Source organism: Amia ocellicauda, chromosome 15 (genome assembly GCF_036373705.1).
Source record: "Amia ocellicauda isolate fAmiCal2 chromosome 15, fAmiCal2.hap1, whole genome shotgun sequence".
Lineage (NCBI taxonomy): Eukaryota > Metazoa > Chordata > Actinopteri > Amiiformes > Amiidae > Amia > Amia ocellicauda.
This window is the reverse complement of record NC_089864.1, coordinates 22315966-22388054: the sequence shown is the minus strand read 5'-3', so window position 1 is coordinate 22388054 and position 72089 is coordinate 22315966. Positions and strand designations below refer to the sequence as shown.

The 72089-nt window shown below is 40.1% G+C and overlaps 3 protein-coding genes across 3 annotated transcripts in view; 1 reads left to right on the top strand and 2 right to left on the bottom strand.

The window, feature by feature from the left end:
* cracr2aa (calcium release activated channel regulator 2Aa) overlaps nt 1-15711 on the bottom strand; it is a 45248-nt gene extending 29537 nt beyond the window's left edge. Inside the window, exon 1 of the mRNA XM_066724170.1 lies at nt 15473-15711. The gene's annotated coding sequence lies outside the window, so the exon portion shown is untranslated. The remainder of the gene's footprint in view (nt 1-15472) is intronic.
* Nucleotides 15712-19918: 4207 nt separating this feature from the next.
* Nucleotides 19919-26235, bottom strand: parp11 (poly(ADP-ribose) polymerase family member 11). The gene is made up of 8 exons (XM_066724329.1): nt 26069-26235; nt 24907-25026; nt 24563-24683; nt 24296-24371; nt 23916-23988; nt 23052-23179; nt 22256-22407; nt 19919-21621 (listed from the first exon to the last, which is right to left on the bottom strand). The coding sequence occupies exons 2-8, from the start codon at nt 25021-25023 to the stop codon at nt 21305-21307; spliced, it is 984 nt and encodes a 327-aa protein (XP_066580426.1). The 5' UTR covers nt 25024-25026; nt 26069-26235; the 3' UTR covers nt 19919-21304.
* Nucleotides 26236-46937: 20702 nt separating this feature from the next.
* LOC136771603 (sodium- and chloride-dependent GABA transporter 2) lies at nt 46938-68227 on the top strand. The gene is made up of 16 exons (XM_066724010.1): nt 46938-47234; nt 48699-48907; nt 49330-49464; nt 50343-50483; nt 50644-50734; nt 52101-52148; nt 53243-53375; nt 54425-54559; nt 57324-57427; nt 60108-60232; nt 63385-63497; nt 63823-63960; nt 64292-64394; nt 65047-65147; nt 65689-65829; nt 66933-68227. Exons 2-16 carry the CDS (start codon nt 48715-48717, stop codon nt 67104-67106), a joined length of 1875 nt encoding a protein of 624 aa, XP_066580107.1. The 5' UTR covers nt 46938-47234; nt 48699-48714; the 3' UTR covers nt 67107-68227.
* The last annotated feature ends 3862 nt before the right edge of the window (nt 68228-72089 follow it).

Genomic DNA, 72089 nt, shown 5'->3' with positions numbered 1-72089 from the left:
AAAAGAAAAGGCTTTCATCAGTCCAGTGAGGTTTTATTCCGGACAGTTAGATGTTTTGCATAAATATTCTTTCAAATATATTTCTCTCATCCTTTCAGCTACACTGCAAAACCATCAGATAAAAAGAAAAGGAAAAAAAATTGTAATTCGATGTTTCCTGTTACTATATGTTTTTTAAAGTATGCCTGTTTACAAAACTGATTATTAATTAAATTGGCTTAATGCCGGATCTCTTGGCAAACATCCATCTTCTTTTACTTTAATTTATTTTATTTGTTGTTGCACATCTCACCCTGATATGCTATGAAATGGACTTCCTTGCTGCTCTGTATTAATACACAAATGATGCTCTCTTTTTTGAGATGTTGTGCTGTCTTTATCTGAGCTGTAAATCACAGAATTGTCATATATTTAACCATGGAAATTAATTAATTCAATTTCACTGTATATTGACCTGAAGCCCCAGTTAAAAAGTAATCTGGTTGTGCAGCCAAACTAGACTGGTGCCAGAAACATGGGTCAGGCTATGATCAATGGCATGTTTACCAGCTCAACATTATGTTAGTGTTACACTTTGATCTGAAACTGAACTCGAGGGAGGACTGAATAATACTGTTGTAGACACAGTGCTGCAGATGAAACAACAGTCATCAGGAAAACAGTGCATCAACTTATTTTGAAGAAGAAAAATACATTCAAAATACTTTCTATGAGTACTGATGTCTCTGGTTTAATCATCAGATGTTGTCAATACAATGAAAGGGAACAGTGACCTTGGATGCAAGCATGGGCGAAACAAGCAAAAATTTATAAAAATAAGGATAAGTCACTTAAAAATATATATTTTTCCTCTTCTTCTGTGGCACATGAAAAAAAGGGAAACGGCCAAATCGGAAGCAAAATGTACATATTCAGAGAAAATGCTTTGTTCCTTCTAGACTAATTTAAAAACATATGATAGGGATACCATGCAATCAGTTTTTTGTTTTGTAGGCTGTACTAGTATATTGTGATCATATTGTTACAAGGACACTCAGAAGGATTGGAGTGAGAGACAAACGAAATAGCCAGAGTTTTCAGTTAAACAAGAGGAACCTTATTCACTTATTAAATAAATAAAAACTGGCTAGGTAACCCAAAATGAAAATAACTCCCAAAATACTCATATTGACTGTAATTATATTCAACTTCTCCTGTAGCCCAGGTATTACTGCTGGTTCCTCCATACAGTCTAGTTTTACTAGCCTTCAGTTTCATTCACTTAAAATATTTCCTACACAGGGCTGAATCACTACTAGTTTTTGAGCTAGCTTGAGGAAACTCCACTCAACTAAGTCATGCACATACAGTGAGGGAAAAAAGTATTTGATCCCCTGCTGATTTTGTACGTTTGCCCACTGACAAATAAATTATCAGTCTATAATTTTAATGGTAGGTGTATTTTAACAGTGAGAGACAGAATAACAACAAAAAAATCCAGAAAAAACGCATTTCAAAAAAGTTATACATTTACATATACAAGATTTGCATGTTAATGAGGGAAATAAGTATTTGATCCCCTATCAATCAGCAAGATTTCTGGCTCCCAGGTGTCTTTTATACAGGTAACGAGCTGAGATTAGGAGCACTCTCTTAAAGGGAGAGCTCCTAATCTCAGCTCGTTACCTGTATAAAAGACACCTGTCCACAGAAGCAATCAATCAATCAGATTCCAAACTCTCCACCATGGCCAAGACCAAAGAGCTGTCCAAGGATGTCAGGGACAAGATTGTAGACCTACACAAGGCTGGAATGGGCTACAAGACCATCGCCAAGCAGCTTGGTGAGAAGGTGACAACAGTTGGTGCGATTATTCGCAAATGGAAGAAACACAAAATAACTGTCAGTCTCCCTCGGTCTGGGGCTCCATGCAAGATCTCACCTCGTGGAGTTTCAATGATCATGAGAACGGTGAGGAATCAGCCCAGAACTACACGGGAGGATCTTGTTAATGATCTCAAGGCAGCTGGGACCATAGTCACCAAGAAAACAATTGGTAACACACTACGCCGTGAAGGACTGAAATCCTGCAGCGCCCGCAAGGTCCCCCTGCTCAAGAAAGCACATGTACAGGCCCGTCTGAAGTTTGCCAATGAACATCTGAATGATTCAGAGGAGAACTGGGTGAAAGTGTTGTGCTCAGATGAGACCAAAATCGAGCTCTTTGGAATCAACTCAACTCGCCATGTTTGGAGGAGGAGGAATGACCCCAAGAACACCATCCCCACCGTCAAACATGGAGGTGGAAACATTATGCTTTGGGGGTGTTTTTCTGCTAAGGGGACAGGACAACTGCACCGCATCAAAGGGACGATGGACGGGGCCATGTACCGTCAAATCTTGGGTGAGAACCTCCTTCCCTCAGCCAGGGCATTAAAAATGGGTCATGGATGGGTATTCCAGCATGACAATGACCCAAAACACACAGCCAAGGCAACAAAGGAGTGGCTCAAGAAGAAGCACATTAAGGTCCTGGAGTGGCCTAGCCAGTCTCCAGACCTTAATCCCATAGAAAATCTGTGGAGGGACCTGAAGGTTCGAGTTGCCTTAATGACTTGGAGAGGATCTGCAAAGAGGAGTGGGACAAAATCCCTCCTGAGATGTGTGCAAACCTGGTGGCCAACTACAAGAAACGTCTGACCTCTGTGATTGCCAACAAGGGTTTTGCCACCAAGTACTAAGTCGAAGGGGTCAAATACTTATTTCCCTCATTAACATGCAAATCAATGTATAACTTTTTTGAAATTCGTTTTTCTGGATTTTTTTGTTATTCTGTCTCTCACTGTTAAAATACACCTACCATTAAAATTATAGACTGATCATTTCTTTGTCAGTGGGCAAACGTACAAAATCAGCAGGGGATCAAATACTTTTTTCCCCTCACTGTATGTAGGCTACATATAATTCTGTCATTTTCTATATAAAAATGGAGCTAAAGCCAAACCCAGGTGCTGAACATGTTCCCGGAAGCTTCTATTATGAAAAAGTTATAGAATACAATGAGAAAAGGAAAAGGAGTAGAGAAACTTTATATGTTATATGTTGGGGTGGTTTTATGACGGGTGTGACTGTACTTTAGATTTTTTTAAATGATAATCTTTGTCAACAATGTGTAAATGATGTACTACCATCAGGACAAAAAATGCAACCCTGCAAAGTACTTCACTTCCCAATGAACTGTCAAGGAATTGCATTCAAATGAGCCACGTTCAGTGAAATGATGTCACTCATTCTGTCGGACACCTGCAACGTCACTGAGATTAAAGTGTAAGTTAAATAGACATACTGGCTCAAATAACAAGGAAGGGAATAAATAATTAAAGGAGAATACAACATGGAACACAAGATATAAGTATTTGCTCAACTCCTGAGCAAATGTACCTCGCGTGATTATTGCAGGGTGCGGACAATACTTTGTCTGGTTACGGCAAGTTTCCAACAAACCAATGTCAGTAATACGTACATCCTTCTCATCTTAGTTAAAAGTTAATCTTTGCTTTAATTTGGGCACTGCAGACCGAAAAACTTGTGAGCCCAGGTGAAGAAACGAGTCAACTATTAAGAATAATACTTTTAAAAGCCTTGCACAGTGTAGTAGTCCAATTCTGATTCTTACATTTGATCAGTTCTTTGCACAATATGAAACATTTGCCACGTGAAGTGGGATGAAAAAAACAAAAATAACAAGAAAAAACAAATCATCATTTAAAATATATCATTGTATAATTGGCACTACAATTAAATGTCACTTTTTTGGGGTGAATTTCTTTCAAAGGCTCTCATAATTAGTTACCAACAAAAGTATAAGAAGGAAACTCACTACTGGTATCAAAGACTTCCCTCTTATTCTCCTTGTTCTCTCTGTCATGTGGGGTGAACAAGAAAACTGCAGTGGAAATGGTCACCTGACTGTGATTAATAGTAACCTGTTAACCCTCACAACTCTTACCAGATATCGTTGAGCTACTCAACTGAAAGCAGGCCTGGTTTGATCAAGGATCGAAGAACATGCTGTAGTCTGATGGGGTCACATGAAATAGAAAAGTGATATTATGGTGTTTTTATAAGGGAGGCTCACCAGTAAATGCCTCCACTAATTAAGCACAGGAACCATTGCAGTGCGCAGGGTTGATTAATAATGCCATTTCCAAATTCCCATACAGCCATGGTGCTCAAAGTGAGGTCCCCAGACCGCCAATGCTCCGATTCTCCTGGTGGTCCGCAAACTGATGCAAATGCAGGTTGATCCAAAAATAACGACAATGTTCATACCTTTTGTTTTGTACATTAATTAATATTTTAATTTTTACATATTTTATGCAGTGATTTAGATTGTTTTAACAGTCTCTGTATACCTAAGTACAAAATTCAAAACTAGACTGGATAGGATCCTTGGATCACTCAGTTATTAATGGACACCAAATGAGCGCGAATGGGTCAAATGGCCTCCTCTCATTTGTAAACTTTCTTTTGTTCTTTCTTATGTATTTATTGAAGATTTCAAAGTGTCAGTCTGGCATGTGTTACTTTCTGAGATGGGCTGAAATGGCTGTTCTCCTGAACTCTTAAACTAGTAAAATAAAATAAACGTGATCCATAAATAATACTAAATCCCGACTTAAAATGGAACATTTGAAATACACTTATTAGATGCAAATAAATATTTAAAAGAATGATATGTAAATGACTCAGTTGCAATGTTTTTTCTTTTCATGTGTTACATACATGCACTTCCAGTTATGCTGGGTGTGGAGGGTCCTTACCAAAAATCTTTAATACATTATTTACTAATTTACTTCATTTATATGTTGAATAATAAAAAGTAGCCCCTCAACTGTCCACAACTCTTTGTTTTATAGAATAGCAACATGAGATAATCATGTAGTTTATGCGCCAGATTTGACACCAGTGTCTTCAAAGAGGTTCGTTCAAACTAAGACAGTTGCTATGGAAATGTGATGGTGCTACAGCTGTGAACAGCCTGACTGTCACCTATTCCAAGGTCTCACACCAAATTGTTGTCGTTTCTATCGCAGCTGCAGGTTGTTAAGCACAGCAATATTAACAATAAATATTTTTGCAGCACGGTGAGGGCGTGACATCGTGGTGAGGTGGTTTCCCTTCACAGCCTGACTCAATCATATCCCATCCTAAGCAAATTGTCAACTGAAAACTAATGTGACTGCATTTGTGTACTGACACCCTTGCACCACCCATCACACATGCAAGTGTTTCGGTCAACAGTTTAGAGCCCTGTTAAGAGATGAACAAATGTGTTTTGTCAGCAGGGGAAGGGGGCTGGTTGCTCTGTGGAAATGTTTGCACCAGCTGAGAGGTCAGTAGGCCAAAAAAGTTTGAGAAACACTGCCATACAATATATAGACGGGTGACAAATTAAGGGAAGAACCAACATAAAAGTGTCTCAGTAAGGTGTTGGGCACCATAAGCCGCCAGAACAGCTTCAATGCTCTTGGCACAGATTCTGCGAGTCTCTGGACTCTACTGGAGGGATGAACACCATTTTGACAAAAGATATTCCCTTATTTGGTGTTTTGATGATGGTGGTGGAGAGCGCTGTCTAAAACGTCGGTCCAAAATCTCCCATAGGTGTTAAATCGGGTTGAGATCTGGTGACTGTGAAGGCCATAGCATATGATTCACATCATTTTCACACTCATCAGACCATTCAGTGAGCCGTCATGCCCTGTGGATGGGGCATTGTCATCCTGGAAGAGACCACTGCCATCAGGAAATGTGAAACCATAGGATAAAGGTGATCACAGAATAACTTTGTCATGATTTGCAGTGACCCTTCCCTCTAAGGGGACAAGTGGACCCAAACCATGCCAGGAAAATGCCCCCCACAGCATAGCAGAGCCTCCGGACCCCCTCACTGTAGGGGTCAAGCAGTCAGGCCTGTACCGTTCTCTTGGTGTCGCCACACATGCACTCGCCCACTTGTCCAGAACACGAGCCAGTTGAGTGTCTGTGTGACTGAAGCTCCTGCCATTTGTGCCCCAATAATGACCCCTCTTTCAAAGAAACTTAGATCCTTTCCTCTTGCCATCTTTATACAAAATCGAGGTCAACTGTTCCTGCTCAGCATTTTTATACATGCCACAGAGCATGATAGGATGTTAATTGCTTAATTGTATCATGCAGTACACCTGTTTGGAGGCATCTGCATTCCTTATGTTCCTCCACTCATTTACTCATTTTTTCCTTGGATTTGTCACCCATCTAACAGCACAAAAAAATGGCCCTAATGCACCCTAAAGAGTATCAGTTTAGATACCAAGCCGAGTAACTGCTGCCCTCTTAATGAACCTGTAATGAATAATGTTTTGCGGAACAGGAGAACCACACAAACTATACAAGCAAACGTATACTCACCTAAAGGATTATTAGGAACACCATACTAATACTGTGTTTGACTCCCTTTCGCCTTCAGAACTGCCTTAATTCTACGTGGCATTGATTCAACAAGGTGCTGAAAGCATTCTTTAGAAATATTGGCCCATATTGATAGGATAGCATCTTGCAGTTGATGGAGATTTGTGGGATGCACATCCAGGGCACGAAGCTCCCGTTCCACCACATCCCAAAGATGCTCTATTGGGTTGAGATCTGGTGACTGTGGGGGCCAGTTTAGTACAGTGAACTCATTGTCATGTTCAAGAAACCAATTTGAAATGATTCGACCTTTGTGACATGGTGCATTATCCTGCTGGAAGTAGCCATCAGAGGATGGGTACATGGTGGTCATAAAGGGATGGACATGGTCAGAAACAATGCTCAGGTAGGCCGTGGCATTTAAACAATGCCCAATTGGCACTAAGGGGCCTAAAGTGTGCCAAGAACACATCCCCCACACCATTACACCACCACCACCAGCCTGCACAGTGGTAACAAGGCATGATGGATCCATGTTCTCATTCTGTTTACGCCAAATTCTGACTCTACCATCTGAATGTCTCAACAGAAATCGAGACTCATCAGACCAGGCAACATTTTTCCAGTCTTCAACTGTCCAATTTTGGTGAGCTTGTGCAAATTGTAGCCTCTTTTTCCTATTTGTAGTGGAGATGAGTGGTACCCGGTGGGGTCTTCTGCTGTTGTAGCCCATCTGCCTCAAGGTTGTACGTGTTGTGGCTTCACAAATGCTTTGCTGCATACCTCGGTTGTAACGAGTGGCTATTTCAGTCAAAGTTGCTCTTCTATCAGCTTGAATCAGTCGGCCCATTCTCCTCTGACCTCTAGCATCAACAAGGCATTTTCACCCACAGGACTGCCGCATACTGGATGTTTTTCCCTTTTCACACCATTCTTTGTAAACCCTAGAAATGGTTGTGTGTGAAAATCCCAGTAACTGAGCAGATTGTGAAATACTCAGACCGGCCCGTCTGGCACCAACAACCATGCCACGCTCAAAATTGCTTAAATCACCTTTCTTTCCCATTCAGACATTCAGTTTGGAGTTCAGGAGATTGTCTTGACCAGGACCACACCCCTAAATGCATTGAAGCAACTGCCATGTGATTGGTTGGTTAGATAATTGCATTAATGAGAAATTGAACAGGTGTTCCTAATAATCCTTTAGGTGAGTGTATATCTAACACACTTGGATGACTTTCAGAAACATAACTCCAATGAAAGCACTGCAGTGACCAACACTATATCAATTAAACCAACTCTGCAATCAAACTTATGCCTTCTTTTGAGTTTCTTCACAAGGTTCACCTGATTAACAGTTTAGTTAGGACTCCAATAACTTCATCGTGATTAACCACTGTTGACAGCCTGAACCCAAGCTTTTGCAGTGTGCCGTGCATGACTGTCTGCTGATAGTGAAAATATTGACTGCCCAACAAATCGACTCTGTTCTGTGTAGTGGCATGGAAGGCTGGCTTTAATCGACTGTCCTCCCCTCCCTCCCAGTCACCGTAAAGAGGCCTGGCCAGTTTTTAAAGGTTGTCTATGGCAGTCATGTGGGAAAGGGCGGTTTTGCGGTGGACTTCAGGGAGTTGTTTCTATTTCAGGGTAGATAAAGACAGGACCACATTGTGCAGTCCAGTGTACGACTGTAACTGAATCAACCTTATAGGAAGTATTTTTATTGTGAAGTCCATCCATCATACTGAAATTTAGAAGGGGTTAGTTTTACCTGAGAACACATTTCAACATCATTACCCTTACACTCATTTCTGCACACTGACCACTTCAAAGGAAACTACTTTGATAGTTGTGGTGCTTTATTTCCAAGCTCAGCTGATGGGTAACACTGTCAGCTGTTCATAATTAGCAAAGCTACTGATTTGATCACGAGAGACTTCATCTTTATGTATTTAGTCTGTGCCTTTACCCAGGGCAACTTAGAGTTGTCAGAAATTACACTTCTCAAAAGATGCACACAAAAGAGTAAATTACAATAAATGCAAAATACAATGTACAGCAATATAGAATTTAGTGAATGTGAATTAAAAAACAAGTACAAATACAGTTACATCCATTATGCGTGCAGTTCAGACATCAGGTATAATTATCAATAATACATGTAGCATACAGTGAGGGAAAAAAGTATTTGATCCCCTGCTGATTTTGTACGTTTGCCCACTGACAAAGAAATGATCAGTCTATAATTTTAATGGTGGGTGTATTTTAACAGTGAGAGACAGAATAACAACAACAAAATCCAGAAAAATGCATTTAAAAAAAGTTATACATTGATTTGCATGTTAATGAGGGAAATAAGTATTTGCTCCCCTATCAATCAGCAAGATTTCTGGCTCCCAGGTGTCTTTTATACAGATAACGAGCTGAGATTAGGAGCACTCTCTTAAAGGGAGAGCTCCTAATCTCAGGTCGTTACCTGTATAAAAGACACCTGTCCACAGAAGCAATCAATCAATCAGATTCCAAACTCTCCACCATGGCCAAGACCAAAGAGCTGTCCAAGGATGTCAGGGACAAGATTGTAGACCTACACAAGGCTGGAATGGGCTACAAGACCATCGCCAAGCAGCTTGGTGAGAAGGTGACAACAGTTGGTGCGATTATTCGCAAATGGAAGAAACACAAAATAACTGTCAGTCTCCCTCGGTCTGGGGCTCCATGCAAGATCTCACCTCGTGGAGTTTCAATGATCATGAGAACGGTGAGGAATCAGCCCAGAACTACACGGGAGGATCTTGTTAATGATCTCAAGGCAGCTGGGACCATAGTCACCAAGAAAACAATTGGTAACACTACGCCGTGAAGGACTGAAATCCTGCAGCGCCAGCAAGGTCCCCCTGCTCAAGAAAGCACATGTACAGGCCCGTCTGAAGTTTGCCAATGAACATCTGAATGATTCAGAGGAGAACTGGGTGAAAGTGTTGTGCTCAGATGAGACCAAACTCGAGCTCTTTGGCATCAACTCAACTCGCCGTGTTTGGAGGAGGAGGAATGACCCCAAGAACACCATCCCCACCGTCAAACATGGAGGTGGAAACATTATGCTTTGGGGGTGTTTTTCTGCTAAGGGGACAGGACAACTGCACCGCTTCAAAGGGACGATGGACGGGGCCATGTACCATCAAATCTTGGGTGAGAACCTCCTTCCCTCAGCCAGGGCATTGAAAATGGGTCGTGGATGGGTATTCCAGCATGACAATGACCCAAAACACACAGCCAAGGCAACAAAGGAGTGGCTCAAGAAGAAGCACATTAAGGTCCTGGAGTGGCCTAGCCAGTCTCCAGACCTTAATCCCATAGAAAATCTGTGGAGGGAGCTGAAGGTTCGAGTTGCCAAACGTCAGCCTCGAAACCTTAATGACTTGGAGAGGATCTGCAAAGAGGAGTGGGCCAAAATCCCTCCTGAGATGTGTGCAAACCTGGTGGCCAACTACAAAGAAACGTCTGACCTCTGTGATTGCCAACAAGGGTTTTGCCACCAAGTACTAAGTCGAAGGGGTCAAATACTTATTTCCCTCATTAACATGCAAATCAATGTATAACTTTTTTGAAATGCGTTTTTCTGGATTTTTTTGTCGTTATTCTGTCTCTCACTGTTAAAATACACCTACCATTAAAATTATAGACTGATCATTTCTTTGCCAGTGGGCAAACGTACAAAATCAGCAGGGGATCAAATACTTTTTTCCCCTCACTGTATATAATTATAATATATTAATAATGAACAGGTGATGAACAACCACTTTAGCCATAGCCATGATTGAAATGAAGGTTAGGCCTATACTTTACAATTTTTAAACTTACTACAATTATAGTGGAACAGAAAAATCACAGTTACTTTACTTACAGATACCTACTAAGATACGAGTACATAAACCAATCATGCTAGTTCCCCTTGAAGATGAATAAAAGTTTTACTCTGGTCTGTTTCAGAACTGCTATTTCTACTTGGCAAAATGTTGTAACAAAAGTACGGAATATGTTTAGTTCTGTGTGTAATTTAAAAAATGTGGGATATTTGGTTTTGTAATGTTTGGTAATCTGTGATACAAGCTGCTTATGTTAATTATACAGTTATCCAGGGCTTGAACTTAACCTGTATCTTTTTCTTTTTCTTTTATTATTGGTGGTTATGCCCTTGGAATGTCAGAATTAACCTAAATCCAGCTCCTGTGATAAGCCAGAGCTGGGAACTAGACTTAAATCTCTGAACAATGTGTCAGTGAAAATACATGAAATTAAGTTAAGTTGATTTATATAACACAGAAAAGACCATTTCACTTCACCTGCATTTCTTCACAAAGAACATTAACACCAGCTATTTGTTTGAATGCATTCTTACACATGGGCTTAATTTAGCTGAAATGTTACAAATACTGCAATGTAAAGGGGAAATTGGAAAATGTAGAATTTAAAACAAGGGCAGTAATGTTCAGACTGTACAATGCAGTAGTTAGAGCTCATCTGGATACTGTGGACAGTTCTGGGCTCCACACTTCAAGAAAGATATCGCCTGTCTAGAGGCAGTTCAGAGGAGAGCATAAGAAAGTTTACAAACGAGAGGAGGCCATTCGACCCATTGTGCTCGTTTGGTGTCCATTAATATCTAAGTGATCCAAGGATCCTATCCAGTCTATTTTTAAATGTTCCCAAACTTTCAGCTCCTACCACATCGCTGGGGAGTTTGTTCAGATTGTGACGCCTCTCTGTGTGAAGAAGTGTCTCCTGTTTTCTGTCTTGAATGCCTTGAAGCCCAATTTCCATTTGTGTCCCCGGGTGCGTGTGTCCCTGCTGATCTGGAAAAGCTCCTCTGGTTTGATGTGGTCGATGCCTTTCATGATTTTGAAGACTTGGATCAAGTCCCCACGTAGTCTCCTCTGTTCCAGGGTGAAAAGGTTCAGTTCCTCAGTCTCTCAGTAGGACATTCCCTTCAGACCTGGAATAAGTCTGGTTGCTCTCCTCTGAACTGCCTCTAGAGCAGCGATATCTTTCTTGAAGTGTGGAGCCTTATGTTCTTACTCTCATTGATAAACTGATTTGGAGAGCGGTTTTATGTTTGCCTCCTAATTTACACATTGGGACTATTGCTAAAAAAGTCATAGCACCAATAGCATTGTAGTAGGATTATCATGAAGAAGGATCTCTCATGACTTTAGCCCAAGGATAGAAAAGTTGCAAAACATTTTAATTTGTTACCGCATGGCAATCAGAGACTGTGTATCCCAAAGACAAAAAAATGTATATATTCCTTTACAATATACAACTGTGCCTGCATCTTTCCTGAGACTTACCCCTCCTCCATTCTCACAAAGAACTGCAGTAAAGATGCCACAATTAGAAACATAATATACAGCTTTGACTATAGTATAATATGCACTACATCTTATAGGAACATCAACACAAATATATATAAAAAAAAAACAATTACAATGTGATGGTAATCACTCATTTCACAACAATCAGTGACCATTATTTTTGAAGACTAGTAGAAATCTGTCCTGCGTTGCTTTAGGTCTTCATTTTTTATGTTAGCAATCCATTACATGGCTTTTCTTTTTAGCTCTGTAACGTAATGATGTAACTACAATCCATTTACAAGCAGTATAAATAACCTCCCAAATAACTTCCCACTGCTAATGTACACAGTGTACCACACTTTTCAAAGGCACCCAACCTTTAAAGCAAATACACAACCAATACATGTTTATACAGCACTAGCCACAGAACAGCTTTTTGCATCTTAGCAGACAAATGATATGCTTGCATTAAAAAGGAAAAATATCTTTAGCAGCAGAATTTGTCCTATAGTTGATCCTTCTTTACGATCAAATCATACCCTTTATGAGATCAGCCAATTTGTGGGCAGATGTGTGTGGGATAGGTGAAGGTATGCTACACTCCAGAACACAATTCAGGAAAACTGTAACAGTCATTTGGTGGTATGAAGGTTTACAATATTAATTAAAGATTTGAGGATATAGTAAACACATAAATTAGAGTTGTTTACAGATTTAAACTCTCAATGGTAACCAAAGCAGTTGGGATTCACACACTAGAAACTCTGCCTCACTGTTAACTCCAGGCATTGTCTTGTGTGAATGTTAATAGGGTTTCTGGTTCAGTAACATTTTATCTTCTGTAGCTGTTACCACAAAGAACAACACCATTGGTATCTAGTGAGAAACCTCAACAGACACACACAACTTCCTTCTTCAGAAGTCAGACCAGTTTTTCATTTAGAGAGATCAATTGTCTCCTTTGTGTCATCTATTTTTACGTGACTAACGAAGAAGGTTTTAAGCTTTAAAAAGTAGGCTATACTCTTTCAGAAGATATGGAACAGTAACACAGGAAGCAAGTTGGTACAATGATTGTGACATGAGGAGAGTCTGAAACAGATCAAAATCAGCATATGTAGGAGGAGCTTCTGAACTGTTACACACTTGTAGCTCAAACAAAGTTCTGCTTTTTTACAGAAATAGCAAGTCAGGTAAAGGAAAAACTTGTGCAGTAAACTCCCTTAGTTAACCTCTTTACAATTTACAAACATGTGGTGCCACCTTTGTATGCCATATAGTATAGATGTGCACATACACAATTCGAAATCCATGACCAATCTTGAATTTAGCCTGAAAGCTGCCAATTGACCCTTCCCCACTAAAATATTTACTACAGAGCCAAATGTCTGAGTGACTTTCAAACCCCAAACAAGGAAGGTCTGTGTAACACATAAAACCTCCATTCATTTGGTTCCCTGATACTGTACTGTACCGAACTTATTATATTTGATGCGCTCAGTCCTTCAATACGTGCAGTTTAAACTCTGTCTTGTCTGTTTGAAGTTTTGATGAAAGTAGTACTTGATGTTGTCCTGTGTTTCATCTTCACAAGCAAACACATGAAAGTCCTTGTGCCTCTCTGTGTGCCACGATAAGAAAACAAGTATGAACGGCAAGAAAACACTGTCCTGTTCCTGAGGACACTTTGTGATTGAGGGCCACTTGTTAGGGCTACAATACAAAATATAAAGTCAGATACTATAACAAAGAATGCAACCAAATGTAGTTTTCACCATTTTCATTGCTTTGTTGTTGTTTTTAATGGACAGAAGAATGAAATATTAAAAAAAATATATGCCTTTGCATTTTGTTATTTCTAGAGATCTGCTAGAGATGCTTTCTGCTTTATACATTTCACACCATTTTTGTCAGGAAAAGTCTCAGGAGGAGAATTCAGACATGTTCAGCTATGCATTTATTACATTAGACAATACAAACTGACCAGTGTCAATGTTAGTTGTGCGTCTAACTGTTGTATGCGGCTCTGCTGCAATAGTAGCTTATTTGAGACATGAAATTAATCCACTTGCTTAGAAGGCCAAGCTGGAAGTTTTTGGAGACTAATGTCCATAGTTATATAAAATTGGTCAGTTTCTAAATGATGCAGTATTTTACATTTACAGTTGCAGCTGAAATAGACATCCCAAGGATTCACCTCTATTTTATTTTTAGGGACAGGAAACATCAAACTTCAATATAACATCTGAGAAAAGTGGCCTTAAGTCACAGCTTGTTGAACATGCGTATCTGAGTAAGGTACATTTTGTTTTCCATATCCTTTTCTTTCCCCGAATACAAAGCTCTCTCTTATCAAGAAAAGATAAAACTGTGATAAAGTAACTGGCCAAATTTAACTATCACATCTACTAGGTAAGATACTATTTAAGTTTTATAATATTGACTTCAGTTGTTCAAAACGGAAGGCGTCTGTCAAAGTAAACCAGTAACGTTGTGTCTTTACTAAAGGAAAACTAAAGAGTGAACATCTTGAATCTGTAGCCTTATCGGGTCACATTGACCAGTTATCATACTGCAGACGCTGCATGACACACAAAGTATACAAAGGAAGTGGTGCTTGTGGGAAGTATGCTTGTGGGGGTGTGCAGAGGCTGAACATATGACAGGCTTTACCTGAACTTAATGCTCAGACAGTTAGCCTTTCATTTTTAGGCTCAGATCATTGGTGAAAAACCATGACATTTGCCTGTCTTCCTGCTATATAAGAGTACATTTGTGGAGAAAATGCTTTCAAAATGACTGCATTTCAGCACAAGTGCATATCGGACAGTCCTCAGTGTATCAAACCAAATCAATTCAAACTACTGTAAGTCACTAGAGCCTGTATTCTGTTGTGGAACTGAATGACAATGATTATAGCCTAACAGATAGATATTCGTGCAGTTCAAGATCTTCAAAACCCACATCCCTGCGTTTGTTTCCACTCAACCCAGTTTACTCTCAGGGTATCATGAATAAGCACTGGAGTGATGACGAGTTTCAAGACACAGCACTTCCTTTAGTATGGGCTACTAACACTCAATCTGGTTATGAAATACAACATTATTCAGCAAATTAACTTTCACATCAGCCTGCCCTCCACGAACTCCATAATAAAGTGGCTTTGTGAAGATTAGGATGTGATCCAGGACTGCCCACATGATGCAAAATCCATATGCTTTAGAAACAATGTAAAAACAAGGCATAATGCACAGTGAGTGCCACATAAACAAGTTTTTTGCATGTCATATATTAATATGGCACAAGTAAAATGACTTAAAACCATTCCCTGAACTGAAAACCAATTGCAATTGTCTCGGACACTGATCACACTTTCCACTTAATTGTTTTAATCCACTACTGGAGGAGAAAAACACGTTTGACTGCTATACCATACTTTAGGATAGTGTTTCCTGCATTGATCACGGTGCATTCGCTATTTGTACCTTATATATACGTCCACCTTTTACTAATAAAACTTTAGTTACACAATGCTATATTTAGGAATGCAAACAACACGTGTTACCCAGCCAGACTTCCTGTTTGGGCGGTTTACTGGTCCGCTTACAGGGAAATGCATTTGCCTATAAAATAGCCACAGCATAAAACAATATATGAAATAACTTATTCAAAACGTGTGGTACCTGTGCTCCGCTGGTGCACCTGCGATGTAGTGCTGCTGCCGGGGCTCATCCTTCACTCAAGCCTAGACAACTAGTTTTAAAGTACTTTTTTCCCTCTATCCCAACTCTCTTGCTGTGAGCCTGTGTCACTTGTGAAAGTTGGCTGATGTGCACGGCTCTATCCGTCTTTTTGCTGCCTTGCGTCTGTGAGTAAATAGGTGTGGAGTAAAACAAGCGCACAGTGTATAGAAATGCGCAGGTTGGGCGACTGGGATCAGGGGGCGGGGCTTCACGGAGACGCAGCGTCACCATGGTAACAGCGCCGGTGCAAAGTTCCACGCTCGACGAAACTGAAACAAAAAAAAAGTTCACGTCGTGTTCTTGTGGCGCAGATGCACGCAGATCTGCCCGCATCTGCGCCGCTCCGCCAATGGGATCGGTGTGATTTTGCAGCTCTGCGCAGATTTGCACTTCATTGGCTTAAAGGCGCGGATCCGTGAAGAACTGCGGAAATCTGCGCTGCAGGAACTGGACGTGGGTTTAGTCTGTGCTCCCTCATACGCTTGAAATGAAGAGACGTCGGGATGGAGAGAACTGTGTTCACTGCACCTTCTGTGTCAGTATGTCAAATATATACAACTAAATGCACAGCAGTTGGGCAGATGTGTGTGAAACTTAAATGTTAGCATACTTTAACAAGAAATGTCTCCTCCTTAAAGTAGACATTGCCTTTTACTTTCCTTAACACATACAACTCATATGAGTAATCTTGTAGGCTACAGCATAAGGGTATTTGACAATAGTGAAATGGCAACATCTTCAGTGCATAATATAATAGTATATTAGTACAGATTCTATAATAGTATGGATGATTTTAAATAATCGCAAATGAATCCCCAAAACCCAGTTTGACATATGTATCATAAACTATTAACAGGTTTAAGAAAAATATTTGATCTCAATTTACAAGGCTTCTGTGAGACAAATATGTCACACTGAACTCCTAAGATTTAACCCCAACACTCTTCTGTTTTTCAGTCTATGCAGCCAGAATCAATTGAATATACATGATTTACAAGTTAACAAGTCAAGGAAAAGGGTCATATGAATATAACGCTCAATGACCCACTTAGTTTATCAATTCCTTTTGCTAATGAAGAAAAAGGAATTAAAGAAAAAATAAGACGTGGGTAGTTGTCACATAAATACAGCTAATGCAAGCTTACATTTTGCTCATTGGGTTTATTTTTCATCTTTTTAAAAAGGGGGTGATCAGTTTAACATAACATTGACATCTTATGAATATGGGCAGTTTTGTAACAGCTTTTCCACAGTGGAGATTAAAAGACTGCACTGCTGAGCTATCTCTCTTACTGTTATGTCATAGTTACCCTCTAAACAGAAAGGCACAATAAATACATAAATAAATAAATAAAATGCTAAATTGTGTCAGATCCTGCAAGCATATTGAAACAGGTTTTGTCTTTTTAATTACGACTCCTTATTAAAATAGATACCCCTCTGATCTTTATGTATTATGTTTGCAGCTGGGTTCTATTCATTGACAATGCAAGTTGTAGCGGCTGATGAATTTCACAGAAGCCTATAACAGCCAGAAATAACAACCTACTTCAAAGCTGCTACTATTTATCATTGCTTTTGAAATGCTTAGGTCCCATTAAATCCCATTTTACACAGTTTCTCTCACTGTTGTGCCTCAGATGATTCAACTGCTGTGCATTTCTACAGGTCCCGCATTTACAAAATATTAGACAATATATAAAAAGACCATTTCAATTTAGCAGGGAGGCAGTTATTATTCTTTCAGTCACATTTGGTGTTTTTAAAGGGCTCTGATATAGTCTTCTCCTTTTGGAAAAGTTTTGGACCTTGCAAGTTCTCCATGTGTTTTTCCTCCATGGATACAATTTCCTCTCTGGAAGAAATTTCAATAAAAAAGAACTACATAAGAACATAAGGAAGTTTACAATCGAGAGGAGGCCATTCGACCCATCGTGCTCGTTTGGTGTCCATTAATAACTAAGTGATCAAGGATCCTATCCAGTCTGTTTTTGAATGTTCCCAAATGGTCTCTTCAGCCACATCGCTGGGGAGTTTGTTCAGATTGTGACGCCTCTCTGTGTGAAGAAGTGTCTCCTGTTTTCTGTCTTTAATGCCTTGAAGGCCAATTTCCATTTGTGTCCCTGGGTGCGTTTGTCCCTGCTGATCTGGAAAAGCTCCTCTGGTTTGATGTGGTCGATGGCCTTCATGATTTTGAAGACTTGGATCAAGTCCCCACGTAGTCTCCTCTGTTCCAGGGTGAAAAGGTTCAGTTCCTCAGTCTCTCAGTAGGACATTCCCTTCAGACCTGGAATAAGTCTGGTTGCTCTCCTCTGAACTGCCTCTAGAGCAGCGATATCTTTCTTGAAGTGTGGAGCCCATAACTGTCCACAGTATCCAGATGAGCTCTAACTAGTGCATTGTACAGTCTGAACATCACTGCCCTTTGCACTTTTGACAATATACCCTAACATTCTGTTTGCCTTATTTATTGCTTCCCCAGAATGTTTGGATGGAGAAAGTGAGGAGTCCACATAGACTCCTAGGTCTTTATTATGCATTACTTCTTCCAGTTCTACCATTTGAATTGTTTCCTGGACTATATTCATATGTCTGATTTATACACACTGAGCTTCAGTTAATAATATTTTGGATATCTACAGGCCTGGAAGTGAGATCACATGCTCTTAAAAGGAACATCATGCAAACTGTGTGTGATGCAATGTGAAGCTTCTGAAAGCTGAGAGCCCAGCGTTTCCTGTTTTTAACGGTGAGAGAAGGAGAATTTCAAAACTGATTAGAATTAATCCTGGTGAAATTAACTGGACTTGACTGAGGGTGGCAGCAGCTGATTTCCTCTGAGTACATAAGAAACAGAGGTATGGTTTGGGAGCCACCAGTGAAAGTTCAGTTTTCATTTAGCAAACACATTTCTATATACCACAAAATTCACTGGGCAAGCCTCCCTTCCTTAGTAATGCAAATGGTTAGTGGTCAGTGGTTTCCAGTTCTGGTCCTTGAGAGTGACAGACCTTCCTAGTTCAGTCATTTTGGTTACATACAGTGCCTTACAAAAGTATTCAAACCCTCTCACTATTTTCAGATTTTGTTTCTTTAAAGTGTGTAGTCATTACACTCGGAAGTAGGAATTAATGTGCTATATACACAACCTAATCCACACATTCAGAGCAAAAACTAAATATGAAATAAAAATGGAAAAGTCATGATTGCGTAAGTATTCAAACCCTGCAGTGTGACAAACCTGAATTCAGATGCACAAAATGACCTTAAAAACCCACACAATTAGTTGAAAGGCCTCTGTCTATGTGCAATAATCTCTGTGAGGTTCTTTAGTCAGGTAGTGAATTTGAAGCAAAGACTCAACCATGAAGATCAAGGAGCTTTCAAAGCAAGTCAGGGATAACGTCATTGAAAAACACAGGTCAGAAGAAGGGTACGAGTCTCTGAATATCCCTGTGAGCACAGCGTACATCAAACAATGGAGGGTGCATTGTACCACCCAGACACTGCCTAGATCAGGTTGTCCCTCCAAACTGAGCAGTTGGACAAGGAAGAAACTGGTGAGGGATGTCCCTGTGAGGCCAATGCCAACTTTGAAAGAGCTTCAAAGTCCAATGGCAAAGATGGGAGAAAATATGCATCAGTTAACACTATGCAGAACACTTCACAAAACTGGCTTGTATGGCAGGGTGTCAAGAAGGATGCCATCAATGAAAATAATCCATCTCAAAGCCTGCATGGACCAGCAAACTGGAACTTTTTGGTCTAAATGCCAAGCGTTATGTTGGTGCAAACCCACAGCACATCTCCCAGTCAACACCATCACTACAGTGAGGCACAGTAAAGGCAGCATCATGCTATGGGTATGCTTCTCCTCAGTAGAGACTGGAAAGCTTGTTAGGATTGAAGGAAAAATGGGTGGAGTAAATTCCAGGCAAATTCTAGAGGAAAACCTGTTTCAGCCTGTTAAAGACACAGGACAGTGATGCAACAAATAAGGCCAAAGGTACACTGGAGTGGCTAAAGAATAAGAAAGTGAATGTCCTTGAGTCACTGTGTACCAATTACCATCTTAATTAGTCAAGTTAAACATGATAATTAAAGACACCTGTAAGTCTCTTACTACAAACATTTAAAAATAATCCCAGCAGTTCAATGGGTTTAATATTTTGCTGACAAGATTGAGTCAGTTGAATATCCACTAATTGTCATTCATAAGTAGCCTTATTATTTTAATGACTGTGTGCATTATTGTTGAGGCAAAGTGTCAGATCTAATGGTGCACAGACCTGGGAAATTCTCACTTTAGTCCAATTTACACCTTACAAATGGGGATTGCTTGTCGTGAAAACTGTGCGATAGTTTTGTAATAACGAATAACCAGAGTTGAGATAATCAATTTAATTGATCCTGGTTTTGGTAAAAAAAGTACTGAATAGGCCTGCAAAGAAAACAATTACATAATCTTTTACTCAAATGTTTCCAGTCATTTTTTTTTCTTTCTTTCTCTGTTTTAACTGGACTTGTAGGGCAATTAAAAGGATCTGCATTTTAAAACAAAGTACTATAAAACTTTACCATAGATATCTGCATGACTCAAGTTTGGTTATCATTGCCAGAAGGAACTAATACATTTTAAACACTGTTTCAGTATTTAAAATAATATAATCACACATATAGTTTTTTTGTTTTAGTTTTTTACTTGAAAGCCTAATTCTTTCCTCTTGTTTCTTTTATTACTTTCAGTTTACAGACCAGTGATTTTCATTGTGGTATGTCTCCACCTTGTGGTGTAACAGTTTAACAAATGAAAAATAAAATTATTGTATTTGTGTGTGGCAGATAAGGAACAGAGGGGACTTACTTACAAAGCCTTCTACCACTATTGATGATGAGACATTTAACTTAAATATGGACTGATTAGCTCTGACTGCACTGTTTCCAGCATTTTCCACATCTTGATATAATCATTTTTCATTTCAGCACAATGGGAACTTTTCTTAAATGCTTGAGAAGGGCATTTGATTAAACTCTTAAAACATAAATTAATCTAGTAAACAGCCTGATTTCTGGTTTCCACTTAACACTAAGACTATACCTTTACAACCCTAACCGTACTGAACCAGGAGGCTGAACTAACTCTTACTCCAACATACTAAAACATATATTTTAAATCTAACCCACATTACTCCACAATGATCCAAATATAATGTGGACACTAAATTATGATTATTTCCTAATTATGTAAACAAATAAACAAATGCTGACTTTAGCACCATGTATATAGCTCCATCCCTGGGCACAAAACAACAGTAACCATAATCCAGGTAATAACTCTAAACAAAACACTAACATATAATTAGAAGATCCGCCCAAATTAATTCTACCAATTTCTAAATATCACTGCTTTTTTATTCGGTTTACCAAGGCAGTTGTGCTAAGATTCTTCATTTGTTTGTAGTGTTAAACTGAAGATTTAATCTAAAGAAAAACAGAAAAGATTGTCACATAAAGATTTGAAAAATACTACATTTTTGTTGTATCCGTAAGGCACTTTATAAAAGTAACAATGTAATTACTACATGCAATACAGAGAGGCTACTGTAAACCAATTTGCATGTTTTTAGTTCAGTCACATTCAGTTTGGTGATTGTCCAACATATGAATTAGTTTCCTTCAGACATATTCCTGAGTGGAACTCCATGGGCAACATCCAATGCAATTTACACATTTGTGACGCCAGGTGGCCCTGCACAGCACCACACATTGCAATTAAAAAAACTCAATTAAGTACTCTGGATAGATTTGATTGCAATCAAAGATCACAAAAATCTTTGGATTTGCAATATCATCCACACAGCTGTCATAGAAGTTCATGAGACTTCTGTCCTTGGAAGGCGGCCTGCAGTAAGTTGAATTTCCCAGAGTGAAATCCCCAACAAGCACTCGAGCGAGGAACATTGATTTGAATGAAGGTTCGCTCTGAAAGATGAGTGGCGCCACTCCGTGGGTTTGTAAAGTCATGTGATGATTTACACCGTTGTGGCAGAACTTGCTGGAGTACTTGGCATCTCTTGCAAAGTAAGTTCCTGAAAAACATGAAAATGCAGCCTCACATTATATCTCTGGGAGCAAAACTGTAAACTTATGCCAGAGTAAAGTACATTTACTTTATATATTTATATTAGCCATCTTATCTGTGTATATTGACAAATACTTCATAGCACAATTTACATGTATTCCTCCATGAAAATGGAAGTTCAAGACATTTGCGGAAACAATCTTGTATTAATTGTTATTGTTCCTGTAAATATGTTTTTGGGTAGCCATGCCAGGGCAATATCAAAATATTTGACTGTAACAATAACTGTTATGGTTCTGAGCCCTACATAGGATCCAGACCTGCATCACACTTTATGAGTCTGTTCAGTATGCTGGGTCAGTTCTTGAATAATATTTTGCATTGAAAGTGTTATGTAAAGAAGCTCTAGTTTTATATGCAACATAGTCCTTTAAGAAAGGTACAGTGCTCCGATCTCATTCTGAATGAATTTCAAAGGCTTACCTCGTAACAAAAATAAAAATACAGAGAATCAAATTCTTGCAATTTATTTCATAGTCATAGATTTGCAGAGCTCTGTCTGCATTAGTTATGCAATTCAATAACATAACTTTATAGAATCTTATAAAATCATATAACAAGGAACAATCTAGAAAACCTACCTTTTCCATAGACATTGCCATGGCTACCGTTTAATCTCCAGTCAAAGTTGTGGGTACATATCGCCTGCACAATATCGTGGCTGGTGCCATGAAAAAGCATCCTTTCTTCGATATCTGGAACTCGTTTTATCTTTCTTAGCTGGGCTTTTTTCCTATGGAAGGAAATAAAATAAAACAGACTGATGTAACATTTCCATCTTTGATAAAACTGATCTGGTAGAAGGCAGAGTTTTCCTGTACTTCAACTGTACTTTGCAATTACTATTTCTATAATCATTGAATTTCTTTATTAGCTATACCACTGCTGTTCTTAACATGCATAATCATTGCTGTTCTTCTGTGTGCAAGTTGAATTCTATTGACATGCATGAAGCACGTTGTCCTTTTGTTCATTGTTTTGTGAGAAATTGTAAATGCTAAGATTAACTGAATTCACTTTAATTTGGTGGGAACAAGACCCTAAACCAGATGCTGAGCAGCTCCCATATCCTGGGGGAGACAAGAGTTTCCAGTTAAAGATGTAAACAATTTAGGAGAAAGTCTAATGAAATTTCCTGAGATACGCCATGCAAAACTGTGTAACCTTATGATTGGCTGCTTTCACTTCTGTATCACTGCTTGTTCCAAAGAACTGTCCTCTCCTTCTGTAGAGCGCCCCAATTGGTGGGGCAGATAACTGCTTGTAACAAGGAAATCAACAGGCTCTTGCAATCCACAAAATAAGTTCCAATAATAATAATAATAATAATATTGTTATTATTATTATTATTATTATTATTATTATATATTTTTTTACCTGCAGAAGAATTCCCATAGGTCTAAGTTCTGAATTCTCTTAATTGCCTTAATGCGTGCAAGCAAGGTCCTTTCAAAGAGTCGGAGGACCTCTTTGTATTCATAGGTATTTCCATGCAAAGGGATGAGCTGGAAGAAATTAGACAGTAAAAGGAATGTTAAAATAAGCCAGATCATTCCTCAAGCGTGGAAAGGAAAAGCTCTTTTACACAATTCTCCTCTGCCGTATTAATTTGTTAAGTCTATAACCTTACATACACAAATGCAGTGCTTCTCAAATGAGCAAATATATGACTATGTTCAATTCAACAAAGCCATCTACCTTCCAGCATTTGTTCTCCATGATCACATTTATGTTTACTAATGCTTTTCTTACATAATTGCACATTTATCTTTGAAATACAATGGGAAATATTTGTGCATTTGTGCCTTTAAGGTTAAGGAGAAAACATCTCGATCCAAAGGCAAAGGCAAGCCTGTAATTTATTTCCTGAGCAAAGTATCCATGCAAACGTTTTCAATGTTCCACCCTGATCTTTATATATATGTAGATGTTCCTGTGAGCCTTATAGACACTTTGTACCAATAGAAACAAAAGACTTCACCAAATCCCTCTATCTGAATTTGTGGTTTAACTAAATTACAGTTGTATTTTAAAATAACTTAATTAACAGAATCAAACAGATATACTGAATTAAGATGTTTAAGTTAAGACCTCTGCAGACCACACAGTGTAGAATAGAAAAAATAGAAAAAATGTACAGTAAAGGAAAACTAGGGATTCAGTAGCAGTTTAATATTAAAATTAACTTTGTTCTAAAATATTAAAATTAACTTTGTTTCACAAGCTTTCCTGCTCCCTTACCTGGTAGGGATCATCAGTGTTAATCATTTCCCAATGTGAAGGAACTGGCAAGGCAAGGTTATCACAGATGAACCTGAATATGTAACATAAATACATTGTTATATTCAATGAAAAATTATGAAAGAGTCACTGAATAAAAAGATACCCAAGATGCCTCTGGGTCGTATTTCATAATACACCATTATTAAGCAGTGTAACAAAAGAAAGTTGTACAAAGGTGAGTGCAGGGAGAAATACGAGAGCGGAAACACATACTTATAGTTAGGTTGTGGCCAAGAGTTGGGAGATGTCTCATTAACTGAACATTTATTTGCAAATGTGACCAAAAAAAATAAGTAGAAATAAAGAAATCGCAGTGGTGGTGGCTATTTTATACGTACCTGAAACCAGTCACTGAAAAAAGAGCGCGCTTGATTGGCCTCTGCTTCCCCGTGCTGGTATTGGTCTGTTTCATCACTTTCCCCAAAAGCAAGTAAAGAAAGAGATTCTTTATAAACATCCTTTGAAGGGTCAATTCATATTGCTTCCAATGGACAGAAAATACAATCATACAGTAATGAATTAAAATACAACATGCATGTCCTGTCTCCCATGTAACTTCAATGAAAGTAAGAAAAACAGACCAAAAGATCATGAATATGTCATACCAGAAAAATCTAAGCGGTATGTGTATTTGGCTGTAGAGAACTCCATAACGCCTTGCTGATTCCTGCTGTAGTTCTTTTCAATATCGTCACTAGTCACAGTGCATGGTGTGTTACTCCCAACCTTGGATAAATAAACAAACTTGTCAAATGTACATGTCATTACAATAATACAGAATCCAGGGCATTTGGAAACACCTCAAACAGGGGAGGGTGGGTGGGGTGGGGTTAGAGGGGTTACTGGGGGGTAGGGAAGGGTAAAGAAACTGTTATTCCATTTTTTTTATATTTTTTTTAAATAACTGTTAAAAACTATTAAAAAAAAGAAACCAAAAAAAAAGAAATACCTCAAACATGTGCCAGACTCCGCAGTCTGCCAGGTAAAACCAGTGCCACTGGGTCTCTGAGGTGTCCATTTCCTCGACATCGCTGACATCCTCTTCGGCTGCTCTTGTGACAAACATGGTCTGAAATCAAAACAGGACAAAATTGGACACTTTATACTTCATGAACCCAGTGAGCAGCTTGGATTCCTTGCCCTCTCTCTTTTATATTCACTTCATATCCACTGAAATTTCAAACCGGCTTTGAAACAATCTACCACCTTGACAGCAATCACAGCAATGTAACACCATTAACTAGTAAAATGAATATGCGATTTACACACCAGAGAAGGCTGTAAACATTCCTTGGTTGATCTGACATGCATATTCAAATGTTTAATGTTAAATGTTAAAAAGGGGCGGTTCAGTGAGTCATACCCTGCCATTATTCTGTTAACCCTCTGACAGGTTAATATTATTACATGCCAGATACAGAACAACACACAATGTATGTACAGAAAAAGGTTTGATCTCTTTTCCTCATACCTTGTTATGTAACATGATGTAACAATATAGTTGATAAAATCTCTTTTCCAGCAAAAAGACACCATAGCAGGTAGTAGTGCATCACTGTCAGGGCTGCCACCTGATCCACACCATTGTTCAAATAAGCAATCATTGTTCCTGTTCTTCTTACAGATGGACGAATTAGTCCGTGAAAATGAATGCAATACGTTTAATTGAAGTTACTGTTAGTTATTAATTCATAAATCCCACTCGAACTTCAGAATGTCTTGCTGACATTGTTCAGACTTTTATACAAAATAAATTAAAATAAATACCGACAAACACACAGATCAGTAAATGTTTCTTTCCGTTGGGGGAAATTAAACACATAAAATAAAAATGCATTGCCCATTTTAAACACACACTATTAAGTTATCATGAATACACCTTAATATGCTGCATATATTATACTAATAAGCTAGTCCACTATTAATAATAATAATACAAATGACAACCTTACTAACTTTACTGTACATATTCGATGATCCATTCGTAAAAATATCAAAACGGTCCATATAGTATATTTGATTTAATGTTGCAGTCTATTTTGATGAGTTATTTCGTCTCAATTTGAAAATAAATACAATAAAAGCGACGTTATAACGTACTGTACATTTACCTCTGGTTCGTATTCAGTGATGCACAAGTCGGTGTTACGCCGTTGTTTGCCACTTCATTGATTTTTAAAGAAAAAATAAAAGCAATGTAGGTTTTTTTTATGCCATTAATACACTCCATAGCAATGCATCTTCCGCTTCTGTTTCTCCACCGATTGTTGTTTACTTCCCTATACGTCATGCTGCTGACTGACCAATGGGGGAGCGTTTCGTCATAGCGCTCTCTCACTGGTGCCAGATTGGGAGATTTGTAATTTCCCAGGGGGAAAGTTGGGGGCAGTATGTGTAGGGGGGAAAATCTTGGGGGAAATTTAGAGGGTTTCACAGTTGATTTGCACCTCTTCTACTGTTGAGATGTTGCACCCAGCGCCCCACCGGACCCCACTTCAACAACGGTATTATATAAAGATCAGGTGCAGGGATATAGAATAGATGGCGAACATGAAGTTTCTTACACACAATACAAGGTTCTTACCAGTATTAAGTACATTTGCCCATTTCCACACTGACACCTTTTTTATTTTATCAAAACGATTTTATTCACAGCAATGTGTACTTAATTTTAATGTGGATAAACTGTAATGTGTAATTATACATTATCAGCTAACTGCCAGGCTTGGCTGGGCAAGTTCTTATGTACAAAGTATGTCATTTTTGCATAATCTTGTAAAGTTGTATTCTATCTGCATGTAACTGTACAGGACAGTGTTTATTTTAGAGGATCCAAATCAAGGGTTTATTTTTGAAAGAAACACAAATGAACCAGCCACCTGTAAATATTTTAAACCATATACATTTAAATATTTCTAAATTATGTATTTTTGTTGGATAATTGGAGTTTCACATTGCTAGTGTTTGCTTTTTCATTTCATATGCAGAGACATTTGGTAAAACCCTTTTTCAATGATAGGCAGGCCAGCCCTGGTCCCAGAGATGTCTTTTACTTATTTAATCTGAACCCTAAAATACTTATTAAGAATAATTTGCTTCTATTCTGTTAGTCAAAACTGTCATGTGTTTAAAGTTTTCAGTGATTGGTTACATTTGAAATTTGTATCAAATCTCCAGGAACACTGTTTCCAATAATGGGACCTTAAGCCCTTTATAATAGGGTGAGAACAAGTGAATCAGCAGGATACAATATACATTTACTGTCATACAGTAATGTATTTATTTATTTCAATATCTATTGGTCTTTTGGGATATGTATTGATTTATCTACACATATATTGGCTTGCTGGCATACGTCAATAAAAATATTATGAGAGAGTTGCTTTCTGTATAAACAACTAAGGGAGTTCAATTAATTTGCCTCAGAAGCTTTTAAAAATCACTTAAAAACACTTGCTTTGTATTTAAAATTATTTGTGATTTGTGGATGGGGTGAATCCCAGTCACTGTTTTGATTGTCAGCTGTGCAGCAGCATGCTGTCTGAATGCAGTGTTCATATTGGCCAATGACTATGGGGCTGAGAAAAAATACAAGGGGCGGCTGACGGTGTTTTGTTGGACTGTTTGACCGCACCGTTACTTCATAATCATATTATTTTTATGGGGGCTGATAGAAAATACAGGCCCTAAATAGGGTCTGGTGCAGTGGCTTTTGGTGCTTGAAGTCCTTTATGGGAAAATAATACAGGGGTAACGGCACACACGTTTCTTTCAACATACAAAATAAAAACAAACATGTTACTGTTAAACACAAATCCCCTAAATCCTGCTATGCAAATCTCAAATGAATAAAACAAACATAGTAATACTTTAATAATGTGTTGTTTTGTAATATGTCAGTCCTTTTTATTGCATCACTCATCACTCACATGCAAAGGGGGGGCTCAAGCCCCTGCCCTCACGATCAAGTGCCCTCTGCCAACAATATGTCTGCCCACCTGTGAAAACACTGTAGTAATAATAATAATAATAACCAATCATAGTCAAAGTTAGTGTATTACATATTTTTAATACAACTAAAATAAACAGCATAATTCAACATACTGTAACAGTTTTGGTTCTGTTACCAACCCTTCTGGGTCCAAAACAAGGAGTCAGACACTGATTCAGCAAACGTGCTCTTTTTTTTGCACATGCGCTTAAGTTCTGCCTTTAAAAAGGCAGAGCAGGCAGTGGAGTATGGGGAACTGTCTTAATGCTTGAAAAAGGCTGGGGCTACTCAGAGCCTGATTATTTAAAGACAGGGAGGAAACCAAATATAAAACAGACATGCAGAAAAAGGGGAAATGAACAACACAATGGTACCTAATGGTACCAAACAAAATTAACTTACACAATTAACAAGTATTGAATTAATCTTATGCAGTGTTTGAGCCACTTCCCAGCAGCCCATGCGGACATGGAATTTTTTCGAGCAAGTTTTGGCACTTTGGAAATCAAAAACGTTTACAGTACATGACCTTTCATCATAAATAAAGTTTCAGTTGTTACAAACATATTCATTCAATGACTGGCATTTTAGAAGACTCAGCTAAAACTCTACCCACTGTACAAGAAACCCATCTGGGCAATAAACCACAATGGCAATATTCCCCAAATGTAGTGTAAAAGCATTTTCACTCAGATAATACAAACCCTGAAAAGGTTAGAAATAAGGATAGAAAAAAAATGTATTAAAAACTGAGGTAGGCTGTTCACACACAAACAAATATCAAACTCCCATCTAAACTTCATTTAATCCTTCAAAAATCCTCTTATCTTCAATGGCTTTTAAATGTTGTTTTAAGATGCAAGGTCTTGTGAAGAGAACATAACTGAGTTTTATCAGAAACATTATGGAGTAATGAAACCAAAAAGTATTTCAGTGGTAAGGTTACCAAAAAGCCTCCCAACATTCAAGCCAGCAACTTGGTTCTCAGTGACTGGACTTTTGAGGACAGCTTAATCACATCAAGCTCAAGAAACAGTTTCTGAAAAACTCTAGATCAACAGTGTGCAAGCCTTTGCTGTGTTGTCACATTTAGTCAGCACCTCATTGCCCTCAATAATGATGGAAACATCCACCGGATCCTCATCACTGGCAGCATGTACAACAAGGATTTTCAAGAGGTGATCCTTTTGAAACATAACAGAAGAAACAATAGGTAATTAAATAAATACAGGCTTGTGGTGAAAAAGCTTAAAATGTTTCTATAAACTGCTAAGTAACCTTAACCCTAATTCAGCCAATCTTGATTAAACAAATTGCTCTTAAAAGGATATACCTGGCAGTCTAAGAAAAGCTCATCACTACTCTCTCCAAGGTATCTATGAGACTGCGGATGACTGCATCTCGTCTCCTCTCAATGGAGTCACTCTGTTAAAAAAAATCTCTTAAGAATGGTCGCACATTTTTGGATATGCTAGTAGACCTACCAAAGGGGCTATTTATTTTTTATAACTTGATAGTCTTTTTGTTGACAGTCACCTTGTCAATTGAAAGGTGCATGACGAGACAAGGGTGGATGACATCAATTTGTATTTACACCCTAGCCTGGAGTAATAATGAGGAATACGTCCAACCTATATGGACTAGATAACCATCTTTGCTAAATGTCTCTTGTGGATACAAATTTAAATTTCACCCAATGCAAACGCCAGTATACACGTCCGCTTATTTATGAAGCATGTGGATTGACTGCCTCAATTGCTGAAACCCTGCTGCATTGAACTGAGAAGTTGAGCATGGGTGAGAGTTATTAACATTTCTGAAGCACTTGGCAGGTCCACTATGCCAAACTCTTACAAGACTTGTTACAAAAAGTGAAGAAACTGTGAATTATGTACCTACTCAACAATTACCTGATTGACTCTATCCAGTATTGGCCGTATCTTTGTCCCTGGAACAACTCCCTTGGCTCTCATGAGGTTGAGCATTCTTGCGGTGTAACCGTCAAGTTTCCTCATAAAGGTTTGCGTGAGAGGAACTGCTGTGATTCTTCTGAATTCCTCCGCCATCTAGAGTAAAGTCACATGTTTGGGGACCTGGTAAGAACATGAAAACAACCTTCCAAATGATTCTAACAACAATCTGAAACATTTCAGTTTTTAACGTAAAATGTTTGTAACTGGACTAAAACAAACAAATAATAAAATCCATATAAATGACTAACGCTGATCCCCGATCATATATCACGCTCTGTTATAGCACAAATACATCGGGGGTTTGGCTACAAACAACTTGTTAACTGCCAGTTCTAATGGCTAACGCAGGTAGCAATGCTATTTAAGTTAAATAAAATAATTTAACCCATGTTATGTCAGAGAATTCTACTCGAACATTACATTGACAACACAATTCTATTACAGTATAAGTCAATTGTGGTAAAAAAAAAACTTACTTCATGAATCCAGGGCACAGCTGAATGCTTTGTCCTCCTTGAAGAGTTGGCACCTGTGTCTCTGGCACATTAGACGAACACGAGTATTAGCTCCGTCCGTGTCCGATGCCAGGCACCAAAGCTAAACTTCCGGCTTTCCATGCATTTCTGCTTAGTTCAATTTTATTGCGAAATTACAATTAATATTTACCTAATCTTCTGAAGCATAATTGTTAATCTTATTTATGAGGTTAAAGTGTGAACTAAACCCAATATTATCAAGTACAAAGGAGAGCCAATTGTTTTATTGTAGAATTTACACCAACCATGTATATAATAATTACTGACCCAATAAATATTTTTTTTCAGTACATCTGAAAAAGGAAGCACTGCCCAAGGGGGAGGGGTTACGCCAGTCACCATGGATACCTATCGAAAAAATTTTTCTATCAAAGCTGCCCAAGACTGTGTGTGTTACTCAGTCCCCTTCCTGCTTGAATATAATGTGACACGCACACAGGACCTTGCTCTTTGCTGAGTCTAAAAGCTGGACAAAAAAAGGGAGAGAGTCTCGGGTTCCGGTGGTGTCCGGATTTTATTGGGGTTCACAGGGGACAAAACAAAGGGGGTGAAACAAGCAAAGCAAAACAAAAATGTCCACACAAAATAGGGGGCTCCGGGCAGTTAGGGTTGCAAGTCTCAGTCCTCCTTCTTGCCGGTTAGCTGCCCCTGTCAGGAAAGGAGAGGAATTAAATAGACAAGTCACAGCTGCTGCTGACGTCACAGTCACCTCGGTGTTCATTGCCCGCAGCCGTGAGTCCACAGCCTGTTAGCGAGGGAGCGGACAACACAGCTGCGGCACATGAGCACCTCATCAGTGGATGTCAGCAGCAGCCGTGCCGTGACAGACAGCGGCCTGTCACACACCCACCCCCTAGAAAAGGCCGACAGGCGGGCCGGGAGAGAGAAGGGAGGGAGAAGAGGAAGGGACAGGGTACGGGAAGGGAAAGGGACGGGAGAGGAAGTCTGCATTGAGGTGCTGAGGGCCGGGGCCGGGGCGGTGACGCACTCGGAAGTTGAAGTCCTGCAGGGCGAGATACCAGCGGGTAATGCGGTGGTTGGAGTCCTTCATGCGGTGCAGCCACTGCAGGGGGGCATGGTCCGTCTCCAGGGTGAAGGGGCGCCCCAGGAGGTAGTAGTGGATTTCTCCACAGCCCATTTGATGACGGGACACTCCTTCTCGATCGTGCTGTACTTACGCTCCTGGGGCGATAGTTTTTTACTTAGATAAACGATCGGGTGTTCCCGACCTCCGACACTCGTCGGTCTGGAGAATAAAGGGGAGAGAGAAGTAAGGCCATTTCAATACAGGGTGTTGGCAGAGGCGGTCCTTAATTGCCTGGAAAGCCACCTGGCACTGGTCCGTCCACTGGACCGTATCTGGAGCACCTTTTCGCGTCTGTTCGGTCAGGGGGTAAGCCAGGGTGGCAAAGCCAGTAAAAACTGGCGATAATACCCGGCAAACCCCATGAACTGCCGAACTTCCATTTTGGACTTAGGAGGTGGACAGGAGGCGATAGCGTTTACTTTGTCAACCACCGGCTGTACCTGCCCTCCTCCTAAGAGGTACCCCAGATACTTGGTCTCCCTCCTCCCAACTGTGCACTTGCCTGGGTTTGCCGTGAACCCCGCCTGCTGAAGGGACTGGAGCACAGCTGCGACCTGGATGAGGTGGCTATTCCAGTCCTTACTGAAAATCACCAAGTACGCAGAGGCATATTGCTGGTGGGGTTGGAGCACACAGTCCATCAGCCATTGGAAAGTGGCCGGGGCTCCTTGCAGCCCGAAAGGCATAGTGCGGAACTGGTACAAACCCCGAGGAGTGGAGAAAGCGGTTTTCTCTCGGGACACTGGACTGAGGGGGATTTGCCAGTATCCCTTGGTTAAGTCCAGTGTCGTGAAAAAGTGAGCAGTAAAGAGCGAACCTGCCGTTTCTGGGTGTTAGTTAAATTGGGATCAATGCGAATCTCAGAAACAGCGGCTTCAGACTCTTTATTTTGGGAGGGACTAGGAGCACATAATGCTTCCTCCTCTCGCCACTTCTTCAGCATGTTGAGATGGTAGATCTGCTTTTCTCTCCGACGATCCGGGTGACAAACCTCATAATCGACATCCCCTAAGCGGCTTGTGACCACAAAGGGTCCCTGCCACTTAGCCAGAAGTTTAGCTGAAGTAACACCTTGTCCCCCGGGGTGAACGATCGTAACCGGGTTCCCCTGTTGTACAAGTGCTGTTGTCACTCCTGGGCCTGTAAGAGATTCGACTGTGCAAGTTTCCCCAGTGCTGATCTCTCAGGTCCAGGACGTGCTGTACCATAGAGGTCTGGGAGTGGTCAGTAGCCTCCCATTCCTCCTTTATTAAATTGAGGATGCCCCTCAGCCACCTCCCGTATAGCAGCTCGAAGGGAGAGAAGCCGGTGGACGCCTGGGGCACCTTGCGTACAGCGAACAACAGGGGCGGCAATAACTTGTCCCAGTCCCAAACGTCTGTGCTGACAAACTTACAGATCATGTTTTTGAGTGTTTTATTAAAGCGCTCCACTAGGCCGTCTGTCTGGGGATGATAGATTGAGATCCTGATGGACTTTATCCACGGCAGCCTACATAGGTCTCTCATCACGCGTGACATGAAGGGAGTGCCCTGATCTGTCAGGATTTTCTTTTGGGATCCCCACCCTAGTGAAGACCTTAAACAGCTCCTCAGGGATCCTAGTTGCTGATATTGTCTGTAGAGGAATCGCCTCCAGGTATTGAGAGGCATAATCCACTACGACCAGCACAAATCGATACCCCGCTGAGCTTTTCTCTAACGCACCAATCAAATCCATCCCAATGCGCTCAAATGGTATCTCCATGAGAGGCAGTGGTACCAGCAGAGCCCGCGGTACCACACTGGCATTGGTCTTCTGGCACTCTGGACAGGCAGCACACCACCTTTCAACCTCCTTTTTGATGGCTGGCCAGAAGAACCGGTCCGTTATCCGGTTTAAGGTCTTGTCACGACTCAGGTGACCCGCCATAGGTACTTTGTGTACAGAGAGAAACACAAAGCGCCTGTGCAAACGCGGTACCAGCAATTGTTTTGTGACCGGGTCCCCCCCTCGGTTTTTGGTTACCCTATATAATAAATCTTTGTCAATATGGAACTGGGGATACAAACGTGTTCTCTGTGCATTCACTATGCGACTGTCCACAACTGCGACCTGGTCATATAACTGACCATGGGCATCATCCCGGGACTGGTCAAGGGCGAAATCGGAAACCCGGTAGAAGATGGGATCCGGGGCTGCGCCAGAGGTGTCGGCCCTCCTGGTGGAGTAAGACGAGAGCTGGCGAGTCCCAGAACTCGTTCCTTCCCCCGGTCCAACAGAGTACTGTCTGGGGTTGGAGGGAAGGCTGTTCCCGCCCCGCTCATCGCCGGCAGCCACTAAGGGTGATCGGCCCCCGGAGCCATGTCCCAACTGTGCCCCAGCCAAATCAGACAATGAGAGCCTAGGATCTCCTGTATGTAACCGCGAATACACCTTATAGCGACTTTAGTGCCTCGCCTGCCGGTGCCCCAGGGAGCCAGGCCATCCTGGACCAGCATCTTGCTACAGCCGGAGTCCAGGAGGGCCTTGACTTCACGTCCCCCAATTCTTACCGGTACCGTGAAGTCTGCTGAACCTGGGTGAGCGGAGTGGCAAGCAGCACAAACAACGGAGTGATTCATTTTCGTCAGCGGGCACTCTGCCGGGCGATGTCCAGGCTGCCCGCAACGTCACCGTGGCTGTTCCAGGGGACCACACACTACCTGGAGAGAGAGAAAAGGAAGGGGCTAAGGAGACAGGTTTATTTTTGGGATGGGCAAGGGAAGAAGGGAAAGCGGGTTGGGGAGAGACAGGTTTAAGATCTGGGGTTTCTGGGGGAGTCGGGTCAGAGAGGGTCTTGGGAACGGGAGGGAGGGAGGGTGCCCGCTGTCGGGCGTCGGGAGGTGGCATCGTCCTGGGCAGCGAGGTGGTTCTCTGCCAGCCTGGTGGCCTCCTCCAAGTCTTCGGGTTGGTGGGCTTGCACCCACTCTGCGGAGGGACGTGGGAGAAGGCAGATTAACTGATCCAGGGCCACCAGGTCGTCAACTTCCGTGGCGGAGTGCTTGTCCGGCTTGAGCCAGCGGTGGCAGGCATCCCGCAGCTGTTGCGCGAAGGCCCAGGGCCGGGAGCCGGGTTCGAAGCGGAGGCTTCGGAGCTTTCAGCGCTGACCGTCCGATGTCAGGCCGAACCGGTTGAGGACCCTGTCCTTCAGCCTCTTGTGGTCGAGAGCATCCTCTGGACGGAGTGCTCGGGCGGCGGACTGCACCTCCCCGGTCAACAGGGGAGCCAGGCATACCGCCCACTCCGACTCCGGCCAGCTGCAACACCGGGCGGTGCGCTTGAAGATGGTAAGGAAAGCCTCCGGATCGTCCTCCGGACCAATCTTCGTGATCCTCAGTCCAGCCCAAGCCGGCCACAGCAGGGGCAGGTGCAGGAGCTCGCACCTGAAGTTGCTGGACCAGTGCATCTAGAGTGTGTTGTTGCTGAGCCTGCAGCTACACCACTGCGGCCAGCAATTGTTCCATGGATGCTGCCTCCATAGCGGTCCCTCCACGCACCAGGTTGGTCCTCAGTGAGAGTGTGCTGCAGAGCTTCCCCACATCGGCCACCAAATGTAAAAGCCGGAAACAAAAAGGGAGAGAGTCTCGGGTTCCGGTGGTATCCGGGTTTTATTGGGGTTCACAGGGGACAAAACAAAGGGGGTTAAACAAGCAAAGCAAAACAAAAACGTCTACATAAAATAGGGGGCTCCGGGCACTTAGGGTTGCAAGTCTCAGTCCTCCCTCTTGCCAAGCAATCTTGAAACCTGTGAAACCTGGCAGAGGCCTACCCACCTGTCGTACCTCCAGTTCTGGCTCACAGCCAGGCATCCAGGGACAGAGGGCACCACACTTCCAGACAGGTGCTCTGCCCTACATACACATTTTATTCCTAGAAATTAACAATATAAGCAATTAATTTTGTAGTGTAAATGAATTACATATATTGCTCATATTACATATGTAGTTAGTTTAATAATCCCCTAATAAAAATGCAACTTTTACATTTTATGCATACAATGCAAAAGTGAGATTTATAAAGGCAGGCTTGCAGGGCATTATGCGTTGTCAGGGCAATGTATAAATAGCTTGAAAGGTTCGGCTTTTGCCGTTGGTATAACAGCGTCTTCAAATTGTATTACAGATCAATAAGAACAACCAAATAAAACCAAAACAAATCAAAACAAATATGTCTGTACAGTTACTCATAAAGGGGTAAGAAGTGCAACATATTTTGGTGAGCCAGCCAGGAGAGGGTTATCCAGTAAGACAGGGAGGGACCATCTCCAGAGATGAACCTGGAGTGAGAGCCAGTCAGGGATACAGTGAGTGCAGTGAGATATCAGCACAGTACAATTATGGAACTGGTGAACCTGCTGGCTCAGGCCGGTGCAGCTTTAAGACAGCTACAGAGAGACTAGCTTATTGAGGTGTGCACATATTTGAAATGTATCCAGAAGGATGATAACACTGTAGTCTGTAAGAGCAGGCGGGCACCAGAGAGCTGAATCGGGAGGAGGAAAAGGAATGTGAAGAGGAGGCATGTAAGTTTGTCCAAGGCCTTTTATCATTCATGGGGGCACAAGAGAGGAACAGTGAGAGAAAGGAGCTAGAGTTTGACCATTTGAAGGAAAAGGAGGACAAATATCTAGAGTTGAAAAGGTCCCAAGACAGTTCCAGGAGGGCCCTTGAGGAAAAGATACAGGCCCTTAGAGACAAGCTTAGTGTGACTGCCCTTGGTGGGGAGAGTGTTACCTCTAAACCAGTAGCTTCACCAGACATAACCCTCCGCAGAGAGTTCAGGATCAGTGGCCAGATAGTAGAGGGAGGACAGAGAGATAAGCTCTCATACACCAATCTAATATATCAGATTGAGTCAGGGCTTTGCAAAGGTCACCCTGAGACAGAAATAGTAGAGGCAGTCATCAGAGCCATCAGCCCTGGCCTGAAGTTGAGCGATATGCTTGAGGTAAAGAGCGATCTGACCCTAAAACACTTAAAGACCATCCTCAAGGGCCATTATAATGCAGAAAATACAACAGACCTGTATCAGAAACCCATTATCATCTCCAAGGAACCAAAATAGTGAGCTCAAAACTTTATTTTCAGAGCTATTGAATTGAAAGACAGGCTGCTGTGTGCCTCTAAAGACATACATTCTGAGGAACAGTATTGTCTGTTATAGCTGCAGACATTGCTTTAAGTGTGGTCAGGAGGGTTTGTTAATGTGTGGTCAGGATGTGTCAAGAGGATGTGTAAAGCCACGGCAGATGTGGGGACACGACAGTGGGCTACCAAGGAGGGACTGCGAGTAGCCCCCAATACAAGGTCCCACCAGCCAACACACTCCTCTCAACCACAGAGTCGTCAAGGGGGAGCAGGAACCTGAAATACACCCCTCACCTCCACAATAGTCCCCACAAACAGTCTTCAGATCAACTATGTGCGGCTGCAGCATCAGACAACATTTGTGAAACTCATTGGCAGACAATATCTATTTAGCTGCCAGCTCAATAACATCCATGTCTCAGCGCTGTGGGCGCCCAAGTGAGCGTTATCAATGAGGCCTAGAGAAAATAGCACCTACCACATCAAAGTATGTCCTATTGAAGAGCTGCTAGGACCTGGCACATTAACAGGACTGGCTACAATTCCATCTCCCTACATGCCATTGAGGAACAGTTCAAGGAAGATAGGCTTCTCGATTCCATCCAGCTGATTCCACGGAATTAAATTCAACAGTCCCAACACCAAGACCCACTGATAGGGAAAGTACTGGAGTACATGAAAAAACAACAGAGACCTGGTGAAAATGCACAGGACAGTGGTTTCAGGGCTATGCTGAGGCAATGGAATAAGCTGCACATAGAGCAGGATGGAACATTATATCGAGAAACTGCTTCCAGGAGTCAGCTCGTCCTACACAAAGTGTACCAGCCTCTTGTCTTCAAGGAACTCCACCAGGAAATGGGCCATATGGGCATATGAGTGAACGCTAAACCTCACCTGGGATCGTTTCTATTGGCCCAAGATTGCAGCAGGATGTCGACCACTTCATCACCAATGTGTGTGAGTGCCTGAAGAAAAAGAAACCAAATGGACCAACACGAGCACCCATGATGAGCATCAAGGCCACTCGCCCCTTTGAGCTGATTAGTATAGACTTCTTCCATTTAGAGCAATGCAAAGGCGGGTTTGAATACATTCTTGTCATCATACTCCACTACACAAGATTTGCTCAGGCTTATGCAACCACCAACAAATCTGCAAAGACTGTGGCTGACAAGCTGTTTAACGACTTGGCTCTCAAGTTTGGTTTTCCTGAGAAAATCCAACATGACTTGGGACGAGAGTTGGACAACCAGCTGTTACAATGACTGAAGGAGCTGTGTGGAATAAAGGGATCACACACAAGTCCATACCACCCTCAGGGCAATGGGAAAACAGAGAGGCTAAACAGAACTCTGCTCTTTATGCTCAGAACCCTGACAGGAGAACAGAAAGCAGACTGGAAAAATTATTTGCCAAAAATACTCCACGCATACAACTGTACCACTAGTGAAGCCACAGGATTTTCCATATTCTTTCTCCTTTTCAACAGACATCCAAGACTGCCCATCAACCTCTTATTCAAGGCAAAATGAGAGGAAGGTCAAGACTCCTATCAAGAATATGTGGAAAAGTGGAGGGAGAGGATGACCGAGGCCTACAATATTGCATCAAAGACAGCTGCTAAATCTGCATCCAGAGGAAAGAGGCAGTAAGAAAGAAAAGTGTACAGGTCAGACCTAGAACAAGGAAGTCGTGTTTTAGTTTGTAATCTGAGTGAGTGGGGGGGTGGCTGGGAAGATTCGATCATATTGGGAGGATAAACTGTATGTGGTTCTGGTCTTGCACACTCTCAGGAACAGTCAGACAGTTAATCTGATTCAGAAGGCTCCCAAGACAGCTACATTACCTGGTGTGCCACAGAGCAATGAGTACCTATACAGTACTGAATCTATCAGCAGAGGAGTTTCATCCCCAGACAATGGGAGGTCAGTTGCCAACAGGCCACTGTGGAAGATTAGCTTGATGTCCCCACAGGAGAGGAAGTACACCTGCACTCTGAATCCGACAGTGAACCTGGCACACCTACCTTACCACCAAATTCACCTACACACCGGTATCCCAGGCAGGAAAGGCGATGACCACGGATTCTGATGTATGATGCCTTGGGGCAGCATACTGTCAAGGATAGAGGAATTGCCATGAGGGAAGTAGAAATTAGACCCCAGTGGCAAGGTCCTCAAAACCGTTGGAGACTGTGAGCTTCCAGAGAATAATACACAATACCAACACCACCACTGACACCCACACATACACTGATAATATGCATACATGAAGACTATCCAGAAAGTGCTGAACTCTGTGCTGAGGACATGTACCCAAGCATTACACAGTATTAGAAAGAAATAGAAGAGAAGAAAAAGGAAGACGCATTAGCCCTTAGAATGTTGTGAAGTGTTTATTGGCTGAAATGTAAAGGGTGTAGTTGCGTTTGATTCCTAGGGTTAAAGGTTGGTCATTTCTCTCACGCAAAACATTTGACAGTTGAGCAGTAGCCTACTTGATTAGGTAAAATGTCAGGGAGATACCATGGTGCACAGTGGACCTTTTGATTGACACCATAGTTTAAATAAAGGGGAATAACTACTATGGCAAGGGAATGCGCCTTCTGTTAATAGTGTAAGACTAACAGTAGACTGCTCAATTATAGTTCCCTGTTTAAGATGCAACCAGGTGATGGTGAGAATACTTACCTGTGTAGAAATGTCGGTACGCCATCTCTTTAAGTAGGGGAGAATGTGAGATTTATAAAGGCATGCATGCAGGACGTTATGCGTTGTCAGGGAAATGTATAAATGGCTTGAAAGGTTCGGCATTTGCCGTTGGTATAATAGTGTCTTTATATTGTATTACAGATCAATAAAAACAACCAAATAAAATTTAAAAAACAAATATGTCTGTACAGTTACTCATAAAGGGGTAAGAAGTGCAACACATACTCAGGTGTTCATTCCGTCCATGGAAGATATAGTAGCCTACATTTTACTTTTTGTCCTCAAACTATTATTATTATCACTTATCATGATTTTTGTACATTTTTCTTAGCATTAGTCACAGATTTTGACACTCTTTTTCTTTTGAAGCGCTGTAACTTAATGCAGTCAGGGCAGAAGTCACGTAACGGGTTTGCTCTATTGATGAAATAACATCCATGCCGAGCGACCACGGCAATCTTGACCGACCGTGTTGATCTTGCTATTACAGTGCATTGTTGATTGATGGGGACATTGGTATTGACCAACGGCAACATCTCCGACATTGCGGGCTCTGACATAATCATCTGTGAGGCATTGGGGGAGTTGTCCTTGCCCCAGGGTTTCATATCTTTCCTGGCAGGTCTCCAACAGGAGGACATCTTGACGGACCTCCTTGTGCCCACCATGCCTCCAAAGCTAAGAGGGGCATTCTATCGCTGTATCAGGTGTAAGGCGAAGCTGCTGACGGGCACAAGCTCTGCGCATGCTGTCACAAGGCCTTGAGGGGCGAGGGGGATTGCCCTCATTGTGCAGCATTTACCGACGCCACCCGCTGCAAGAAAGCAAGCACCTCCCCATCCTCCTGCAGAGTGAGTGGAGAAGGGAGTCAGCAGGCCACTCCTCTTCAGGCCCTGCAAGATGCAGAACCCCCAGGAAACTCCGCCATCCTCCTCCTCTGATCTCCCTCTTCCGCTCCATCCCCGCCTCCTCTGGAGAGACGCCCACGCTCCCCCAGGAGATGATAACAGTGCATAAGCACTTGCACTCCCCTAGGCACACGCCCCCAAGCCGCACCCCGCCCCACTGGTCTCCACCACCCAGGGGATGAGGAGGACAAAGGCAACCGTGGTTCACCAGATGGGCGAGATGTCAAAGGCAATTTCCAAGCAGCAGCAGATGATGGACACAATGTGGGCGGAGAGACATGCACCACCCAGACAGGAGGCCCCACCATTACCTCCCCTACCAGCACTGCCGTCGCCGTGAGCAGTTTACGGGGCTGAAGGCGGAGTTCTATGCCCTCATGAGGAGAGCAGCGGAGGTAGTGGAGGTCCTGTGGTCCTGAGGTGGTGCCACGTGACTGGCTTATGAGCTTATCATTAAATACTCATTAAACAGCCCTAACTGATGTAAAGCACTGAAACAGAATTAAAAATGATGTCACTGTGCCCTGGCTCAACTGTATTGGATGGTCTTACTGCTGTATCACACTTGATCATTGATTTCAGATGGCTTCTCATGCAAGGTTAGCCCTTCTAGTTCCCCATGATCAATCACACCAGGGCCTGAGTGAAATTGACACTTTCATCCACCTGCCAAATGCAAATGCCAAGTATGTAATTTGATGATAGGTTTCAGTTTGGCACAGGCTTCTTGTTTCTCTCCACTGTGCTGGGCAGGTAATTTGCAAGTGGTGTGTGGATTTAGATTTTTTAATAATCAATATTGAAATGTGTAATGTTAGAGCATTCAAAACATTTAAATAAATTATTTTTTTGATCATATTAATTATTGATTGATTTCATCCGCTATGCGTTTTGGTAATAATTTAGTAAACACATTACATAAGAAACATAAGATTTGAGAGGGACATGTAGAGGCCAGACAATTACACTTTCATTTCAGAACCAACCAAAGAGGCATTTGCTATCATGCAACTAACAGTAGATTCAATTGTCCAGCAATTTTCTTAAGGTTTCCAGACTCTTTGTAAGAGAGTCTAATTAATCAAATGGTATGAATGGACCCCTATTTCATAATGACATGAATTACAGACGTCTATTTTCAGTTAACATGCCATGTCATAACAATGTGATACATGTGTGAATGAATGTCTATAATGAAATTCCAAGGCTGTACATATTTATATATATATATTCCAGAAGGAGCTGTCAGACTACAGCATTGTGCAAAGACAAAAACGGAGTGAAAAACTATCCATTGCATGAAACTGAAATTTGAACAAACTTCTCTTTTTTACTGATGCTTACAAAGTTAATACATTTCACTTTTCAGTAGCAACCTGATTGAAATGATCTTTCAATAGCAATGTGGAGTAGAATTCTATGAGGTAATACATTTTAAATGCTACCTATGAACTTTGTTGTTAGTTTCACATGAAATTAATGTTTTTTTAATGCCAATTCAGGCAAGCAGATAGAGCATGATGCCTCATTGCATCTGGAAAGGAATGTGTACGAACAGGTAATTGATCAGACATGCAATAATACATGTCCTTGCATTTATAGTTTCTAAGTACAACTAGGATCCTAGTGTAATACATATTACAAAAGTTGGTGAGCAACATAATGAGTAATAAGTTAAACCCTTTTCACTAATCATTGCATTAATACACTCTTGACAAACTGGAAAACTATCAGACTTGTCTGTTTAGTAATAGTCTTAAGGCACCTTGCTTTGACATCATTTCTCTAAGGGCAAGATTATAACAATAATATGAACTAACCTGCTAATCATAATGTACTGTACAATCCCATCCCTTTTATGTGAGTTTTGACTTTCTGTGTGTAAAGACTTGTATCGCTCAAGTACAGATTTACAGATTACTGTGTAAGGAAATATACAAGACTTATAGCAATGACATGTGCTACCTCCTCAAACCCAGTGCAGCTTTATTGGAAATTAAGATATTTGGTCCATAGTGACAGTCAGTCTGACCAGACATTAGAGGGGAGAACGAGAGGAATATTTTCAGGTTGGTGCTCTTGCTGCAGGCCAGCAATCCACAATGATTCCTATACAGAGCCTGTAAGGACAAAACTAAACATTTCATTCCACTTCATCAATCCAAGCATCTACCTACACTATAGTAATGTTTCAATGTGCATTGGATTTTCATCATGGATTTTCAATGAACAAGTGAGTGTTACTTACTTTCACCTCACCATCCTGGGGTTTCATTACAGCATTATTTCTACAAATTTGCCTTTAAAACTCAGAATTTCCAAAACATTAAATCAAAGATCTGAGTTTTAATAGGTGCTGTGTGTATATCTTTTTTTTGCCCTGTCTCATTTGGGTCTAACAAGGTTAAACAGAGCTGCGTTTTCCATGCAAACTTTGAAGCCACTGCCTTTGTTCTAAAGCATTTTTTCTGTGTACTGATGTGCCTGTGAAAAGTGAATTGGTTAGATGTATGGCCATCACATTGGATGGTACCATAATTATTCAAGTTTCATCTTCCCAAAAACTGGCCACACAATGCCCAGTCACAAGGTGCTTTAAAAACTGCACTTAGACTGAAGGAAATAAGCTACTGTGCATTTGGTTAGATGAATATTATTACTGAATTATGATTCACAGATAATATTAATACTAATCAGGTGTGCATCACACCACCTCTGACCAGATGAAACGGATGAGCAATGCTACAGTTTTGATTGGGAGTGTAATTGCAGATTATTAACACTAATTACATAAATCATATAGCCACTTATATAGCCAAACAAACTAAAAATACGTAATTCACGTTTAATTAATTGCTAGTTTTATAATTTAAGGACCAAGTTTAATGGCGATTTTAAAATCCTGTCCAGTCTCAAAGGGATTGTGACCCATTGGTAACCTGATTAGAAGAAAAACTAACATATACACTCACCTAAAGGATTATTAGGAACACCTGTTCAATTTCTCATTAATGCAATTATCTAACCAACCAATCACATGGCAGTTGCTTCAATGCATTTAGGGGTGTGGTCCTGGTCAAGACAATCTCCTGAACTCCAAACTGAATGTCTGAATGGGAAAGAAAGGTGATTTAAGCAATTTTGAGCGTGGCATGGTTGTTGGTGCCAGACGGGCCGGTCTGAGTATTTCACAATCTGCTCAGTTACTGGGATTTTCACGCACAACCATTTCTAGGGTTTACAAAGAATGGTGTGAAAAGGGAAAAACATCCAGTATGCGGCAGTCCTGTGGGCGAAAATGCCTTGTTGATGCTAGAGGTCAGAGGAGAATGGGCCGACTGATTCAAGCTGATAGAAGAGCAACTTTGACTGAAATAACCACTCGTTACAACCGAGGTATGCAGCAAAGCATTTGTGAAGCCGCAACACGTACAACCTTGAGGCGGATGGGCTACAACAGCAGAAGACCCCACCGGGTACCACTCATCTCCACTACAAATAGGAAAAAGAGGCTACAATTTGCACAAGCTCACCAAAATGGGACAGTTGAAGACTGGAAAAATGTTGCCTGGTCTGATGAGTCTCGAATTCTGTTGAGACATTCAGATGGTAGAGTCAGAATTTGGCGTAAACAGAATGAGAACATGGATCCATCATGCCTTGTTACCACTGTGCAGGCTGGTGGTGGTGGTGTAATGGTATGGGGGATGTTTTCTTGGCACACTTTAGGCACCTTAGTGCCAATTGGGCATCGTTTAAATGCCACGGCCTACCTGAGCATTGTTTCTGACCATGTCCAACCCTTTATGACCACCATGTACCCATCCTCTGATGGCTACTTCCAGTAGGATAATGCACCATGTCACAAAGGTCCAATCATTTCAAATTGGTTTCTTGAACATGACAATGAGTTCACTGTACTAAACTGGCCCCCACAGTCACCAGATCTCAACCCAATAGAGCATCTTTGGGATGTGGTGGAACGGGAGCTTCGTGCCCTGGATGTGCATCCCACAAATCTCCATCAACTGCAAGATGCTATCCTATCAATATGGACCAACATTTCTAAAGAATGCTTTCAGCACCTTGTTGAATCAATGCCACGTAGAATTAAGGCAGTTCTGAAGGCGAAAGGGGGTCAAACACAGTATTAGTATGGTGTTCCTAATAATCCTTTAGGTGAGTGTACAATGTTGTTTAAAGTTTATTGATCCTGTGACAAATCAAACCTGCCATCCCAGACCCCATTATCAATACTGGCTTATTTGTATATTGCACTGTACCTTTTAAGAAAGTGGTATAGAATCATCTCTAAATAAATGCACAAAAAATACAAACATCATTGATGCATGAGTTGACTTGTAATTGTGGTTTCAAGCAGGTTATTACTGCTCCCCACTCCTTGCTCTTCAGCTTAAATATACTGAAGTTTCTAAATGGTGGGATTTAGATAAACTGTATTGCATATCCCCAATCCATGAAAATACAATTCTTACAACAAGCTTCCTCCTCAGCAACAATCCTCATATAAAAAAGCATTTTCACAGCTCAAAGTACCTCCTCCAAAGAAAATAGAAAAAGCATGGGAGAAAAACAAACAGATTGATTATTCCAGAAATGAGAGAAAAACAAAACTAATTGGAAACCTAAATACCCAACTGAAAACAATTTACAGATTAAAGAAAAACTCATCAAAATCACATTCAGTTAACACATCAATCATTTTTATTTCCATTGATTTAAACAACTTAAGAATGAACAAAACAAATTAGAGAAATGAAGGCCAACAAGTATCCAATTAGCAAAAGGGTTACATTATTATTATTATTATTATTATTATTATTATTATTATTATTATTATTATTAATTATTTGTAGTAGTAGTAGTAGTAGTAGTAGTAGTAGTAATTGTTCTTGTTGCTATAAAACATATTTATTATTGTTGTTGTGATTGTCATATGAATACATTTTCCTACTGCTTTGGCTAACATAATGCTTTTTAAGTCATTGTTGAGTTTCATCAACCTCCAATTTGCATTCTCAAATGGTTATTTAAATACCTTTAATATATGCAAATGTACAGGTGTGAGAGAGCACAGATAGAGAGTAACTAATTGAAGTAAAGTCAGGCATACTTTTGTATGAGATTGATGGTATTTTAGATACAGATTGATAGTTATAGATATAGTTTAATTAATAATAGAGTTTACTTTTGGAGTGCAAACAAGTGTGTAGTCTTTATAGTTGCCATCTTGGTGTTGGTGTGTGTGGGGGATATATATTAAAGCCTTCATTCTGTTTATCATTCATCAGGGTGGAAACTGGACTGGGAAGCTGCTTTGGAGTTCAGTTGACCTGGGAGACCATATAAATGAGTTTTTGATGTTGTGGGGTGTTCTTACAGAGAAGCATTGGCATTGCTAGGCCTACTTTGTGGAAGAAGATACCTTACTTTGCCTATATATTGTAACTATGTGTGATCTGTCATATGGACTTAGTGATTTTGTATGTCTATATTGACTGTACCCAACTTTGAAATGCATTGGATGCAGGTGACTGATAAATTAATGATAATATAAAAAAATGACAGCCCTAAGAAAGCACAGATTGGTTTTATGAATGTGGAATTGTGTCATTTTATTTTCTGCACAATTTTATTTGCCTATGCTGAATAGAGGGCAAATACAGATTTTGCCCTGGTCTACCCTCTGTGCTGCCTGAGAAGATGGGAAAGCATCTGTAACACTTTCTCTTGAAGTGCATTGAATGTATTCGACAAACATTTTGTAGTGAATAGATGAAGTGCATAAATAACATTTTCTATTATTGCCAGTACTGCACATAAAAGGTAGGAGGAAGAGTACTGTAAATACACCCACCAGTGCTGTCAGAGGAGGCCAGATTGAACAGAAAACATCTGTTGGCAAGTTCTCATCAGGCAGCTGTTTATTAGTATTTTTTCAAGCCAGAGAGTGAGCAATAGAGATAGAGAGAGAAAGAGAGAGAGAGAGAGAGATAGAGAGAGAGAGCAAGAGAGAGAGAGAGAGAGAGAGAGCACAGCTTCCTTTATTGTAAGAGTAAACTGCTGATCTTTTCATGATATGTAATCCATGAAAGCCATATAATTTCATTTCAGTAAAATTGATACATTGAATGTGTTCCTTATGTGTTATGGTTTTAATTCCAGTTTTTCATTTATTATTATAATTAAAATTATTATTATTATGCTATTTCTTCATTTTTAATGAGATTTTCGGGTTCTGTTGCTTAAAGGTAGCCTTTTCTACTAAACATCTTCTGGGAGCAGTAATGCAAGCCACAACATGACCTGTAATGAATGCAGCTCTTATAGCATGCTTTGCTTTCATAGAAATAATAATCTAACATGTCTCCGGTTTATTTGATAAAAAATGAGCACAGCTGACAGGGGGTAATTATTGCAAGTTGCAGGGTTTAGTCTGTGAGATATATTATGCTTCATTTCAAAAGATCCTATAAAAAGGATTTTATTAAAAGGATTTAAGGTTTTGTAACAGGTAAAACTATGTCAGTTCCCATTAAGTTGTTGCCACTCCCTATAAGTCAATAGGGATTCACGTTTGCTTGTGCTAATGAATCCTGTTTTCTTAATTAAAGCCTGCCAGCATCCAAGCCCTTGCTCAGTATGAAAGATGGGATACACACACACACGCACACTTTTGAAATGAAAGTGCAGCCCCTGCATAGGCTACACATCAATCGCATTACAAGTCCAGCTGTTAGTTATACAAAGATTGCTATTTTTTTCAAGCTGCATTTCCTCTCTATGGTATTTGCAGTTTTTTTCCCCCCTCAAGTCCCTCCCCCGTATATATCGTCTTCTCTCAGCTTTCCCTTTTCTTGTTTTTTGACGAATGCGGTGCAGATCTTTGGACAGTTTCTGCAGGCGGTCACAGGACATCACCCGCCAGCTGCACATCTGGTAAGTGATCCATGCCTGGGATATTTAGCTGTCTCTGATCATAGTTTCGATTCATTTCATTTCTTTTTCTGCAAACAGTTGTTTAACACTGTAATGTTTTCGCAATTCACTTTACAAAAGCACAAGCGCACTCACTGCACAGTTAAATGTACTCAATATAGACTGGAAAATAAGTAGCCTTTACCGTTTAAGTTAAGCATTAAATATCTAATATAATTCACATATTTTTACGAATGCATCTTTTCACTAGTTTCTATATGCACTTTTGAGTGGAAAGTCATACAACTGAAGTGCCAATTGTGTAGGGAATTGTGTACATTTTAATTTTTGATTGACTCCACGCCTTTAATAGAATACAATGCATTTTGAGGAAAGAATATATTAATTTATATTTGATATATGTTTTTAATGATATATAACTCACTTTATATAACTTTATTATTTCCCATTATTTAAAGAGTGAATATAATGTGGAAATTGAATTAACTATTATTATATTTGGTAGGGGGACAATTGCATAAATATTTACATACATCTTGGCTTTGACTATGAAAAACAAACTACTCTGACTTCAAAGCCAGGATGCTTTTTGCTGTGCTGGGTAAAAAGTTGTGTCTTGATATGTGGATATGTGGAAGCAATAGCCATCTTTTACAAGGTAGGAATTGGACATGATCAGTAGTCCAGATCTATGGGATTATACATCATCCCTGACAGAATGCATATTAGGGAGTCCCAGAAAGCCAGTTCACTGGGGCAATTTTGCAATATTTGCTCAAACACAGACCACACATGCTCAATGGGATGATTGTCTAATGACTGTTCATTGCCATGGTAGAATTGCAATGCCCTGAGAGACTCTCACTTTCAATCTTTATCCCCACAACAAGAGCCAAGTTAAATAACGTCTAAAAACATGTGATCTAAATAAATATCCTAAGTAAATAAAACCACACACCTTGAACTGGGTTCTGATGTAAAAGTGGCAGGGTTTAGCAACATTGGAGCAGATTAGGCCAGATTCTTCACTAACTGTCTGCAAGCCCACTCTTTTTTAATTATCTCCCATACAGTGTAAGTTCTCTCTTTCTTGAAATGAATCCATTTGCCATTTTGACCAACATATCTATGCACCCAGAATAAATACTCGAGGTGCCTGTTTCTAAAACTAACCTAAAAGCTCAGCATCATTTGATGAAGTACTAAAATACAACACAATACTTTTTACATCCTATCTTTAAATGCATTTTTTCATGCATTGTACTGTGTGGTATTTTGTGCCACAGCTGTTTATACTTAGGCATATCAACAGGAAAATAGAAGCACATGGGGGAAATGGCTCTCCACGGAAAGTTGTCCAGAATGCAGAATTAGAAGGCAGGATTAAAAAAGGGAAGCAGTCTTATTGGAATGGGTATATAGTGTCTGAGATGCACATGGCATTAAACACTTTTCCCTTTTCAGATCATTCCTAGACATTATGGAGGGTGATACACAAGCTATCCACCTCAATGGGCCCGGAGACCCAGCCGTTAACAGACCCGACCCAGACGATTTGCAGGAGAGAGGGAAATGGGCAAATAAAATGGAGTTTGTGCTGTCCATGGCAGGAGAGATCATTGGGCTGGGCAATGTGTGGCGATTCCCTTACCTGTGCTACAGGAATGGAGGGGGTGAGTGCTTCTGAATATGAACTTCTTTAATGCTAATTTCAGCCTCAGTTCACCTTAAAAAAGGAGAAACACACAAAAAAGGAAAAGTACGATAAATCCACTTAGCAATGGAATGTGTTGTTGACATGCAGACTGGTACACGTGTTTAATCACAATTTGGGCACAGATTCAGTTTCTGTCTTGAGTTCTGTCTGTCATTTTCCAAATTGAATCTCATGTTCTTTCTCCAACCTCAGACATGTGGCGCTTTCATATGACACAACATCCCCCACCCACGTTAAACTATTTACTATCTTGTTAACTCATTATGCCCTTTGTTCTTGACATATACAACGAATTAACTTCAGACGAACCCCACTGCATTCCATTCTCCTCTGCCTTTCTTCAGCTGCCTTACCCTGGTGCATGTGTCTGATTTGCAGGCGTCTTCCTCATCCCATACCTCGTGTTCCTGTTCTGTTGTGGGATCCCTGTGTTTTTCCTGGAGACGGCCCTGGGACAGTATACCAGTGAGGGGGGAGTCACTTCCTGGAGGAAGATATGCCCCATCTTTGAAGGTAAAACTTCCAATCGCGTAGATTCGGATGGTATAACATATTCCTTCTGCCTGTGTGGATGCCGACAACAATGGTTCTCATGCCATGTGGAATTAAATGTCTCACCCTACACTTGCAGAGCACAGTGACTTCATTATGCTGTGTAGTTCTCCACTAGCTGTGCTCTAAGGCTGAAAAGTGCAATTTTCAAATTGAAATTGACAATACTTCTCTTACAAGAGTTCTCTATATCTCTGTTGTAGAGAAGTTGGAACTTACAATTCCCTTAATACAGCGCTTTTCCACACATGTTATTTGCAAGTCTCTGGCCAAGCCTCCACTGAACAGCCAGCTCAGAGTGTTGGAGCTCTCTACAGATACTCAAATTACTTAGATACATTTTGCGAGACAAGGTTATCAGCTGACTTTCTCTCAACTGGGTCTTAGCCTTCAGTAATGCATCTGTATCTGTATATACATGTAGACACACATGTACGGACACTATACATTTGATTGTGAAAATAATATGTGGTGGAGGCTGGGAGTGAGTAGACATTATGTTTTGTTTTTCGGTAATCCCTGAATGACTTGTTCTGTGACTTGCATGAACATGTCATTGATTCCTCTATACAACAGTATAGCCCTTCAAATAACAGTCACCTCAACAGTATAACGACAGCCAATATGTTTCCCCTGTTTCTGAGAGGGTGTGTGTGTCCTAAAACATGTCAAGGTGCTTTAAGCATTGAATCTCCCATTGGCTGGGATTAAATGAAAGGTTAATTTCACTGATTATTTACAGCTTGGCTATTGACTTGAATAGACCATTGATTTGTTTTATGTATTAGGTGTGGCGTGTCTTTTTCTCCTCCCTTTTATTTGTCTCTTTCTTTCTGTAGGAATTGGCTATGCATCGCAAGTGATTGTCATGTACCTTAATATCTACTACATTGTGGTTCTGGCATGGGCTATTTTCTACCTCTACAATTCATTCAAAAACCCTCTCCCTTGGTCAAACTGCAATAACCAGTGGAATACAGGTACAGCAGTCAATATGTCTATGAACAGTGAAGACAATGCATTTGGAGTCATCTGGGGACTGGGGACTGTTTAAAATGGATATGGACGTTCAAGGTCTTATTACGTCAGTTGGAAGTTTAAGGAATACCATGATTTACCATCTCCTTCATCTCCCCTCAGAAAACTGTCTGGAGTCAACGACTGGCAACAAGACAAACATCTCAATTAATGAGTCTGGCAATTTCACCTTTTTGTATGGGGACTTCTGGAAGTAAGACTAACCCTTGACCATTAACAATCACTTTAAAATGTAATTAAATAGGTTAGGCCTATGCCTGCTTATTCCTAATTGCTTCAGGAAGTTGAATGTATAGTATAGTATAGTAATTATATATATATATATATATATATATATATATATATATATATATAATTGAACTGAATTTAGAAACTTTTTACTGCATTTATGTATTCACACGGTCACATCTAAAAATGTACACCGATCAGCCATAACATTATGACCACTGACAGGTGAAGTGAATAACACTGATAATCTCGTTATCATGGCACCTGTCAGTGGGTGGGATATATTAGGCAGCAAGTGAACATTTTGTCCTCAAAGTTGATGTGTTAGAAGCAGGAAAAATGGGCAAGCGTAAGGAACTGAGCGACTTTGACAAGGGCCGAATTGTGATGGCTAGACGACTGGATCAGAGCATCTCCAAAACTGCAGCTCTTGTGGGTGTTCCCTGTCTGCAGTGGTCAGTACCTATCAAAAGTGGTCCAAGGAAGGAAAAGCGGTGAACCAGCGACAGGGTCATGGGCGGCCAAGGCTCATTGATGCACGTGGGGAGCGAAGGCTGGCCCGTGTGGTCTGATCCAACAGACGAGCTACTGTAGCTCAAATTGCTGAAAAAGTGAATGCTGGTTCTGATAGAAAGGTGTCAGAACACACAGTGCATCGCAGTTTGTTGCGTATGGGGCTGCGTAGCCGCAGACCAGTCAGGGTGCCCATGCTGACCCCTGTCCACTGCCGAAAGCACCTACAATGGGCACGTGAGCATCAGAACTGGATCACGGAGCAATGGAAGAAGGTGGCCTGGTCTGATCAATCATGAGTACAAGGTGTTGACTTGGCCTCCAAATTCCCCAGATCCCAATCCAATCGAGCATCTGTGGGATGTGCTGGACAAACAAGTCTGATCCATGGAGGCCCCACCTAGCAACTTACAGGACTTAAAGGATCTGCTGCTAACGTCTTGGTGCCAGATACCACAGCACACCTTCAGAGGTCTAGTGGAGTCCATGCCTCGACGGGTCAGGGCTGTTTTGGCGGCAAAAGTGGGACCTACACAATATTAGGCAGGTGGTCATAATGTTATGGCTGATCGGTGTATATTGAAATAGTAAACTATCACTTTGACAACAGATTGTTGGTATATATATATATATATATATTTATTTATTTATCTGTTTGTTTTGAACAATTTAGACATTTTAAACATCTAGAAACAATTTAAAGGTTTGTTCAAACTGATAGGTGTTCATAGAGAGGTTGCTCAGTTTTTAAGACTTAATGTTAATGAACTCTTACAGATTTCTTTGAGAAAAGTAATTACTTTATTGTCTTCCGGCAGCACATCTGTGTTATCAGAGAAGACCACCCCTGAGATTGAATTTTGGGAGTAAGTTTCAAGCATGGCTACTGTCACATTCTACATTTTCTTCTAGGTTATGGCAACAACCCCCAAATATTAAAAACAAATAGTTTGACTTACCCAGTGTTACTCAGTGGTTAAGGCTGGTGAAGGTGAATAGTCTTTTTTTTCATACAATAAGCTAAATATATAACCTTCCAAATTATTCAAAAGAGTATCAGTAAGATGTATTTATTCTGTCAAACAAATACATGTTGCACTATTTTTAATCAGGCATGGCTGTGTTAGTACAGCCATAGGGAACATTTCTCAAAATTAAAAAAGAAATAGGTATGTTTAATCCAAATCAGGTGGACAACCTCTTTAAGAAGATAAATATATACTGGATTCTAGCTTCATATCTGACATGCATGTTTCCTGGTTTCCCAAACTGGAGTCTGCACTCACTCTTGTATTTATGCATATACTCTTAATTTACACTGAACTAGATTTAGCATGTTTCTTATATTAATTATTTTTCACCCATTTGTGGAAAAACAAACCAAAACAAGTAGAATTCAATATGAGGTGTGGGATTTGTTTATTTATCCCTGTGTATACATAGAGATACCTCGGATAGCAGGATAGTATATAAAAGGAACATGCATATGAATTCCACACACCTACCAAAATAAAATGTAAACATTCATTCTTTGGATGAAGAATGTATATTTTTTTCTGGAGGATATAGAGTAAATTAGACTCAGTTGTTGTGGTTTATGCCATGGAAGCCAGATGTGGATGTGTCCCTGCTAGTTTACAACCAAGCTCAACACAGGAAATGAAACATCTGTTTTTACCATGCTAACTCACTTGTCTGCACTTGTGCGATGGAAATATGATGCAGTGCTCCACCACATTAATTTAATTTGGATAGTAAGATTTTTTTTTAACTAATTATTTCTTATTTCAAGAGTTTTCACCAAGATTAAAATCAAAATGCATGCTTTATTGACAGTGTACAGTGTTAGGAGTTATGTGCAGGTCAAGAGGGAGAATTTCTCCTCAGTTAAGACCTTAAATTGGAAGCAGTCTAGTAGACAAGAAATCAATCTTTCCTTCTCCATCTCCTCGTTCTCCAGGAGACGTGTTTTAGGGGCATCTTCTGGGCTGGGACACATAGGCAGCCTGAGATTAGACCTGGCTTTCTGCCTGCTTCTGGCCTGGGTCGTATGCTACTTCTGCATCTGGAAAGGAGTGAAATCTACGGGAAAGGTAAGGAAGCACTTCTGAACTCTGTCCACAAACAACCAGACATAATCTTAGTTTTTTAGCTTAGCTCCGAGGTACAGAAAAGCTCTAACCAGCAATTATATTATATATTTTCATACAAATCAACTAAGTTTCTTGTCTGAAAAGTACCATATGGGTTTTAGCAAGTAAATGATTATAAATATCTACATTAATATATTGTTGTAACTACTTTCAAAACAGAAGTGGAGATGACAAACTGGACATGCTTCTCAAAGACAAACTGGACAGGTTTGCTAAGTAGTACTGCAGAAATAAAATAGTTAGGTGCAGCTTTCGCTTGCATACATAACTACTAAAGACCCTGAAACAAAGGGTATGTGATCTCCTGCTAGGAAAGTACTGTGTAAGCCTTGCTGTAGTTCAGATGTGTTTCAGACATTCCTTCATTTTTGTTTCATCCATTGTCCACTGCTTGGTCCCAAACAACCACTTTAACAGAAGCGTAACCCCTCCAAACAATACGACTCCATTAATCAAGTACTAGTCAGTGCTTTATGGACAAAGCAAGTCAAATTGGACATCCTGTGGCAATAAAAGTTGTTTCATGTTTAAAACAGGCAATGCTATTAACCCCCTAGCTGCATACTTTGGTAACAGTCTACAGTCCACTTTTTATAGTAGTTATAAAAAATTGACCAGAAAAAAAATATCCGGACACAAACTATCCTTCTATAATTCAGAATTCAAGAGCTTTGGCCAAACACTAATAAGACTTTGATGGATGGAGTGTAATAATGTATTTATTATCGTATAATGAACTCACTTGGCTGAGGGAATGAAAATCCAGATCAGACTATCCAGAGGTAACGTATGCATTTATTATAGGTTATTTTAAGTAAAGTGCAAACATGGCAAAGTATATAGATGTTATTAACCATGGAAACCCATGGCAAAGCAGTGAATGTGCACAGAATAATGGGAAAACCACCCAATTACTGGGGACATTTACTGATGTAATCTGTATTTTAAATCTCTATTTAATCTGACCAATGAGAATGTGTGTTTTGCAGGTGGTGTACTTCACTGCGACCTTCCCCTACATCATGATGTTTATTTTATTCATACGTGGAGTAACACTGCCCGGAGCCATGGAAGGAATAAAGTACTATCTCTACCCCGACATCTCCAAGCTGGCAGACCCTAGTGTGAGTCTCTTGTCCGGTTTAATCTGATTTATCACAATCAATACAAAGTTTCCAAAGGTCTTCCTGAGAGCACTGTCACATGAGTCATCAAGCCCTGGCTCCGATAGCAATGAGGCAGACAGTATTTATTTTTTACATTTAGTTTAAAAGTGAAGATGCTGATGTAGTGATCTTGCCTCTCATTACAGCAGCAATGAATAAGGATGTGTGTGGGCAATAAACAGTAGACAACAGTATGAGTTTTAGGCTCCATAAAACATGATTCCCAGTATATTTATTATACATTAGAGGTGACTGTTGTATTTCACGGGCACAGCAGTTTAAATGCAGTGAATGTGCTGCCTGCCTTGAGCCTCAGCTCAGTTAGTTTCACCGATTACTTTCAATCAGGGACTGACTGGGACTGAAAAACGGACTTGTACTTTTACCCAGACTGACGCACCACAGTTGGCCTGCGGTTACTCCTCCACCCGGCCCCACTGACGCACGCACGTTCACACCAGCCCCTAATATCACCACCAGCTACAGAACACACAGAGACAGTAAACTGTTATAAGAGTTATACACAACAAACACAATCTGTTATAAAAGTTATATACAACACACACAATCTGTTATAAGAGTTATATACAACACACACAGTCTGTAAACTGTTCTACAGAAGACACACTGAATTGTCATGATTGAACAAATAGCTTAGCACAAAAATTCAGTTGTAATTCATACTTGTTCTAGCTACAGATTATAAATATAGCAACATAGTGGAAACAATAGCTTATAAGCAGGCTGAATCATCACAAATTTAATTAATTAAAGGCAGCTGTGCTGTGTCAAGGTCTGACTCATGTAAATAGTAGGGCTTCAAACGAACATTAGCCTGTTGAATGTGATGTACAAATGCAGATTTCCACCTAAATAGACAAACCCAAATGTAATTATTTATCATGATAAATCAGGGCCATACACAAGAAAGATTAAATCTCATGTTTCTGATATCATTAGTTATAAATTGCTCAGGTATACTCCCATTTGAGGCCACAAGCTCAAGTACATAGTAAAAATATGAGGAAAATATGAAATATATATGGTGTATATATATACACATTCTATGTTTACTGTTATTCATTTTAATATTGAATTATTATGATTAACTTTTAATGTATTGTGTTTAGCCAGTTGCAAATAAATCTACCTTATTTCTAAATTCTTCTTACTGTAGCTTCTTTGATGGTAAATATTATGTGTTTATTTAGTTCCTGTGCCGCTGGAAAATAGATAATGTCAGTTTTGGAATAACAAAGAGCTGTTAAAACTTATTGACAACAACCAGGAAAAAATACGATTAGTACCATGAGTACCTGACACTGCATTTCAATGTAGGTGAACATGATTGACCATTCTAAACAGACATACTCGGCTCTTACTTACAACACAGCAGCCAAGACAGGAGACGCCAGGGCAACAAACAGGAGCCATTTAACAAATCCATCCTGCAGAGTTGCCTTGGTTGTGTATTGTGTTTATTTAGAGGCCTGGAACCAGCCCAGTTATACTGACGTTGATTAAGGGGTGTTCTGAGGGATGTTTTTGTGAATTGTTTTTCTTGTAGAACTACCTTGCTTTGAAAGATGCCCTTTTCAATACGTAGTCAGACAGATGTATTGAAGGCCTTTATGTGGAAGTTCATCCGCAAGTCATTTGACCATTATGCACAGTGAGGACATGGGTTTACATCATTTATTTATTAATTTATTTATTACAATAAGTCAATGTGTGGTTTATGATCTCTTTATATGGTATCTACTGTATATATACCACATCTGTTTAGTTTCAATATGGTTTTCAGAATTGATGCTCTATGATTCAATACGAAGTCAGTCATTTCAGAAGATGCATTTTATGGTGCCATCACTGTCTTTTGATTTCATTAACATAGCTTACATTTTACTCTTTTTTGTCTGTGTAAATACGTGGGTCCCGGGGGGAGTTTGGTTGGGGGTCGATGAACGTGGAGATAACAACCTCACATACAACAACTAAAATAAAATAAACGATGCATTTTGCAGTGTACAGTTGTGTTTTAGTTGCACAATACATGTGTTTTGGTGACAGGGCTGTATGCAATTAAAGCTGAATGCTCTGAAAGCTCTGAGAGATTATCACATGGCAACTGGTAATATTAACCAGATGTTTCCCTTCAGGTTTCTGGAGTGTTTATTTTTGTATTTACTCACAGCAGACCATGAAGTAAAACATACATGGTATTAATCAGGAACTATACACAAAACAAATAATAATTATTTTCAATCTACAACTTGTTTTCTGCTTCAGAGCAAGGATTTCCTTAAAAGCCCAATGGTACAGTCACGGGGGACACAACTAGCAGGAATGTTAAACAGATAAGAAACCAAAGATGGGTAATTAATAATCGACTAAAAATGAGCCAATGGTAATAAATGATTTGTTTTCTACTCAACTTGATCATCCTACTGTAAATTTAAAAGCTTGATTCTTGCTCAACAAACACAAGGATTTAATTCCCTCCTTGTGAGTTGACAAATCAGGTGCTGTGACTTTATTCTGTATCCAGAGGTATTTTAATAGTTGGTTCTCCTATTGCTCTGTAGCACTTGTTAAACAGAATCCAAATGTAGAATTACAAAGTGTGACATCTCACTTAGAATGAGCTCAGAATTTAGATTATGGAGTAAATACATAAGTAAATGATGGTGAAATATCAACATCACAATTGTTTTCTTCCAAGGTGTGGCGCGATGCTGGAACACAAGTGTTTTTCTCCTACGCTGTGTGTCAAGGTGTACTGACTGCCCTGGGAAGCTACAACAAGTACAATAATAACTGCTACAGGTGAGCGAGTATTAGAAAGTGCATGGAGCCATGTTGTGTCAATAATTACTGCCTGGAGTCCCTTGTAAAGTGCAGCTGAAAATATGTCAACTCTTCAATTTGGTTTACAGTGCCAGTACCATATGTTAATACACTTGTTCACCGATCAGCCATAACATTATGACCACTGACAGGTGAAGTGAATAACACTGATAATCTTGTTATCATGGCACCTGTCAGTGGGTGGGATATACACTCACCTAAAGGATTATTAGGAACACCATACTAATACTGTGTTTGACCCCCTTTCGCCTTCAGAACTGCCTTAATTTTACGTGGCATTGATTCAACAAGGTGCTGAAAGCATTCTTTAGAAATGTTGGCCCATATTGATAGGATAGCATCTTGCAGTTGATGGAGATTTGTGGGATGCACATCCAGGGCACGAAGCTCCCGTTCCACCACATCCCAAAGATGCTCTATTGGCTTGAGATCTGGTGACTGTGGGGGCCAGTTTAGTACAGTGAACTCATTGTCATGTTCAAGAAACCAATTTGAAATGATTCGACCTTTGTGACATGGTGCATTATCCTGCTGGAAGTAGCCATCAGAGGATGGGTACATGGTGGTCATAAAGGGATGGACATGGTCAGAAACAATGCTCAGGTAGGCCGTGGCATTTAAACGATGCCCAATTGGCACTAAGGGGCCTAAAGTGTGCCAAGAAAACATCCCCCACACCATTACACCACCACCACCAGCCTGCACAGTGGTAACAAGGCATGATGGATCCATGTTCTCATTCTGTTTACGCCAAATTCTGACTCTACCATCTGAATGTCTCAACAGAAATCGAGACTCATCAGACCAGGCAACATTTTTCCAGTCTTCAACTGTCCAATTTTGTTGAGCTTGTGCAAATTGTAGCCTCTTTTTCCTATTTGTAGTGGAGATGAGTGGTACCCGGTGGGGTCTTCTGCTGTTGTAGCCCATCCGCCTCAAGGTTGTACGTGTTGTGGCTTCACAAATGCTTTGCTGCATACCTCGGTTGTAACGAGTGGTTATTTCAGTCAAAGTTGCTCTTCTATCAGCTTGAATCAGTCGGCCCATTCACCTCTGACCTCTAGCATTAACAAGGCATTTTCGCCCACAGGACTGCCGCATACTGGATGTTTTTCCCTTTTCACACCATTCTTTGTAAATCCTAGAAATGGTTGTGCGTGAAAATCCCAGTAACTGAGCAGATTGTGAAATACTCAGACCGGCCCGTCTGGCACCAACAACCATGCCACGCTCAAAATTGCTTAAATCACCTTTCTTTCCCATTCAGACATTCAGTTTGGAGTTCAGGAGATTGTCTTGACCAGGACCACACCCCTAAATGCATTGAAGCAACTGCCATGTGATTGGTTGGTTAGATAATTGCATTAATGAGAAATTGAACAGGTGTTCCTAATAATCCTTTAGGTGAGTGTATTAGGCAGCAAGTGAACATTTTGTCCTCAAAGTTGATGTGTTAGAAGCAGGAAAAATGGGCAAGTGTAAGGATCTGAGCGACTTTGACAAGGGCCAAATTGTGATGGCTAGACAACTGGGTCAGAGCATCTCCAAAACTGCAGCTCTTGTGGGGTGTTCCCGGTCTGCAGTGGTCAGTACCTAACAAAAGTGGTCCAAGGAAGGAAAAGCGGTGAACCGGCGACAGGGTCATGGGCGGCCAAGGCTCAGTGATGCACGTGGGGAGCGAAGGCTGGCCCGTGTGGTCCGATCCAACAGACCAGCTACTGTAGATCAAATTGCTAAAAAAGTGAATGCTGGTTCTGATAGAAAGGTGTCAAATTACACAGTGCATCGCAGTTTGTTGCGTATGGGACTGCGCAGCCGCAGACCAGTCAGGGTGCCCATGCTGACCCCTGTCCACTGCCGAAAGCACCTACAATGGGCATGTGAGCATCAGAACTGGACCAAGGAGCAATGGAAGAAGGTGGCCTGGTCTGATCAATCACGAGTTCAAGGTGTTGACTTGGCCTCCAAATTCCCCAGATCTCAATCCAATTGAGCATCTGTGGGATGTGCTGGACAAGCAAGTCCGATCCATGGAGGCCCCACCTCACAACTTACAGGACTTAAAGGATCTGCTGCTAACGTCTTGGTGCCAGATACCACAGCACACCTTCAGAGGTCTAGTGGAGTCCATGCCTCGACAGGTCAGGGCTGTTTTGGCGGCAAAAGTGGGACCTACACAATATTAGGCAGGTGGTCATAATGTTATGGCTGATCGGTGTATATATGTATGCATTAGTATTATGTAATTTCTCAATACAGTGTCTTTATTCAGTGAGGGAAGGAATCAACAGGTATATAGGATACCAAAAGCTTCTGTGGGCCTTTGATGTGATCATGGTGAGGCAGTGAGACCTAGATTGAACCTAGATTTGAACCAGGCCTTGATGCTTTTTTCAGACCACTTTAATCCTTCATTTATCTTCTGTAGATTGTTGTTCCATTTCTACCTAGTTTAGTGGATGTGCATTGTGATTGGGTTTATTAGAACATAATGAAGTTTATAAACAAGAAGCCATTCAACTGATCCAACTTGTTATAATCATATAAAATCTGTCCACTTAAACTAACAGAATTTGTTTAACGAACTGGTGTAAAGAATGTGTTTTAAGTATGTGTTACTGTTTCCCTTTTTTTACAGAGATTGCCTGGCGCTCTGCCTTCTTAACAGTGGAACCAGTATATTTGCTGGATTTGCAGTTTTCTCTGTACTGGGTTTCATGGCTTTTGAGCAGGGTATGCCAGTAAGTGAAATGGTGAAATCTGGTAAGTTCCACTACATTATATTCTTTCTATTTCTATTTCTATTTCTGAGTACACCACAATAATACTCATGAAATGGAGGCATTGAATCTTTGGTAACTGTTTTCTTAACAATTTGAATGAGGTTTCAAAAATCCATACCAAGAGTTTACAGTCAATAAGTGCTTGGTTTCCGAACTCGCATCACTTCAATCTATTATTTCAATGAGGTGTTTGGAATTGAAGAATTTGAACCAGTATGAAACTAAGCAAACAGGACGCATGTATTAAAAAAAACAACAACAACAACAAAAACTGTGGTTAGACTGATCACAGCTGTCTTGGCAGGATAGTTTAAAACCAGACTGGGCACAAGAAACTATGATCAATGTAAAATTATGAATTATGAAAATGCCATTAATTTAAATATGCATAATAGTACTCAGTTATTATAATATTGCTATATATTTAACTCAGAAGACGTCCTTATCTGGGGCAACTTAAAATTGCATACAGTCCACACCGTGAACAGATATACGTACAAAATATGTGTAGAAATGTAAAAAGAGCTAAGAAAAAAACAACAAATCAAATACATTTACAATACATGTGCATGCTGGATGAAGCCCAGAAGCCAGCGCTGGAAATGAATTGTGTGAATGCATTACAAATGCATCAGTTGTGCAACTATTGGGAGGAGTGCCTTTGAAGTCTTCAAAAGGTACGACTGCAGGATGAATGCCATAGAGAATTGGGCACAGCCGTCTTTAACCACAGGCAGATCAGTGCAGCACTCTGAGAGATGGGGGCTGTAGGAGTCTGAGCTGGACGTTAATATAAAGGCTGCATGAAAAGACGTGGATTTTATTACATTTTTGTATTTTAAAAACATTGAAATACTGAAACTTTAGAAACACAATTACAGGAGAATACCACAAGATGGCAGGACAGTCTAAGAAAGTCAGAGAGCCAGACCCTGTCCATTCGATCTGCATGAAGTTACAAAAAACTAAAAGACAACTATGTTTCTTTCAAATTTGCAGTTAAACCCAAAAGAATTAGGAATACAAATACAAAATAGGACTTTGCACTTACATATATATATATATATAATCTGTTTATGTATTATTATTATTATTATTATTATTATTATTATTATATTGTGCCAATCTTACCAGTATTTTTAATAAACACCAAACAGAAATGTACTAATTGGATTTTTGTTTATATACATAAAAACAGATTCGACAGCAGCTATTTTAAACCAAATAATTACCATATTTGAGTTGACATTATCAATACCATGGTTATTTATTTAACTCAGCAGATGTCCTTATTGTAAAAGACATACACAATACATATTAAAACGATAAAGAAAAAAAAACAAAAACACAACAAATCAAATGCATATACCATATGAGGAAAGGACATACACTTATTTTTTGTTCCAATCCAAAAAGGCTGTAAATTTCACTACTCCATAGAGTTCTAAAGTAGTAAAGACAGTTAAATGAATAAAATGAAACCGAGGAAAAGGCTCTGGGACAGGCTGTGTTGGGGAGTCAAAAGCAGCTCCCCTTACAGTTTGACCATGGGAACACTGCGGAGGGAAAGAGCAATTAAGACTAATTAGGGAGACTAGACTTTTTGACCTGTGTGTGTGCTATTTGGCCAGGATACCGACTGAAGTGAGAACCAACCTTTGAGTTAATCCTTCTTTTCCTGTGGCTCCTAAGTAGGAAGGACCTTTGATGTATCATTTCCTATAAAAGACCAATCTCAAAAGACTAGACGTGAAATGACAAACTATAGTTGGTTATAATGACAGTTACAGACAGAGAATAATATTATGTTCTAGTTATTGAGAATGAAAAACATTAAAGTCGAAAGGTGGAAGCATTTCGATTTTGTACCTGGCAGGAATGCAGGATCTGGCTGATGTCTTAGTGCTTTCTAAATCTGACTCCAAAAACTGGTCCGTCCATGCCCTTCGAAACTGCCTGAAAAGAGGCCAGTTCCCCTTTTTTAAGGGAACTGAGAGAGGCAATGCAAAAGGCCTTGAGGTGGTTTTGCATATACTGCATTATTCCATTATATTACATTTGATTAATACTTAGAAATATTTGTATAGCCATTTAAATGTATTCACATAACTAATTTGAACAAAAAGGTTAGTTTGTAATTATTTTAGTTTAATAAATATTGCTAAACTATGCTTACTATTTTATAGTTTTTATACTTCTAATTCAACTGCCTCCAGCAGCATCTGGCCAGATTGACTGATAAGAAACCTCTCTCTGTCTATCCTATATGTGAAGATACCCTTTCAACTGTGTGAAAGTGGACCTTAATATTTCAAGATTGACTTTATATGTGGGTGGTCTCAAGAGAATCGAGGCATGCCTCGTTTTGGAAAGGCAAAATGTCAATGCTTGTATAATTTCATTCACTTCTATACTATATTCTGCTTAATCAGTGTTCAGTGGGGCAAGGAGTGGTCTCAGAGACAAGTGTAGGGGGTGAAAAACAGGCATTAATAATTAAGTACTTTTCAGGGTATGTAGTTGAATTACATTTACAGTTGGCATGCTTGTAATTCAGTGTTTGAGCACAGCAGCGATAAGAAGTCATCGTAAAGCAATCCAAATCAGTTAACATAGTTCAGCGACTCTTAAAATAGTGTTTTAACTGGAACTAAAGATCGCAAGGGTGAAATTAAAGGGTTCTACTGCATATCCACTCTTTACTTTAATCTTGTTTCTTTATATATATATTTATTTGATTTAATGTTAAGACAGCAGATTCAAAATAACATATATTAGAATAGTACAAAATTGTTATAAGCCAAGATCTATGATTTGAACCAGTCTTGTAGCTGAACAATACTTCAGTATACAACTTTTCCCTGACAAAATTAACTTCCCCACTTTAAAGGGACAGTTTTCTTTATACGGATGTTAATGTCCTGTTATTTACTATAATTAGAGAGCTATTTCAAGCCTGATATTTTTGGAAACTCTCAGGTTGTGGCGCCCAGCAAGCGAATTGGATTCGCACCATCGCGCAAGTTCAACGTGCATCAGGGAACGGAGCAAAAAAACACACAGGACAGATGTCTAGCTTTGACTCGGCATGCAACGTACGTGAAGTTTCTTGGTTGTTTCTGTCTCCCATAGGTCCTGGTCTTGCCTTCATCGCTTATCCTAAAGCAGTGACTTTGCTTCCCATACCTCAGCTGTGGGCTGTGCTGTTTTTCCTCATGATCATCTTCTTGGGTCTTGACAGCCAGGTGAGTGAGTGAATCAGCACCTTGAAGGAGTAACCCTTGTCCAGAAACTGTTAACTTGCTTCGGCTTACAAAGCTCACGAAGGGTAGGCCATGGCTGACACACATCTCGACCTTTTTGTACGGGATAACTCTTGAAGCATTGCTAGGTAGATGATTGAAAGCTCATGGCGTTTCTGAGCTGTGGAACAGTCACCAAGTCTCCAGGATCAATTCAACATGGCAGCCCAAGTGTGCAAAATGAATGAAATAAAGCACAAACTATGCCAGTGTGTGGAGGCTGTCGCCGTGTTTGAAACCCTGCTGTCGTTGTTGTGTCTGACGGCAGTTCGTCTGCGTGGAGAGCCTGGCGACCGCCATCACTGACATGTACCCCCGGGTTCTGCGCAAACGGGGACGTCGGGAGATCCTTATCCTCGTCATCGCCGTAGTCTGCTTCTTGTTGGGCCTGCTGCTTGTCACGGAGGTAAGAGATCTGTCTGCTGAGCACAAAGCAGCACTTTAGAGTATTTTAAAACAACACTAAGCCACCGAAAGGACTGGGCTGCAGCACAGTGGGACTGGGCAGAAAATGTGGAACTGTACCCACTGTGAAAAGTGTCTGGGTTATTTACAACAAAATACATTATATTAATAGCAGCTATTACTGTAGGTGCTCCAAACATAATTAAATGCAAAACCATTTATTCAATTAATTGCAGTTTTATTCAATTTCTTAATGCAAATGTCTATCATAACATATGTTTTTAAATCCCCCAAATGAGTCGTTTAACGTGCCTACATTTTGTTTCCATCAGGGAGGAATATACATCTTCCAGCTGATCGACACATATGGTCCTAGTGGGAAAAGCTTGCTGTTTATTGCCTGTTTTGAATGCATCTGCATAGGGTGGTTTTATGGTAAGTTCACTCTGAAATTGTTTTGCTGTATCTCTTTGACACAGGTTTTGTGTGATTGTTATACCAGGACTGAAAAAGCAAGTGATGAACAGCTAAAGAACTGCATTATGAACATCCCTATATATGGTGTAGGTGGATATTTACTTCTGAGACTTGACTGAAATAAATGAACTCAAGTTTGAAAGAACATCTGTTTTCTCAAACATACATACAGACATACAGATGGGTAACACATTAAAGGAAAACCTGAATAAATGAGAGGAGAAACATAATGAATGCAGATGCCTACAGACAGGTGTACTGCATGATACAATTAAGCAATTAACATCCTATCATGCTCTGTGGCATGTATACAAATGAACGGTACAGGCCTGACTGCTTGACCCCTACAGTGAGGGCGTCCGGAGGCTCTGTTATGCTGTGGGGGGCATTTTCCTGGCATGGTTTGGGTCCACTTGTCCCCTTAGAGGGAAGGGTCATTAAATCATTACAAAAGTTATTCTGAGTGATCACCTTTATCCTATGGTGACACATTTCTCTCCTGATGGGAGTGGTCTCTTCCAGGTTTAGCCATGTAAAGTGTCTACTATGTTTTTTATCAACATTAACATCTTTGTTCATAAGGAGTAAACAAGTTCTAATGGTTTTACAGGTGCCGACCGTTTCCTTGACAACATTGAGGATATGATTGGACACCGGCCATTTCCTCTGATCAAGTACTGCTGGCTGCTCCTTACCCCTGTCGTCTGTGCTGTGAGTGCTGTTCTGTTTCTTTGCAGGGTGTTCTCTCTCGTCACCGCCAGATGACTGAATACTCTCTAATAAATCTGACTGTAGAGAAATTATGTACGGAAGTCACATAATTTAATACACAGGAAGAAGGAACTAATTGCAATGTATTTTTCATCAATAGACACATTGGTTTAATCTAATGAGCCTCATGTTGTGAATCTGTAGTTATGTCTGTAATACACCCATTCCTAGCATTTCATTCATTTGAAAACATTATGAACTGGTAGTTATAATTCACAGCAGATCTGCCGATCCTGGGCTTGAGTTTCTGAATGTTAGATGACATTTTAAAATATACATTTCTCATTAATTTGGTAGTGTTTTGGCCAAAGCTTTGTATTTGTTTGAGTTTGCGATTGTAACAATTGCTGCATTTCTTTTTTTTTTCTATCAACCACACTATTACTTTCTACCAGTCCTCTGAATACAAAGATGATGTGTAGAAAAATCACAAGTTGCTTTCATTATTCATTATTATTATTACTTTTTTCCTGTTCAACAGGCCACAATGATTTTTGACATGTTTGACAATACTTTGTCGTCTACGGAATATGACCCATGGTGGGGAAAAGCTCTGGTGGTGCTTTTGATGATGTCTTCAATGATCTGCATCCCTGTTTACATTGTATATGCTTTAGTGAAGGTAGGCTTCATTTTTCCAGTTTTCACAAGTTTTATTTTTATTTTTGGTCAATTTTTTCACTTTCATCAGCTGAAACAAAGGCACTAACAAAAATAAATCACTAACCCCTTTTTGACAAGAAACAGTGAGGCTGTAATCATAAATTCAAGACAAGATGCATCAATTAAACATGTTCATTTCTGTAACTTATTAATACTGATATTCAATCAAACACCTACTGAAAACTGTGGCAGTGAACACAACACTTGATTTGTTAGTATTGAGAGGTACAGCTCTTGAAGTACTCACATAAAAATAGTTTGACACCGAATACACAAATTAATTAAATACTTCAAATAAATATTGATGTAAAACTGAAAATAAAACATTGAAATATTAGCACAGTTTAATTCTTGGTGCCTAGACTAGAGGCACAAAACTAAAAAAAAAAACAGCATATCATTAAAATGAATTTAGTCTGGCACCAGATGTACATTCAAATTGATAAAACAGTGAATTATTGACATTACAATAAATGAGGATGTAATAACTTGTTTATACTACTGCTCTAGAAGCACAGACCACTGTTGAATAATTGCGGTACTGAATATATACTGAATAATGTTGGGCATATTTTTTGGGGGGTGCGGGGACAAAAATCTCAACATTAAAACCCTTTACTAAATTAAATTTGAATTTAGCTGTACTGCTTTAGGCAAGAATAACATTATATAATTCATTTTACAGCATCGGTTCTAAAGGCCTTCACTGGTGATTATTTTTATGAGTTACCCTGCTGTGCTATAACTTGTGAAGCTTGGCCACATTAGAACATTTCTGTTCACGGTTGCAAAAAAAAAAAAATCTTTTGTGGATTGTGTATCTACTGTGTAGCTGAGCTGGGAGATCTGAAATTACCCAGCACTGAGGATGTGTCCACAGCTCAAAATCACCCTGAGGAGAGGTTTGACACGGATGTATTTATCTGACTTTCCCCTGGCACTCATTTGAATTTAACCTCGGTGACAAATAACCTGCTCCTTGTCTTTTTGAGCTTGTGTATGTAAAAACAAAGGCATCTACCTTGCATTCTCCATGACAAAGCATTTCTTTTTTCTCCACAGACTAAGCATCAGCTTTTAACATCTTCAACTGAGCTGCGGCAGGCGAGCCCACATAAGCCAAAATTGAGTGTCTTTGGCTTCGTTGTCTCAGGAGGGGAGGCGCCCGCCTACAAGGAGGGCAAAAAAGCCACCGAACACACAGGTGACTTCAAGTTTGCAGAGGGAGCTGAGTAACAACCGATGCAGCGTGATTTCCAAAAGGGTTCACAGCAGAAGCTGGTGATTTTTAAAAGCCTGATTTATAGAACAGAATCACGTCATTTCTGTTTACAAAGATGCAGCAAGTGGATACGTGATGCATTATATATAAACCTTTTGAGAGGAGGTTTATGTTTTCACCCCAATGAGGTTTTACAAAATGACTTCTTGCGTTGCCCCTCAGGAAATGTATGCTCCCAATACGTATTCTTATAGTTTTAACTTTTACGATTACAGAAATGGCATGGGATTAGGTGTATCCTGGCTCAGTAAGGTGACCTTGTTCATAATTTCCATACAATTACCATATATTTTTTTGAAACAATGAAGAAAAATATAAAGTATGTGACTTCCTCACATGAATGCATGCATTACTCAAAAGGAACAATTTAATAATGAATTCATAAATCTGTGGAACATGTCTGGTGGTAAATTAGATTAAAAGAGATAAGAGTACTGCATTTATGTAAAAAGTCTCTTTGAGTGACAAGGTCAAGACCACATTTGTTTCGGTACTTACAGGTTCATAGAGTTAATTTGAAGTAGTTCTGTATGCCATTACTGCATTATCAGTCCCCCTGGAACAATAAAGTAAAACCATAACACACTTTCATGAATATTATTAGAATCCTTCACGTTTCCAGGGGAAGAAAAAACTAACAAAAAATAATAATAATTGTTTGGGTGTGCGGTGTATTCATGGGCCTTCACTCCATTCCAATAACATTTTTATTTTGTCCCTGCTATGACTGAAGTGTTTAATTCAGATATGAGTGCAGTTACCTGCCACAGTATTCTTGTTTTCCTCATCTGGGGCTTCAAGCAGCTGTACATAATAAAGCAGTTTCAATTAGGGGTTTAAATAAGACAATAAAAAGTGACCAGGCAAAACATTATTTATTATTTATTTTCATTTGAGTGTAATGCACATTTGAAGTGTGGAAGTGTAACATTTTTGTCACAGTGAAATCTTCTCCCATGCTGTTCTTGATGTAAGAGGTAATAGATTATTTACCATGTAGTTTAGCAAATATAGATTAACAGATATGCAAGGTCTAAATAAGAGTACACTGTGGAACTATGACATATGTATACATTATAGTAATGTCATCTTATTAGTGTACATAATGTGTAAATCCTTGTGTATAATATTTATAGAATTTCTGAATCCCAATGCATTTCTTTTGTACATACAAATAATGCATGTGTTTTAACCTCTGTAGTACATGCAATCAGAAACTGACACCTCAGCTAACAGTCTACTTCATTTTGTTATATTAATGATTGCTAAATAGCTTATTCAATTCTGTTTACTCAGGGTACTCATCCTGCCAGTAATGGATATATATATATATATATATATATATATATATATATATATATATATATATATATATATATATATATATATATATATTTGCCTTGACAAAGTAAATACTTGGAAATAATTTCTTAAAAATGTATTAATAAGTACGTTATTAACAAAATCAATGATTTAGCTCCAACCATTTGTGTTAACTTCATGCAGGACTTGTATAGATCCCTGTCTATGTTCCCCAGAGAATAAAAGGATCCATTTTGTTTATATACCATGTTTCCATAACTGGTTCATACTTTAGTGACACCTCTTACACGGTTTTGTACTTTTGACTCATTGCCATTATGCAATCATCATGTTGTGCCCTTTTGCAGGCGATTCTTCAACTACAAGCATTTTGACCAACACATAATGACTACAAATCAAAGTGGTTCAAAATAGAACATATCCATTCAAATATTTAGCTACACTGATTACATAAAGGATGCTATGTACAGCAGTGACTTACTCATTTTAGAATGTATACATGTTAAACCATTTTCAGGAAGTCCATGTGAAAAATATCATTACCATCACAATCTATTTTAATCTCTAGGATTTTAGGTCTAATACATAATACTGCACAAGTATCTCTTGGTAAACTTTAATTTGATCACAATATACCATACAGTGGGGGAAAAAGTATTTGATCCCCTGCTGATTTTGTACGTTTGCCCACTGACAAAGAAATTATCAGTCTATAATTTTAATGGTAGGTGTATTTTAACAGTGAGAGACAGAATAACAACAAAAAAATCCAGAAAAACGCATTTCAAAAAAGTTATAAATTGATTTGCATGTTAATGAGGGAAATAAGTATTTGACCCCTTCGACTTAGTACTTGGTGGCAAAACCCTTGTTGGCAATCACAGAGGTCAGACGTTTCTTGTAGTTGGCCACCAGGTTTGCACACATCTCAGGAGGGATTTTGTCCCACTCCTCTTTGCAGATCCTCTCCAAGTCATTAAGGCAACTCGAACCTTCAGCTCCCTCCACAGATTTTCTATGAGATTAAGGTCTGGAGACTGGCTAGGCCACTCCAGGACCTTAATGTGCTTCTTCTTGAGCCACTCCTTTGTTGCCTTGGCTGTGTGTTTTGGGTCATTGTCATGCTGGAATACCCATCCACGACCCATTTTCAATGCCCTGGCTGAGGGAAGGAGGTTCTCACCCAAGATTTGATGGTACATGGCCCTGTCCATCGTCCCTTTGAAGCAGTGCAGTTGTCCTGACCCCTTAGCAGAAAAACACCCCCAAAGCATAATGTTTCCACCTCCATGTTTGACGGTGGGGATGGTGTTCTTGGGGTCATTCCTCCTCCTCCTCCTCCAAACACAGCGAGTTGAGTTGATGCCAAAGAGCTTGATTTTGGTCTCATCTGAGCACAACACTTTCACCCAGTTCTCCTCTGAATCATTCAGATGTCCATTGGCAAACTTCAGACGGGCCTGTAATTGTGCTTTCTTGAGCAGGGGGACCTTGCGGGCGCTGCAGGATTTCAGTCCTTCACAGCGTAGTGTGTTACCAATTGTTTTCTTGGTGACTATGGTCCCAGCTGCCTTGAGATCATTAACAAGATCCTCTCATGTAGTTCTGGGCTGATTCCTCACCGTTCTCATGATCATTGAAACTCCACGAGGTGAGATCTTGCATGGAGCCCCAGACCGAGGGAGACTGACAGTTATTTTGTGTTTCTTCCATTTGCGAATAATCGCACCAACTGTTGTCACCTTCTCACCAAGCTGCTTGGCGATGGTCTTGTAGCCCATTCCAGCCTTGTGTAGGTCTACAATCTTGTCCCTGACATCCTTGGACAGCTCTTTGGTCTTGGCCATGGTGGAGAGTTTGGAATCTGATTGATTGATTGCTTCTGTGGACAGGTGTCTTTTATACAGGTAACGAGCTGAGATTAGGAGCACTCCCTTTAAGAGAGTGCTCCTAATCTCAGCTCGTTACCTGTATAAAAGACACCTGGGAGCCAGAAATCTTGCTGATTGATAGGGGATCAAATACTTATTTCCCTCATTAACATGCAAATCAATTTATAACTTTTTTGAAATGCGTTTTTCTGGATTTTTTTGTTGTTATTCTGTCTCTCACTGTTAAAATACACCTACCATTAAAATTATAGACTGATCATTTCTTTGTCAGTGGGCAAATGTACAATATCAGCAGGGGATCAAATACTTTTTTCCCTCACTGTATATATGGAGCACTTCCGGCCTGATCCGGGTCTTTACCACTTTGCTGCCGAGTTTTAAGGATTTCACGTTTTCTTATAAAAGAGTAACTTTTCAACACAGCTCAGTGGAAATGACAAATCAGATGCACACTCATAGTGGGCATTAAAAATAAATAAAAATAAATAAGAAAGGCATACTATAACATCTCTTATTTTAACTATCACGACCTCGCAGTGCACAGCACCCCTTGTAATTTAAATGTGGAAAAGTAGCTACTTTAACCTTAGATTCTGGTGGTAGGCTTTTGTATTAAAATGAAGTAAGCAGACTGGTGGGAACTCACAGCCGCCACCTTGCCCTCGGCTGCCGGCACGTACTCCCCAGAGGTGGAGCTGGACAAGGACCCACAGGAGGAGCCGTAAGAGGAGCCACAGGAGGGGCCGCCGGAGGGGCTGCAGCAGGAGCCACAGCAGGAACCGCATCAGTTGCAGTCCTGGTCCTGGTGTACCACTTATCCTGCTGGTTTTTGTTCCAACCAAGCTCTCAATTACTTAATTGAACCCTTAATTGAACTAATAATTTCTTAATATTCCTAAATTACTTTTAACAGTAGGGGGTTTAAGTATAAGATTGGATAAGGAAATGTTAATTATGTTAAGGAACCAACTTTGTATCCATTACAGTATTTAAAGATTCTGCAACATTTGCAAATGGCGATCACAACAATGATGCAGAGCGCTGGAGAGAGACGCACTGAGCCGATGGCAGGATGAGATGCTCAGCTGGTGCAGGCACTTGATACTTTTCTGGATCCAAAAAGTTGTCCGTCAAGCAAGGATTGGATCCGTTTAAACCACACAAAATACTCCGCCTTTCCCATTACTTGAACTTGTGTGCATCTCGCTACCTACGCCTATTTCTGTACCTCCTAACTACATTATTATTATACATTTTATTTATAATGCGCTCTTATACACATACGCTACACTCAAGCAACAGACAAAAGTGACACAGTACACAGATGCAACACAGCAGTACAGTACACACAGACACAACAGAATAATCAAGAAAACAAGCAGCTAGGTTTGCCAATAAAGGAGAGCAAGCAATAAAATGTCTGAAGAGATTATTTTAAAACTTGTAACTAACAGAGATCCTTACAAACTTTTTTCCAAAACGTGATTTTTAAGACAATTCTTTAAATGCATAGTGCACGTCTAGTGCTTCTTCTCTCGTAAACTTTCCCCAGCAGAGCGAAACTATGACATTGGAAACCGTGAACTTCTGGCTATTAAACTGGCATTTGAAGAGTGGAGACACTGGTTGGAGGGCTCCAAACACCCTTTTCTTGTCTTAACTGATCATCGGAATCTAGAATACATACAGGCTGCCAAACATCTCAACCCTGGTCAAGCCTGT

Coding starts and splice junctions, on each gene's coding strand:
- parp11 (XM_066724329.1), bottom strand. CDS start 25,023: ATGTTTGTCACAAGAGCAGCCGAAGAGGATGTCAGCGATGTCGAGGAA. Junction 24,372..24,562: donor ATACCGCTTAGATTTTTCTG/GTATGACATATT, acceptor TTTTGGGGAAAG/TGATGAAACAGACCAATACC. Junction 22,408..23,051: donor CTATGGGAATTCTTCTGCAG/GTAAAAAAATAT, acceptor TTCCTTCCATAG/GAAAAAAGCCCAGCTAAGAA.
- LOC136771603 (XM_066724010.1), top strand. CDS start 48,715: ATGGAGGGTGATACACAAGCTATCCACCTCAATGGGCCCGGAGACCCA. Junction 48,908..49,329: donor GTGCTACAGGAATGGAGGGG/GTGAGTGCTTCT, acceptor TCTGATTTGCAG/GCGTCTTCCTCATCCCATAC. Junction 50,735..52,100: donor TTGTATGGGGACTTCTGGAA/GTAAGACTAACC, acceptor GTCTTCCGGCAG/CACATCTGTGTTATCAGAGA.